Source organism: Leptonychotes weddellii, chromosome 1 (assembly GCF_054177405.1).
Source record: "Leptonychotes weddellii isolate Sample4059 chromosome 1, ASM5417740v2, whole genome shotgun sequence".
NCBI classification, from domain to species: domain Eukaryota; kingdom Metazoa; phylum Chordata; class Mammalia; order Carnivora; family Phocidae; genus Leptonychotes; species Leptonychotes weddellii.
The window spans coordinates 90,233,783-90,289,335 of NC_138369.1; the positions used below are offsets into that span (position 1 = coordinate 90,233,783).

General features: G+C 40.9%; 1 protein-coding gene and 2 pseudogenes across 2 annotated transcripts; 2 read left to right on the plus strand and 1 right to left on the minus strand.

The window, feature by feature from the left end:
* Nucleotides 1–1,017: 1,017 nt before the first annotated feature.
* Nucleotides 1,018–16,604, minus strand: TM4SF18 (transmembrane 4 L six family member 18). Of its 2 annotated transcripts, XM_081827509.1 has the most exons (5): nt 16,383–16,604; nt 16,100–16,293; nt 13,202–13,291; nt 5,827–5,969; nt 1,018–1,228 (listed from the first exon to the last, which is right to left on the minus strand). In XM_081827509.1, the coding sequence occupies exons 2-5, from the start codon at nt 16,274–16,276 to the stop codon at nt 1,033–1,035; spliced, it is 606 nt and encodes a 201-aa protein (XP_081683635.1). In that variant the 5' UTR covers nt 16,277–16,293; nt 16,383–16,604; the 3' UTR covers nt 1,018–1,032. The 2 variants fall into 2 exon arrangements, with proteins under 2 accessions (XP_081683635.1, XP_081683637.1); XM_081827511.1 differs by lacking the exon at nt 13,202–13,291 and having other exon boundaries at nt 16,383–16,603.
* A 10,140-nt stretch (nt 16,605–26,744) lies between these two features.
* Nucleotides 26,745–27,889, plus strand: LOC102745389 (SREBP regulating gene protein pseudogene; annotated as a pseudogene).
* A 26,594-nt stretch (nt 27,890–54,483) lies between these two features.
* LOC102745701 (small ubiquitin-related modifier 2 pseudogene) lies at nt 54,484–55,444 on the plus strand (annotated as a pseudogene).
* Nucleotides 55,445–55,553: the final 109 nt, after the last annotated feature.

Below are 55,553 nucleotides of genomic sequence, written 5' to 3' on the forward strand. Positions count from 1 at the left end.
AGAAGATGTGGTATATATATACAATGGAATATTATGCAGCCAGCAAAAGGAATGAGATCATGCCATTTGCAACGACATTGGTGGAACTGCAGGGTGTTATGCTGAGCGAAATAAGTCAATCAGAGAAAGACATGTATCATATGACCTCACTGATATGAGGAATTCTTAATCTCAGGAAACAAACTGAGGGTTGCTGGAGTGGGGGGTGGGGTGGGAGGGATGGGGTGGCTGGGTGATAGACACTGGGGAAGGTATGTGCTATGGTGAAAGCTGTGAATTGTGTAAGACTGTTGAATCACAGATCTGTACCTCTGAAACAAATAATACATTATATGTTAAGAAAAAAAAAAGAAGATAGCAGGAGGGGAAGAATGAAGGGGGGAATCTGAGGGGTAGATGAACCATGAGAGACTATGGACTCTGAGAAACAAACTGAGGGTTCTAGAGGGGAGAGGGTGGGGGGATGGGTTAGCCTGGTGATGGGTATTAAAGAGGGCACGTATTGAATGGAGCACTGGGTGTTATACGCAAACAATGAATCATGGAACACTACATCAAAAACTAATGATGTAATGTATGGTGATTAACATAACAATAAAAAATTTTAAAAACCATCTTTCCCTACTTTAAAACCAATTACTAATGATTCAGTATAAAGAATGATTATTAGGTTCATGTAGCAGCATTCAGAAGAGAAATTATTTCAATGGGATAATGTTGTGAGCCTTCAATTATCTTATGAACAGGGAAATTCTCAATAAATAGTAAGACCTCTTTGTGCTCTGAGTTATTTCTACACAAAACTGTGGCTCATTCAAAACACTTGTGCTGTTTTCACCATTCAGGACTGAGTGCAGATTTTATAACTATTCCATTGATTTAATCCACATAGGCAAGCCAACAGACACATTGGAATATCGGGAAAAAAATTGAGCTATTTGTTGAGGGCAGTAGGGATGGAAAGAAAACCTTTCAACCAGAGTCATTGAATCTTGGGTAATGGGGGGTAAAATGGAGGAGGTAGACGTGCCACTAGTGATCTATTACCTGGATGATGACTGAATAGGTTCCACACAGTATCTTGGATAACTGAGTGACTACTCTGATGAGGCAAACAATCACTTGAAGCCCACTGAGAGCTATGAGAATAGAAAATAAAATGATGTTCCACTCCACTACGTGTGCAGGTTCCAGGCACTCGGTCCATATGCTGGAGTCTGTAAGGAAACTGAGAAAGAGGAGGGATATAGTCAACAAGACTCGTGGTCAAGCCAAAATACTTGGTCCAAGTAAGAAGGCTCCAGATGTTTGTATGTTTGGGAAATTAATATATATTACTGAAATACATAATATTATTAAATGTGAATGAAAGCATTTAAAAAATCATTCAAATACGTATATTGAGTATATAGCATGCATAAAGCATTGGGCTATGCTTATTTTAAACAGGGAGCCTGCCTCAGAGACAATTTTAATTCAGTTAGAAGGCAAGACACATTCTGAAGGGTTCACTAGTAATAAAAGGCAGCACGTGTCAATACCAAGAAAGGTAAAGATTGCTCATTCCCTGAAAGTCCAGAAGTTAGCCTGGGCTGTCCGGGACAAGGCTGAGCTTGTGTTAGATATAAAAGATCACAGATGTGGCCAAATAACAAAGGGAAATGCTGCTAGAAATTCCTAGACTCGGGGCACCTGGGTGGCTCAGTGGGTTAGGTGTCTGCCTTCAGCTCAGGTCATGATCCCAGAATCCTGGAATCAAGTCCCGTGTTGGGCTTTCCGCTCAGCGGGGAGCCTTCTTCTCAACCTCTCCCTTGGCTGCTCCCCGTTTGTGCTCTCTCTCAAATAAATAAATAAATAAAATTTAAAAAAAAATAAATCCCTTATAAGCCCTATTTTGCTTAAAAAAAAAGAAAAAGAAACTCCTAGTCTCTGTCCCCAGAGTCCTTTCAAACAGTGGTTCCAGGATTATCTGGAGGGCTTGTGAAAATGCAGCTTGCAGAGACCCCACCCCACCCCCACCCCCACCACCGAGTTTCTGATCCAGAAGGTTTGGATGAGGCTTGAGGTTTTGCATTTCTAAGTTCCCAGTGTTGCTGCGGCTGCGGCTGGTTTGGAGTCCGCAGTGCGAGCACGTCTGCTTTAGAACACTGCTGCGCTCTGCTGTTGCTAAAATTTAAGTGATGAGGTGGGAATGCAAAAACTCGGAAGGTTCCATCAGTCTAGTTTAGCACTGGATTGTGAGAACTCAACCATGCCCCAAGATGATCTTGAAAGCACGCTGAATCTACCCGACTGACATTTGCTCACTTCCGGATCCAGCATGCCCCGCAGTGCTTCTCCGAAGGGTGACACTCTGTTCAACGGAATCAAAATGGAAAACTGGTCTCCTCAGAGAATTCTCCAAACAAAGATAATCAAACCTATTTGTAGGGCAGAGTTGTTCATAAATACCTTGTCAATAGCAATATGCTTTTTCCTGAGACGGCGGCTAAGGCAAAGAGCCTACTGGGCAAGTGGCCTGGAGCACTGGTGTCTGTGGTGGGACCGGTGAATTCTGCAGTTCAGGGAACACCACCACCATGACTCCCCTCTTCTCTTTGTTTTTCCTTCTCCCCTACCCTCCCCCCACTCTGCCCCGTTTCTCTCCTATTCCCTTTCTTTAGTTCTCTCTTTCCTCCCTTTCTTTAGTTCCTACTCTCTATGCTCTGGGACCCTCAGAAGCACTCCGAGAATTTCCTGATCTTTCTAAAGGCACTTAGGTCTCAAGCGGCAAAAGTACTCAGTAGGGAGTTCTTGGTTCTGTATGATCTTGGACAAGAGACTTTACATCTCTGACCTCTAGAGTCTTACTTGGACAATGGGATTAACATATGGAACTCTGGGGTTATTAGGAAAATTCGGTGAAAGGTGTGTAAAAATGCTGTGGAACCTGTAAAGCCTGATACAGATAAAATCTCCTGTTACTATTTCCCTAGACCCATTCCATACACCCTCATACTCTGAACTCAGTCTCAGCCATCAGGGAAGCTAATCCCTTCAAGATCCTCACTCTAGACTTCCCAGTACACGCTCTGCACAGATCACCCAACACCTGAAAGCAAGATGACCTTCATGGTGTTGATTTTTCTTCTGGACTGTGGTGCTTATTTATTCTTCCTGTAAACCACAGAGTAGTAAATGCACTAGTAGGGTCTGGAAGGAATGGAGATGCTATTTCTGATACTCCTTCCCTCCACAGCCTCCATATAAAGCTCTATCACAGCATTTACTTCCTTATATTGTAAGTCTGTCTTATCTGTATCTATATCTATTCCCTCACTAAGCTGTGTACTCTGAGAGCCCTACCTTGATTTCTACACCCCTGAATAGCCAGGCCTAAGACCTAAGGCAGTGCCTGGCACATTGCAAAGATCCACAAATGCTTGTTGAATGGAACTGATTCAGGATCCCCAGCAGTCACCATGCCCGTGATTGAGCCTACTGACTACCCAGCAAATGGAGCCATAAAACATTATGCCCGGTAATGATGTTAATCATAAAATCTGCCTCATTCTAAAAATTTATTAAATCTTAATCTGTGTTTTGTTTCCATTTAATTGTCAATTCTGTGAGGTGGAAATGATTTACAGAGGCTCAGGGATATCTGTTTAAGGTCATCATACAGTTTTGTTTTTAAAGATTTCATTTATTTATTTCACAGAAAGACACAGAGCGAGAGAGGGAACACAAGCAGGGGGAGTGGGAGAAGGAGAAGCAAGCTTCTCGCGGAGCAGGGAGTCTGATGTGGGGCTCGTTCCCAGGACCCTGGGACCATGACCTGAGCTGAAGGCTCAGACGCTTAACGACTGAGCTACCCAGGTGCACCTAAGGTCATACAGTTTGTAAGTAGCAGATGGAAGACATGAACCCAGATGTGTAAGCATTGAAGGCTTGTGCTATGAGGGCAATGTTCACTCCAAAGCCTCCATCTTAGCAGAACATTCTGTCAGGTCCGTGTGAGCTCCTAGAGGGAAGTAAAACTGTGTAACTTATCTTTGATTCTCTAGCACCTAATTCAAGACCTGGGCACAGTAGATGCTCAAGAAATATTTGTTGAAAAATGTACAAATGAATAACTGATTTGTGGAACTTTAACATTAACATTTGTTCCACCCAGAATTTGCCAAGGTTTGGAAACTTCTCTAGGAGACCAGAGACTTGACTTAACTTCCCTTCATGGCTTCTAATGTTTTACCCCCAAATATTTGTCTGTAGCTGGAGTCAGGTGAATACAAATATCAAGGGCAACTTTCAATCTGTACCTCTGAAACAAATAATACAATATGTGTTAAAAGAAGAAGAAGAAGAAGATAGCAGGAGGGGAAGAATGAAGGGGGGGAAATCGGAGTGGGAGACGAGCCATGAGAGACAATAGACTCTGAAAAACAAACTGAGGGTTCTAGAGGGGCGGTGGTGGGAGGATGGGTTAGCCTGGTGATGGGTATTAAAGAGGGCACGTTCTGCATGGAGCACTGGGTGTTATACGCAAACAATGAATCATGGAACACTACATCAAAAACTAATGATGTAATGTATGGTGATTAACATAACAATATAAATTTTAAAAAGAAAGAGTAATGGAGAGGCATGTGGGCAATCTCAGATTCTTGCATTGAAAGGGAAATCTTCTTTGGTTTGGGGGTCTGGGGATGATGGCAGAAAAAAATCATTTTTTGCACCTAGTGGGATTTTTTTCATTAGGGTCCCCTTTCCTGAGCCCCTAAATTCCCACAGGAGTGGTCCGAAATGCCTGAGGTTATTTTCTAGGTTCTCCCGACCTGAGAGAGCTCTGCTCACAGCATGTGGCACTTGGTGGAACCTTCAAGACAAAGGTGGCTATGGGCACAAAAGCAGTTTTGCAATCCAGGCCTAGCTGAGCATGTAAGACTTCAAATAGATGTGGGTCTTGAACAACAGAGCCAGTCATAGGGAACTGAGAAGAGACTGTAACTTCCCTAGGGAGTGGTACAGACACTCCCTCCATTTATACCATTAGAATTCTGAGCATAGGACAAGACCAGGAGAGGTTCGATGGACGTCTCCTGCATCTCTAGATGGCCCTGCTACCTCTAGAGCTATCTCTGCAGGTGGTGGCAGGTACAATGCCAGTGTGAGGTGTTCTGCGATCCAGCACTGGGTTCCCCAACAGCTAACTGAACCACCAGCCCTCTAAGTAAGGCTGCCTTCCTAGACTCCTCTTCAGTCCACACTAGATCATCTCCTGGCTCCCCCACAAACCCTTGCACCTGGTCGTGTCCCCGGATCTCACTCTGAACTTGGCCGCTCACGCTGCCTGCTTCTATCTCTGTGTGTCCCTGATAGTATAGAGCGGGTAACACCATCCAAGGGCACTGGGATTCTCTCCCAGACAAGCCCTTTCCCAGCTCTAACAGACCGCACAATCCGAACGGGCCACACAACAAGACTGAGTTGTTAGAACCATTGAAGTCCTAGGCTCCAGCAGTTGCCAGGCCACAGTAACCACAAAGCTTTGCTCTGAAGTTTGGGAGAAACACACCTTTCATTTGGATATCTCCACATCAACCTCAAAATAGTGAATGCAAATGACATTAAAAGACTGGCCAAAAAAAGAGAGAGAGAGAGAGAAGAAAAACATCTAAACAGAGATCTGTGTAGGAAGAAATTGGTCTATTATTTAACTAATAGGAAAATTCTGCACTAACATACCCACATGGAATCCCAAAGTGATCACGGAAAATGAGCATGAGCATGAAGCCAGGCGTTTCTGGCTTTCTGAGCCACTTGATTTGGGGGATTATTCCTTACCGTCCTGCCGTGCCTTCAAAGGCGTACTCCCAGCCATCCAGAGTGCGGCAGTAGGGACCCTGAACGAGGCCCAGAGCAGATATGACCAGGCAGTATCCAGAGAAAGCAATTCCAAGGGCAGAAAAGATCATCGACAGCAGTGTCTAAATTAAACATAGAAGAAGGAGGTCAGGAAAAAAAAAAAAAGAGAAAGGAGGAGGAGGAGGAGAAGGTGGAGGAGGTCAGTGCCATAGAATGAGACAAGGGGATATTGTGGATAAATGTTCAGATAGGTACCTTCCCCTACTCACCCAAATCTACTGCATGCAGTCTGTGTAAATGCCCACAGAAAAACAGAAACATTTAATCCAAACCCACCTGATCTTTAAAATAAGTTTTTAAAATGACTTTTTGTTTGGGATTCCACAGAGGATCCTAGTTAATTTACTACATTTCTTCCTTTCTTCTGGAATTTCAATATCAAAATAATGATCATACATTAATGCAGTGAAAAGGTGTGACCGATCAATCTATAGTTACTAAAGACATTATTTTCTAGGTTGGGTGGGTTCTCTAAGAATCAGAAGCTAGGACCTTGGCTTTTCTCCTGTGAAGATGATATGTGAATACCTTCACTCACAGGAATATGAGGGGAAATATCAGGTGTTAGCCTACATGACATATTTATGTTCAAGTGAGGATAAGATTAATGGGGAAGAGGGTGTTTTCCTTGGAGTAGAGAGAACGAGCAGTGTTCACAGGCAGATCGGTACAAGCAGAGTTGTAAAGGTAAATAGATTAGTGTGATCTAAGACAGGGTTTCTACCGAGCGTTAGAGAGTTTATGAAGGCCAGATTGACATGTTTGCTAATGTTGGGGAAATGGAGCTGTTGGACACAACCCAGCCCTCAGAGTTGCTTACAAAGTGAGTGCAACTTGGTATATGCAGGCAGAAGGTGACTTTGAATGCTGGATCAAGGAGGGTGGACTTCATCCTTCAGGGCAAGTAGCTTTTCCCCCCATACCTTTCACTAAATTTTTTTTTCAAATCTACCAAAAAGTTGAACATATAGTATAGTATACTAGAGTCAATGCATCTTTGTATACTCTTTGTCTAGACTCATCTTCTGTGAATATTTTATCATTTTTGCTTGCTCTCTCTCTGTATGTATATGTATATATCCATGCACATGTATGTATTTATTTACACATTTCTGTTCCCAAACCACTTAAAAGTAGGTTGTAGATACTGTGATATCTCACTCCTAAACCCATCAGCACATATCTCCCCAAAATAAAGATATTCTATTATTCTGCAACTGTGTTTTACTTTTTTGTACAGAATCCAATGAGAGTTTATGCACAGGGTTACATCTCTTTAGTTTCCTTTGATCTACATTACTCTTACTGCCTTTTTGTTTTTTAGAATATTAAATTGTTTTTGAACAATCCCAGCCAGTTGTCTTATAGAATGTCCCCCACAATCTGGGCTATTCTGATTTTTAACTCACAACTAGACTTGGGTTAAACATTTTGGCAAGAACACCTGATGGGCATGAATACCTTAGGGACCTCTCACTGCTATTGGTGATGCCTTTGACCTCTTCGTTAAGGTGGTGTCCTTCAGGTCTATAAACATACATTTTCCACTTTGCAATTAGTAAATAATTGGTGAGGTAATACTTTGAGACTGTGTAATATCCTATCCCCCAAAGACATTTCCACTGATGGATTTACCATCCACTGATGATCCTCATATCCATTGATCACTAATGATCACAATGACTGGTTGCAGGGTGCTGTTCATCTCATGCTATCATTTCTTCTGCATTTATAACTTATTACTTTTCTGCACAGAAAAACTTCCATTTCCCATCTCTCTCTTTCTCTATTATTGTGTACACATGGATTTTCTAATTCAGTGTGTTATCATTCATAACTGTTATTATTCTTTTAGATGCTCATTTGGTCCAAATATGGCCAGTGAGAACATCCTGTCAAGTCAATTCCTGTGCCCTTTGAGATATCCCTGTCATTCCTTGAACACCTCCTTGCTTCCTGGCACAAAATGTACCAAGCTCATTTTGAATTTATAAATAACCAGAATAGCTCTTTTTCCAACAAGCCATGTACGTGGTTTTTGAGTAAGGAAGTGACATGAACCAATATATAATTTTGAAAGATGGCTCTGTGGCGATGGCATGCCAACCAGAAGTGAGAGAGCCCAAAACAAGGATTCCATGTCAAGACAGTTTCAACTTGCGGTGACAAAGACATGCCCTGGAGGAAAAGGAAAAGACGTTGGGGAGGAAATAAGTAGCTAGAGATGGACCCAAAAAAAAAAAATTCTGGAATGAAAAGGACAGAAATAGGGATGCCAAAAAGGGTAGTTTGGTTTGGGAGACAACTTAATCTGGTTTTAGAAATGTTCCTTTCAAGTTGAGAGTAGAACAGCCAAGTTAGTTGATGATAAATTCAAAACTTGAGACCAGAAAAACTGAGAACAACAAACCTGTGATTTGGGGAACAAAAGTGATCTCACATTATATACATCTCAAATAATTTAACATTATTTTACTGATTATCACATTAATACATGCTCATTATGGGAAATCAGGAAAAAATGTATTTAAAAACCCAAAGAAGAAAAGAACAATTCTGCTTTTTTCCTATTTGATATTATTTCATTGGCATCTTCACATTGATTAAAAGATCATTCAAATTATATTTCTCATATTGATTTTAATAGAATGTTGGCCCATCATGGGATGAGACAAGCTACTTTTTTTTTTTAACAGGTTACTGACCGTTACACTTTACAAAGAAAATTTACCTATTCACCAATGCCATCTTCCAAAAAGGAAGAAGGATGTTTTGAAAAGAGAGAGCTCCTTGTTTACCAAATACGCTCTTAAGCAGTTCACTGGAAAGATCAACGAAGAATTTCTTCATTTGGTGAAACTGGCAACCATAGCATAGGACATATATTTGTATATATATATATACAAATCACAGTCTAATGAGTAGATACCATTGCACAATTGAGCCTCGAAATAAAGCAGGAATAAGAATCTCTCTGAGTCAGTTTCATTTTCTATAAACTGTAAATGATGTAGATGATTATAGTACCTATATAACAGGGATGTTTCAAAATTAAAGAACACAATGGATATAAAAATTATTTCAAAAGTGTAAATATAATCACAATTTTTATCTATTATTCCAAGCACCTCTATTTGGCAGATAGTTGTTTTCCAGGGTTAACAACACACAGGATTTTGGCAGAAAACGAGACTCCACAGAAGAATGAACAGCAAACAAGAAGTTAATGGAGTTCAGGTCACCCCCAAAATATGGCACCTTAGCAGACTGAATATTTTAGACTGAAGGAGTTTGAGAAAATGGCAGAAACAGGATGGTCACTCCGACCCATCCCAGCCCCTTCACCCTTCTTCTCTGAAACAGGTCATAAAACTCCCACGTGCAAGTTACCCTCTCTGTACAAGGAGGAAAAGGAAGACATTTTTATCAGCAGAGACAGGGAATTTGGGGCCAAGAAACCTATGTAAACAAACCTCATTAAACTCAACCTTATCTTCCTGGTTACTTCTTCACCATTTACTACCCCCAGCCCAAACCCCCACACTTGCCAATTCTTTAATTGCTGTTTCTTGCTACTCTGGTCACTCCTTTAGGTCTTCATTCTCTTGTGAAGGCTCCCATGTATACATAAAATTCAATAAAATGTGTACCCCTTTCTCTTGCTAATCTGTTTTTGTCAGTTTAATTTTCAGATTGAGTGCCAGGGACCCTAAGAGGGTTGAATAAAACTTTTTTTCCGCTACAGTATCCATCCAACAGGGGGCACCATTGGCTGGGGACCCCTTGCTTGGTCCCGGAGCTATGGTTAGAGATCCTGGATCTGTGACAAAAGCCACAGAAGAATTCTTGCCATGTCAGTTTCTTGGATCTCTGCCTGTGGGGGACTGGTCCAGGGTAGGTGGTAAGAGTCTTTTCCTTTTCAGATTCAGATTGGCAGGGGAAAACATTTATAAAAATTAGTTCTTTGGATTGTGACTCTGGTTAAAATTTGGTTTCGAGTTATCCATTGGTTATTGATCCTTTCCCTCCCATGGACAGCTAATCAATTTCCTGTTTGTCTCTTATTTGTGTCCTGAGAAATTGGCTTGGCTTTCTGCCTGTCAGGGCATGCAAGTGTCAGTTCTTGGAGGCAGCCAATTGTCAAGTTGTGGGCCCCCAAAAATCTGCCATACAGAAATTTGGGCTGCACCCCACTGTGGCTAGCATCCTACCAATTGTCGCCAGCTTTCAGGAGGAGTTGCCTAAGTCTTTCTTTTGCTACCTTTGAGAGTGATTTTGCTATCTTGGGAGGGCTGCATCTTTTGTACCCTCCTTGGGGACATCTCTTGCATCCATGGTTAAGTTTTGGTTTTGGTTTCAAGTCATTTGGTTTAAATATTTGAAACGATTTTTTTAAGGGGCTGTATGGTCAGAAGTTGGCCAAATTGAAGGTTGATATTCAGACCCTGATAGAAATTTTTTTTTTGATTAGTCTCTGTATTTAGGAATACTTGATTTATATGAGCATTCATTTATCTCTATGCCAATTAGAATAAAACTCTTTTGAGAGATTTTATAAATTATTTTGGTAATACCATCTGGAGGTAGAAAAATATCACACATCTGTAACAGACATATACAGACATAAATAAACATATAGAAAGACACAGAGATCTTACGGCCTTTGTTTTTAAATTTTAGCCACGTATCAGGTACGTTGATACAAAACTCACCAGTTTATAAAAGAGTCCAAATTGTGTTTCTGGCTGATGGAACAAGTTATGGCTACCCATTTGGATGGCTAAAGTTTTTTACTAATAGTTGTGGAGAAGAGTGTTAAGATTTTTATCTGCCCTTGACAAGTAATCTTATGAAGGCTGTGGACTAGATTTTGGCAAGGGAGTTTTTAGAGTAGTTGGTTTTTTAATTTTTTTAATTTTTATTTTTTATTTATTTTTTTGACAGGGAGAGACATAGCGAGAGCAGGAACACAAGCAGGGGAGTGGGAGAGGGAGAAGCAGGCTTCCCGCAGAGCAGGGAGCCCGATGTGGGACTCGATCCCAGGACCCTGGGATCATGACCTGAGCCGAAGGCAGACGCTTAACGACTGAGCCACCCAGGCGCCCCAGCAGTTGGTTTTTTTTAAAATGTATGCTTTAGAAATTATGGAAATAGCATATTCATGAATTTGCCAATCAACAGGATGTTGATATCTGTAACACTCCACAATTGCTTACTTCCTGGTTTTCACTAGAAATTTAAGTTTCTAAGAGTTAAGAATTCTAATATATGGAATTAAAACTGCTAAAAAAAAAAAGAAAGTAAAACTACTGGAAATAAGAAGAGAACAACTGTGTGTACAAGAAAAAAAGTAGGTGTTTTGGTAAAAAAAAAAGTATGAGTTACAGAGATGTGTTTTTGTTGAGGGAAAAAGAAACTTTTGGGGAAAACTTTTTCTCCTCTGTCAAGTGAATCAATTTCCATTGCAGAGCTTCAGCAGTTCCAAACCTGGGCAGACTCACAGTTAGCCTTCAAGATGTGCTTTATTTAATTTAAATGAGAATTAATTGCCACCATGCTGTAATTGAGAAGTTGTACATAAAGCTCCATATTTCTACTTTCTACTGAAAACTGAGAAACACTGCCCAGTTTTATCATGATAACAATCGGCTGGACTTGAGGAGCAGCTCCCTCTCTCCCTTAAACAGAGACTTGCTCTAATGCCTACCAGGCTCAGTTCTTTCATTTCCATCAGGTAGTTGCTCCTGGGGGCATATAAACTGGGAACCCTATTCTAAAGCCCTACCTTGAAAGAACCAAGCAGGGAATTCAGAGAATCCCCTCTCCCTTCCTCCTGCTTTTCCCTTTGAGATACCAGTCATCTCATTCAATTTGATTATCAGACCCTGTCCAGACTCCACACTGTCTACAGCATCCATTTGTGCTGGAGATGGTAATAGTCAAGGCAAATTGAACACATTTATTTTTATTATGAACCTAATGGCACATACGTTTGTTTTCTAGAGATTCCCTGAGTATCATAGGTTAATGTTTACCTGAATCTATTGCTTCAACTAGGCAATTTTGAAAGCTTTTCCATAAGTGTAATACCAGCAGCTACTGGGGAATGTCTGAGGTGGTTGGTTGGTTAAGAAAATACATACACCCACAAAGCACATGTACATGCACATGCACGTGCACAGAGTGTCTTTCAATTCTTCAAATCTTCTCCTCCAGAAGCTCAGTTCTAAATTTAGCAGCTAATTTAGTCTTCCAACACATCTGTCAAAGAAAGCTGGACATGTCATCTTGGCTGCGCATTAAAATCTGGTTGCCCCTCGGACCAGCCAGCTCAGGATGTCTGCGGGTGGGATTCCAACTCCAAGCTCTCAGATGATTACAACGGGCAGCCACAGTGGGCAGCCACTGCTGCAAGATATGCCTACCAGGCCTCCAGGAAAGTCCTTTTGGTTAATACATAACACGTTCTCTCTGAGCCACAGGTAATTCATATAAGTATGAATAACAATGATCTAACTCACTGGGTAAGTGTGAAAAAAACTATCAAGTGCTATGCAAATATGATTAAAAGATGATGACCCTGAGGAGAAGGATAATGATGGAAATGTAGGAGCCTAGCACCTGCCTGCTGAGCACAGGCTTAGAAAATTTGGTTGTATTATTCTCTCTTGATTCTATTTAAATTATTTTTAAAATCCCAGTTTAAAAAAATGTACATCACGTATACCCAACACATGGATAAATCTAATCATTATGCTGAATGACAGAAGCCAGATACAGAAGAAAAATTCTGCATGATTCTATTCACATAGACTACAAGCTAATCTACAGTGACATAAAGCAGATCAAAGATTAATCTTTCAGGGGTAATAGAAATGTTCTGTGTCTTGATTGTGATGGTTGCTTGGGTGTATTTGGCTGTCAAAACTCATGGAATTGTACAATTTTAATGGATGCCGTCTATTGAATGTAAATCAGTCCTCAATAAAGTTGAAAAGGGAAAAAAAATAAACTCACAGAAACCCAGTTAGGAAAAGGTAATATTATTTTCTAATTTCATGTATCTTTAAATCCTGAACTTCTGGAAGAACATCAGCAAGACAAAGGTGGAGGAAAGACAGTAAACAAAATGGAAGTTTGTTTGTTTGTTTGTTTGTTTTTGAGTAAGCTCTTGGGCTCTGAGTTGAAAAGATCATGGAGAAGGGACAATAGTGTCAATATTTTCATGTTTCATGAGTGAGAGGAAAGAGAGCCAGAGCCCATTCAGCCATCCTCAAAGTACTATTGCTCTTACCCTGTATTTTTTGCTGCAGTTTTCACTCTGGCAACATTTATAGTTGCTATCATTCTCCAATACAAGAAGAACTGCTGCTACTATAAGCATCTGTAGTAGGGAAGAGAGGAAATATCAGAAATGAAATACTAGTCATAATCAGAGCACAGTGATTCAGAGCAGAGACTCTGGGGTCAAGTGGACCTGGGTTCGAATCCCAGTGCTGCCATTTTCTAGCTGTGTGAGCTTGAGAGTCCTTCCCTATAAAATGGTGTTGGGAAAGCATCTCATTGGGTTGTTAGGAGGTCATGTATGCAAAATTTTGAACACAGTGCTTGGTTTATAGTAAGTGATTGATAAATGTTAGCTATTATTGGCATGGCATCAAAAGCTAATCATTAAGCAGTAAATGGTATGGACATGGGAATACCACCCCACACAGCAAACCTGCATTTCTCACTGACTCAGTTGCAGAGGTCAGAGGAAAATCATCCACCAGACTTTTCTGTTTGCCAGCCTCTCTCCATTTACTGCCCTCTGGGAATGCAGGTGAGAGGCATGGTTAATCTGAAACTACATGTCTTAATTCAAAGTAAAGTCAGTTTGATTTGCCCAAGCACTCAGATCATCTCAGGTTCAAATTTTCAAGCGTCCTTTGTCTCTATCAAGCCGACAGACTGGGAGAATTCAATGTATTCTACTTTCTTTTCTTGGTATCCTAAGCAAAGGGCTCAAGTTCTGAAAAGAACGTGGATTTCTTTACTGTTATAGTTCCCAGTCTGGGCAGGTATGGACCGTGAATTGCTTCTGACAAATTCTCCACCTATCCTTTACTCCCAATGCTCAGGACTGAATCTTGAAGCTGAGTTCCATTGTTATTTTACTATGTGTAGTCAACATTTCCAGTTTCCAAGTTCGTCAGCTTTTGTCTGTCTACTTATTTATTTATCTACATCCCTCTTCTTTCTCTTAAAAAGATTTGACGCAGTAACAATCATGTTTTTCAAGAATTCCTTGACAATGGAAAATAGAGAACTGGTTCTTTTCTAACTTTTAAATTTTACACAGAATATAAGCCAAAGAGTCTTATATTCTCCTCCTTTCAACACCATTAGTTATCGCAGATTTTAATAGATTCTGGTTTAATCTTATCAATGCCTTGCAACCCTTCTATTGACTACGGTGACATATTAAGGGAAACAATGACGAGATAAAGCACAGTACAACAGGTACAGTAACTGGCTTCATTACAATATTAGTAGAAACAATTAGACCTAGACCCTGGAGTCCTGTGTCCTAAGAGAAACACAGGCATCGCTCGTGTTGAAAGAGAAACTGCTTTTTTTTTCATTGTAAAATTATAACTGGAATACAGGGCTCAAGCATAATGGAGGAACATTACCCCAAATCCCGCACCCTCACATGTTTTTATGTATTTACTCCTAGTATATTACCACATGTGTATATTTTGCATAGTTGTAATCGTAACTTATTCACAATTTTTGTATCTTTTCTTTTTTTCTTAACACAAAATAATATGCATTTTCCAAGTTACTACATCTTCATAATTATCATTTTCATCACCATAGAAAGTGAATGTACCACAATTTATGTGGCCAATTCTATGCTAGGGGGCTCCTACTAATTACTTACTATTATGAATAATGCTGCCATATATATCTATGTATGCATCTCTTTCCTTATTATGAATTAGTTGCTCAGAATTTATTCTCAGGTTTAGGATTACTGAGTCAAAAGACATAAGCATTTTCATGGATCTTAATATAGCCTATCAAAATCTTCTCCAAAAGGTTTGCATTCACTTATAGTGCAATAACCAAACATTCATTATGTACCTACCTATCACATAGCAACTTCGATAGCATTGGATATCAATACTTTAAAGTTGACTAACTTCATATGCAAAATAGTAACTAAATGAAAACTGTTTTCATCATAGTTATTCAAATATTATAATAATTAAGCACCCATGAAGATGTAGCGATAAATTATAACGCGTTTTCTTTTGTGTCATTGGTGGTATAGTAAGCTTGTACTGCACAACGTGCTGTTTTTAGAAATGATATGATCAGGAAAAGGGTTTCTTCCTCCGACTTGCCAACATGATTTACCACCAGCTTGTTTTTAAAGAGCACAAAGTCATCAGGAAAACATTCATGGATTCTGACTGGAAATAATTTGATTTCATTTTCAAAAACACCCCCCATTATGAGGTGTATAATATCAGACTATTTAATGATGATCTGGCCCATTCTTCAACAAGGATTTATAATCGCAGTATTCGCTGGCTACCTATACATGTCAGCCTCCGTCCTGGGCACTCCCTTCATGAGATTTTATTGAATCCCCACAATTACCCTAAAAAGCAAATGCTATCACTCCCATTTTTCAGATGAAGACACCGAGGCTCAAAGACATCGAGTAACTGGCTCAAGGTCTCATGGCACGAATGGCAGAGCTTGTATTTGAACACAAATTTGAATCTCCAAATCTCTGTTTTTTCCACGCGGTCTTGATACCTCTCCAGTCTAGAGAAATCATGAGTGCAGATAGAAAGTATTCTAGAAAAGAGCACTGCCACTGGACATTAAACAGCTTAAACCAACACACAGGGTTCATGAGGACATAATATTTCGACCAGCCAGCGACCCACAGACTTTCATTAGGACTAATTTCCTGCACTGCTGAAGTGACATAAATGGGCAGCTTACCGAAGACAAAGCTACCCTCCCAAGCCTTCACAGACTACCTGTCCCTCTACCCCCACCCATCTTCCAAATCCCAAACCCAGGATTAGTGGCATGATTTTTCCATTATTCATTATTTCTGCTAGGAACAAGACAATGCTTAGTAAAAACACCCCCTTCTGCAACCCCAAGTCTCCAAAGTCACACTTACCATGATACCTGAGAAACAGATTCCTTCAAAATACCACACGTAGTTGGTGAGTTTATTGCTGGATGCATAGGAAGTTTGCCCATTTGGGAAATACAATAATATATTCACAATTATGCTCCAAAGTGCAAGCAGAATCAGCAGACCACTTAAGCAGCCTCCACATTTCCGAGACCCCATTTTACCCTGCTCAGAACCTGCAGGAGATTTCAAGAGTGTAGAATTACATAAAGCCTAATTTTCTTCCTACCTGTCCCCCTTTTTTTTTCTTTTTGAGATTACCTACCACTTTCTGGGTCAGAGCCCTTCACTTCATATTCATGAGAAGCCCAGGGCTCGGACAGAACTGCAGCCCGCAATCTCTGGTGAGAAATAGTGGTTTACTGTTTGGAGAACAATAGACAATGATCCAGGACTGAAGAGCGGAGCTGGTCTTCATCCTGTGCCAAAGGAATGCGGTGTTTTTACTGCATTTTAAAATAAGTCATTTTCCTCTGGATTACAGAAAGAAAGCCTTAACCCTGAGCATATTTTTAAGAAGGAAGTTGGGGTGGGGCGTGGGGTTGGAATCAAATCTGGCAAATTTCATCCAATGGTGAACAGGGAGGTTAAAGGGAAAACTACCAAGGAAGTTTATGCTAGAGCAGTATATCCTGACTTTATGTATCTACCCTTCATTCAGTATACTCTATTTTGTGCTCACTATTCACCAAGCTTTGTTCCAACTGCAGGGGACACAAAAAGACAAAGACAGGGACACGCTGATGGGGGAGAAAAACAAGACATCCCTGTGGGTGAGTTTACTGTTGCAACATGGGTACAGTTTTCCTTCCAGGAGTTCATCTCTGTGATTTCTACCTCTCTGGAAAATAATAACAGGTATAAATTCGTATCTCTCTTGCTGCTTAGGAAAATGGGTAAAAGAATCTGGGTAATTTGATTAAGACTTTATGTGTAAGAAGTTTGAAACAAGGATTTAAGAATTATTGCTTCTAAATGACTGCCCTGAATAGAAAGAGCCACAGGTCCTTCTAATTAGGATGACATGAGCAAAGGATTAAGGGATGGCATCCTCACACTGCTATGTTTTTTTGTTTTAAAGATTCTGTTTATTTATTTATTTGAGAGAGCCAGCATGAGCAGGGGGAGAGGGGCAGAGGGAGAAGCAGACTCCCTGCTGAGCAGGGAGCCTGACTCAGGGCTAAATCCCAGGACACTGAGATCATGACCAGAGCCAAAGGCAGGTGCTTAACCAACTGAGCCACTCAGGCACCCTCACCCTTTTTTTAATGATTTTATTTATTTATTTATTTGAGAGAGAGAGGAATTGTTGACACTACTATGTTAAAGATGATGCGGACAATGGTGGTAAGGAATTCAAGGTTTGCCTGACCTCATTGCCACCTCTTTCTACTGGTAATAGCAGAACCCTGTTCAACTTAACCTTCTTTTTAAAAATTATTTAATTATTTATTTCTTTATTTGACAAGGACAGAGAGAGAGAAAGAGCACAAGCAGGGGGAGCAGCAGAGGGATAAGCAGGGAGCCCAACGTGGGGCTCAATCTCAGGACCCTGGGATCATGACCTGAGCCAAAGGCAGACGCTTAACCAACTGAGCCACTCAGGCGCCCCTCAACTTAACTTTCTTTTTTTTTTTTTCAACCTAACTTTCTTAAGTCTCAACTTCCTCATCTGTGAAATGGAAATTAAAAAAAATTATACCTTCCCTAGAAGAATAATGTGAGGGTTAAACAAGATTTTGTGTACAAACCACAGTGTCAAGTGATATAGAAGGAGTAGACAATAAATCAGAGCCATCATTAACAATAAAAACAGTACAGAGAGCAGAAGTAACATCTGCTCTCTTGGTACCCAAAGAGCTCTGTTTCATGAGCTCTTAAATATTGATCCCAGAAGTATTTACATTAATTTGTTAGTGTCCTCCAGAAATATTCTATAATATATATACTTTTAAGTCAAGAGAATAAAAACTTATTTTATATAAATAATGCTATATTATATTCATACTTTTTTTTTCCAAAAAATTGAGATCCTGGGCACCTGGGTGGCTCAGTCGTTAAGGGTCTGCCTTCGGCTCGGGTCATGATCCCGGGGTCCTGGGATGGAGCCCTGCATCGGGCTCCCTGCTCGGCGGGGAGCCTGCTTCTCCCTTCCCCACTCCCCCTGCTTATGTTCCCTCTCTCGCTGTGTCTCCCTCTGTCAAATAAATAAATAAAATCTTTAAAAAAAAAAATTGAGATCCTTGGATCCACTTTTGGATTCAAACAAAAAAAACCTAGAAACTAAATCTTATTCTAGGATGGGTTCCAAAGAGATTTCTTGGCACCCCTGGTGAGTGTGATTTTTTTTTTCCCCTAGTGTTTTTGAGCAAAGTGCACCACAAAGTCTGGTCATTGGATTTTTTTTCCAGGGACATAGAAGCAAACTAAAATCATATTTACTAGAACCCTTAGGATGATAGGGAGACTAAAATCATATTTACTAGAACCCTTAGGATGATAGGGAGACTAAAATCATATTTACTAGAACCCTTAGGATGATAGGGAGACTAAAATCATATTTACTAGAACCCTTAGGATGATAGGGAGAGCAACAGTTTGGGCTGAATATTTATTGAGCACCTCTTATGTGCCAAGCACTGTTCTAAGAGCTGGGGAGAGATGGATCCATGAAGGAGATAGTTCAAAATCCTTGCCCTTGTAAAGCTTACATTCTATTGTGGGGAGATTAATAATAAAAAAATACATCTATAGCTTGTCAGGTAGTGATAGTATGGCTAAAATAAATCAAGAAAAGGGCAAGTAGGAGTGCCAGAGAATAGGGATGGGAATATCATTTCAAACAGGGTGGTCAGGAAAGATCTTAACAAGATGACATCTGAGTAAAGATGTGAAGGCAGTGGAGAGTGTGAGCATGTAGGGAACTTGGGGGGAAAGGATTCCAGGCAGAGAGAATGGCAAGTGTACAAAAGCCCTGAGGTCGAAGTGAATCCTGGCGAGAAGACCACTGTGGCTAGAGCCAAGTGAAGGGGGGGAAAAGTAGTAACATCTGAGATTAGTTTTGAGTAGGAAAATGACTTGCTATGTTCAAAGGCTCACCATGGCTGCTGTGTTGTGAATTGGTTGAAAGAAAGGAGGTGAGTTCTAAAGACATTTCAACAATCCAGGTAAGAGATAATAGTGGCTCAGACCATGACGGTAGTAGCCGAGATGGTGAAAAAAAGGCTGGATTCTGTGCATGTGTGTGTTTAAGATTTTATTTTACATAATTTCTACACCCAACGTGAGGCTCGAACTCACAACCTGGAGATCAAGAGTCACGTGCTTTACTGACTGAGCTGGCCAGGTGCCCCTGGATGTATTTTTAAGACAGAATCAACAGTATTTGGTGACAGATTGGATTGAGTATAAGAGAAAAAGAGGCATCAAAGATGACTACATGGTGCAAGTCCCAAGCAACTGGAAGAATGAAGTTGTCATTAACTGAAATGACCAAAACAGCAGGTTGAACAGGTTTGGGAGGGGAAAAGATGAAGTGGTAAGTTTCAGGCATTCCAAGTTTTGAGATACCTATTAAAATCCAAGTGGAGATGCCAATTAGGTAGTTGGATATACAAATATGAAGTGCAGGAGAAAAGTCTTGGGTGGAGTGTATAAGAGTTGTCAGCATTTGATATTATTTAAAGCCATGAAACGCTATGAGAATAAGTGTAGACAGAAAAGAGGCCCAAGGACTAAATCCTGGGCAGTCCAATGAGTTGAGTTTGGAGACATGACAGGGAGCCAGCAAAGGAGCCTGAGAAGTGGCCAGTGAGTTAGAGAAAAACCAGAAGCTTATCCTAAAATTTGAGTTTCTAGCTGAGGAGGAAGTAACCAACTGAGTCAAATGCTGCCTATTCTTCAAGTAATATGGGAGGACTGAGAGTTGGCTATTGGATTTAGCAACATGGAGGTCACCAATGACCTTGATAAGAGAAACTGGTGGTGCGATAGACATAGGAGGCCCACTGGAGTGGGTTCAAAAGAGAACGGAAAGAGAGGAGAGGAGTTTTTTTTGGAGAGTTTTACTATAAAGGAGAGCAGAAAAATGAAGCAGTAGCTGGAGGAAAATGGAAGTCAAGGGAAAAAATTTAATGGGAAAAATTATAGTATGTCTGTACATTGATGGGAATGTTCTCGTTGGGAGTGGGTGAGGGGAGGTGGGGATTGACAATGCAAGAGAGAGAGGGGAGAATTGCTGGAAGGTGTCCTTGAGTAAATGAAAAGGGTTGGGAGCATGTACACAGATGGAGGAGTTGGTCTTAGATATAGCCTGGGCCCCTCAGTCCTTGGCACAGAAAGGAAGACAGAACAGACGAGATTGGATTTGTTTTCTTGGTGAAACAGGAAGCAGGTTGATCAGCCGAGAAGGAGAATGGGGGGAGAGTATTAAAGGTTTGGAGAGAGAGGAAAAGGTATAAACAGTTGCCTAAGATGGTGGATGGTCTTGAGGATTGCCAGCAGGCAGTGGGGGCCCAATGAGGTCATGAATGGATAGTGAGCCTGGGCAGCATGATTGAGTGTTTTTCCTAGTGAACTGCAGCTGCAGAGGTATGGGCAGAGGAGTAAGGAAGCTGGAATTGTCAGAACTGGGACTTTGCCAGGCAAGTACCGTGAAGAGAGAGAGAGGCAAGGGAATCAAGAATCTATGTAAGAGAGTGATTACAATGATGGACCATGGAACGCAGTGTGAGAAAGTCACGGACATGAGAGAATGTGAGGAGAGAGAAAAGGGGGTTGGATTTGGAGACTGTGTGTCCCAGTGTGGTTGAAGAGTTCCTTGTTTGGGGTGGCAGAAAGAGAAAGAGCTGGAAAGGCAGAATTTAATGATTGAGAAGTGGGATGCTGGAATTTGAGATTAAAATGTTTCAGGCATTGATGAAGACAAAGTCTAAAGGTGTATTATGGGCTGAATTGTGTCCCTCAAAATTCATTATGTTGAAGCACTAATCCTTATAACCTCAGAATGTGACTATATTTAAAGTGGTAATTAAGTAAAAACGGGGCTGGTAGGGTGGGCCTTAATCCAATGTGACTGGTGTCCTTATAAGAAGAGGAAATTTGAACACACAAAGAGATACCAAGTGCACCTGGTGTACAGAGAAAAGACTGAGTGAGGACACAACAAGAAGGCAGCTATCTGTAAGCCAAGGAGAGAGGTCTCAAGAGAAACCAAACCTGCTGACATCTTGATCTTGGATCTCAAGCTTCCATTACTCTGAGAAAATAAATTTCTGTTGTTTAATCCCCCTAGTCTGTACTATTTTGCTATAGTAGTCCCTGCAGACTAACACGCTGTGGCCATGAAAGCGAGAGGCGAGGTAGGATGGGAAACAAGAGGATTGGAAAAAGGAATTGAGAGGATTTAGTTGAGATTTTATTCTTATTCTTATTGCTGATACTTTGTACTTTGAAGAAGAGTGACTAAATACTTTTTGTTAAAGTTTACAGAGAGTGGAATCATTGAGGATTTTCCATCTTCTACCAGCACAATGGCTTCCAGTAAATTCCAATGTCGGTGAGATGAGCAGTCACTCCCAATTCGGGTGTCCCTCAAAGTAATCATGATGAATTGACATCTAATACTTATTAGATGTCTTTTTTCATGCTAGAAACTGTGCTAGAAGCTTTCACATACATTAAAACAAACAAACAAACAAATGAATTCAATGACACTAAGGTGAAAGCATTATTAATCTCATTTTGCATGTGAAAAAAAAAGGACCTAAGAAAAAAAAATTTTCAACTTGCCCAAGAACTAGAAGTTAAGTCCAAGACTTTTATATTCTTTGGACTCATCAATTGCCTTTGCCGGATACACTTCTACGTATCAATCCCTTCTTCTTCATTGCAAATGGGTTTCAAATGTGGATATTCTGATTCCTTGGTAGTGGCTGCCTACAATGTTATTTTGAAGACACGCTGGTAACAAGATAGGTTAGCTAGATATATGACTGCTGTCTACTGTGGAGATAGGGTCAGGGAAGGGCAACATGCATGGCTAATACTCCCCAGTCTTAGTCGACTTTTATGTCACAGGTATTTACGAAGACTTGGGGAGGTACAGGACCAATTGCCATTTGGAAGACCGTTCAGTAAGTGTGAGGGTGACAGAAGTAAATAAAGAGGATATGACAGGCTGGAAAATCTGATAAAATTGTGGAAAGGGGAGTTGAGTAATATCCTTATTTTGGTGATCCCATTAATGAATACATCTAATGAAGTGTCCCCAGACAAGCAAAAAAAAAGAAAAAAAATTTACTTAATTTCATTTCTAAGAAGACTCTTTTTTAACCTGCCTCCTGAAAAAAATAGGTGTACTCATAAAGAAGATTCCTGAAGCCATTTGTCTCCAGTAAACTCCCAATTTTCTTGCCAATGAATTCTTACTAAATCAGGATTTTCTTGCTAGTCCTCCAGGAACCAGGGAGAGTCACTGGGCTGCCGTGCTTATTGGCTGCTTCTGGCCTTGGCTTCCTGTTCTCAACAGCAGAGCTGAGGAAATCCGCAGGATGCTTGCTACCAGGGGACAAGATGACTCAGGAGGAAACACTCCACCTAAAATAGTCTTGGTGTGCAGCCTCTGAGTCACTTTGGAATCAAAGTTAATGTGTGATCCTGGAATTAATCCCACAGGTGATGGGAAATGGAGAAGAAGGAAGTATCTGAAAGAAGTTTATCCAAAAGAAAAGTTTGCCACAAAGATGAAAATTTAACTGCAGAAAAGGCTACTACTCAGGGAGAAATTTCATCCTGGAAATTCAAAGTGGTTGAATTACGATTTTCTCCAGTGACCATGGGCATAAAGTGGTCGTCAAGGCCCAATCTAGGGACCCACCGGAAGTGGATATTTCCTTAAAAACACATTAGGAAAGCAGCAGTAGAACAGCTGTGTAAACAGAAATGGACCACTGGGTTGCAGTAGCCTTGATTTTTGTCTTTATAATTCTTTCTCAAGAATTATCTGGCCAAGGGGCGCCTGGGTGGCTCAGTTGGTTAAGCGACTGCCTTCGGCTCAGGTCATGATCCTGGAGTCCCAGGATCGAGTCCCGCATCGGGCTCCTTGCTCAGCGAGGAGTCTGCTTCTCCCTCTGACCCTCCCCCTCTCATGCTCTCTCTCTCTGTCATTCTCTCTCTCAAATAAATAAAAAATTAAAAAAAAAAAAAAAAAGAATTATCTGGCCAAAATGTTTATGGTGCTGCTAGACTCTACGTTTATCTCTAATTCACAAACATCTAGTGTTTCACCTACTGAGAGAGGGGATGGAACATACAATTCATATTCAAAGCTCTCCAAGCAACATTCTGTATTTGGAATGGCCTCTCAAACCTTTGTCTTACCTGCCCTTTTCCCTGTTCATCCTGGCTCCAGCCCTCAGAGTCTATTTATTTATTGTAGTTCTTCCCAATGAGGGACCAAGGAACTGGTATTCCATCACTTATTCTTTAAATGTATTGAACGATTACCATCTAGCAGGAAGGCAAAGAATGCCAATTTTTTTGCCCTCAAGATGCTCAGAATCTAATTGAGGAAATAGAAAATTTCAACAACAGGTTTGTAATACAAAATGTCAAATCTCCCAATAGATTTAAGCATAGGCTTCTTGAAATCACAGCAAGGCACAGGGAACTTGAATGGAGCTGGAGGTTCATGGGAGATTTCTTGCTAAGGCAGGGACACAACTGAGTCATCACGGTGAAGAAGCAGGTAGCTGGGCAAACTGTGACTCAATCAAAGTTAAACATTCACTGGTAGATAAATGCAATGTATGAAGCTTGATTGGATCTTGGCTTGGAAAACAACGAGGTGAAATATATTTTGAGGACAATAGCAAACTATGAATATAAAGAGTATTAGACAATATTAGGTGTTTTAAATTTACTTAAGGTAAAGTAATGGTGTAGTTATGAAGGAGGTTGTTCTAATTTTTAGGAGATACATACACTTGAAATGTATTTAGCAAATGGTTTAGTAAACATCTGAAATCTGAAATGGTTTGGCAAAAGGAGGAGGAGGAGGAAAAGGAGAAAGAGGAGCAGAAGAAGAAAAGAAGGAGAGGAAGGAGGACCAGGAAGAGAAGGGGAAGGAGAAGAAGAATGAATCTATGGTAGATAGATAAAGGAGTCAAACATAACAAAATGTTAACAATTGTTGAATTGAATCTGGGTGTTCATTACACTAGTTTTTCAACTTTGTTGAGTTTTTGAAAATTTTCATAAAAAATAGTGGGAGAAAAAAATACCCTGGTAGATATTCAGTTGCATAAATGCCAACACTACCCAAAATTCAGAGCGTGTATTCATGCTGGGAATAGAAAATAAATGCTCTTCCCAAACAACCACATTAGGCTACACAGAAGTACCGAATTAGGAAAAAGGGGCCTAGTCTGCAACTTAGAGCCAGTGTCCAGCTGCCTGAGTGGGAATGAATGTAGTTGGGAGGGTGGGTGAGGAAGGAGCTCAGAGCTTGAAGAGTCTTGTTTGTGTCAGGCTGAGGAGTTTGGACCTTATCCTGAGGAAGTCAGAACCACTTAAGAGTGGAGGGCATTTTAGAGGCACATTTGAGGGATGGATCAGAGTTTGGAAGGCATGGAGCTAAGAGATCATTGCAGAGACAAGTGCAGTCATCCCATCAGAAATAAAGAAGGCCAGGGCACCTGGTTGGTGCAGTTGGTTAGCGTCTGACTCTTAGTTTCAGCTCAGGTCCTGATCTCAGGGTCATGAGATTGAGCCCCATGTCGGGTTCTGTGCTTGAGATTCTTTCTCCCTCTCCCTCTGCCCCTCCCACTCATGCTCTCTCCCTCTCAAATAAATAAATAAAGCTTTAAAAGTAAAAAGAAAGAAAGAAGGCCAAATGTTGGGGAGGATGCAAAACAAGCTGCTTTGGAAAAGAGTTCGGCAGTCTCTTACAAAGTTAAATATATACATACCCTACAAACCAGCAATTTCACTCCTAGGTATTTACTCAAGAAAACAAAAAACTTAGTCCACACAAAGACTTTGACAAGAATGTTTAGAGCAGCATTATTCATAATCACCAAAATTGGAAGTATTGACTAGTAAATGGATAAAGTGTACATTCATAAATAGAATAGTGTGTAATAAAAAGGAATGACCTACTGATACTACAACATGGATGAATTTCAAAAGCCTTATGCTAAGTGAAAGGAGCCAAACTAAATACTGTATGATTCCGTGGCTATGACATTCTGAAAAAAAACCAAAGCTAATGGTACAGAAATCGGACCAGTGGTTACCAGGTGCTGGGGTATGGGGAGGATTTGCCTACAGGGCACATGGAACTTTCTGGGGTGATGGGGAAATATTTTATATAATATTTTTATCATGGTGGTGGTTACACAGCTGCACACATTTATCAAAGCTATGCACCTACAAAGGGTGAGTTTCACTGTATAGAAATTGGATATCTCAATATACCTCCCTTCAAACAAAAGAAAAAGAATAACAGGACATGAGGACTGAATGGATAGAGAATAGGAGAAGGAAAAGTAAAAGATGTTTTGGTAATCAAGAAAACAGATACACTAATACAAGAAGTGGAAATGTCAGAGGATAGCACCTGATACAGCCAGTTAACTGTTGCAAGAATAAAATGATCAATCAAGTTATATCTAGGAGTAATTCAGAATATATTAAAATATTTTCATCTATTTTTATGTTACTACTTTAGCAGCCAACTTGGCACAAGTGTGAGGAAAATGTTATTAACTTTAAAAAGTATATCATGGATTCTCAAGAAGAAATTTATATTCTGGAAACATAGAAAGTTTGTGTGTGTGTGTGTGTATGCATGGGCATTCCTGTCTCAAAATATCTGATGATAATCTTCTTTGCGTTGTTTTTCACTGATTTTACATGGTTTTTAAAATTTATTTATTTGAGTAAAATTAAATAATTTTAATTTAAATAATTAAAATGTATGCAAAATGCTTTCTTAATTCCAATTAATAAAAAACACTTTTTTTTTTAAATGAAGAATGCTTATAATATGGTGGAAGCAGTAAGTATGGAGATAGTTTGGAGAGAATTCAAGAAGATAGAATCTTTTCCAGGAAGTGATTTTTCAGATGAGATAGGCTTGCACATGGGCATATGGACCTCTCAAATAAGAATACTACTATAGTATTTGTGGGGAGAAAAGAGTGGAAATAATCTAATTTTCCATTAATAGGAAACTGGTTAAATAAATTATGGTACATCTATACAAGAGAATACTACGCAACAGTTAAAAACGAGAAAAATTTATGTGTGGTGGTATGCAACAATGGTTGAATTTAAAAAAACAACAACATTGTACAGAATATTACTAATTATACAACAAAAGAGATCACACACACACACACACACACACACACACACACACACACACACACACTGCATAGCCATAGAGTATCTCCGGAAGACTATGACCAGAAGCTGTTTTATCTGTCAGGGTCCATTCAGGAGACAGAAATTACACAATAATTTGAATAGTGAAGGCTTAATATAAAGACGAGTTAGTGGCTGCCGGACACTGGCTGGGCCACCACCCGCCACAACTGATGGGGCCACTGGCCACATAGAGGCCATGCCGCCTGGACCTGCGCCTGCCCCGCCGCACAGCCCGCCGCCATGCCCGACATTCGCGGGCGCCGTGAACATGGCCGCCAGGGTGTGGCGCCAGCTCCTCTGGAAGAGGTGGCTGCTCGCCCTGGTCTTCTGGCTCTTGCTTGTCTACTTCCTCCTCAGCACCTTCGAGCAGGAGGAGAGGGCAGTGAGAAATCAGAATCTCCTCGAGGTTCAAGACCATGGCCAGCCCATTCTGTGGAAAGTGCTGCAACACTTTCCGGCCTGGCCACCGGTGCCGGAGCTCCCTTCAAGGGAAGCACCTCGTCACCGACAGGCTGGGATACGTTGGTGAAAGGGAGGATTTGCTGGGGAATGGCCACGGGGACGTCAACGTCCCTGGCACAAAGCAGTACCGCTGTGACGGCTGCTTGCCTCACGACTGCTGCAGCGCTTGCAAGTACTGCGTGTCCTGCTGCCGGCAGCCCAGCAAGCGACTTCTCCTGGCGCGCTTCCTCACCTGGGCAGCCATGGTGTTCCAGAACCTCTTCATGGCCGTCAGAGATCACTTTGAATTGTGTTTGGCCAAGTGCAGGACCTCATCCCAGGTTCCCAAGTAGTTGATGCTGGCTGCTGACTTGATCTGTTCATCATGACAAGGGTAAAAGAAAAAGTTTAAATTACAGGAGTATCCAGCCCTCTCCCCGCCCACCGCCCACGCAAAGAAGGACTCGAGGTCATTTCGTAGTGAGTTGAATGGTGGCTGTGCAAAAAGGATACGTTCACATCCCGACCCCTTAGAACCTGTGAATGAGAGGCTATTCAGAAAAGTGTCTTTGCAGATGGAATTAAGTTCAGGATCTTGAAATGAGATCACCTTGGATTATCTGGGTGGGCCCTAAATCCAATGACAAAGTTCCCATGAAACACACAGAGGAGGTACACACAGAGGAAGGCCGTGTGGAGACAGAGGCAGCCACAAACCCAGGGATGCTGACAGCCACCAGGAGCTTGAAGAGGCAAAGAACAAAGCCCCCCTAGAGCTCTGGAAGGAGCACAGCCCTGCCAACACCTTGACCTTGGACTTCTGGCCTCCAGAGATGTGAGAAAATAAATTCCTGTTGTGCTAAGCCACCAAGTTTGTGGCAGTTTGTTTTGGTAACCCTGGAAAACTAATAGACATTTCGTCTTGCATTAATGGAAAAGGGGCCAAGTTTTAAAAAAAAAAGGATATTGGAGAAGTCAGTAGGATTTAAATAACAAGTTGGATTTATTGAGTACTATACCACATGCCAGGTACCTGCTTCAGTTAAAACATGACAGAAATTTGACCCAGCAAGATGAGCCCTGGAGCTTATGTTTTTAACTCGTTACCCTGTACTTCTAGGAAAGAATGGAAGCTGGAAAGGAACATGGGAAGGGAATGAGAAAAGTTCGGAAAATTGGGGGTAATTTGAGAGAGATTTGGGGGCCAATTGCCATGAAGGTGAGATACGAGTTTGTAAGTTTTGTTTTACATTATGAATTGAATTTTTGGGGGGTGATCCTTGAGAAATTTGGCAAAGATTTAAAGTGCTCTCCAGTTAAATTTTTTTTTTTTTTTTTTGACTTGAGACTCTGAAGAGACTTGGACATTTGGTACTTTTGTTTTATATGAGTTACATTTTCACACAGTTGCCATTCATTCATTGAGCTCCATTTGGCTTATGTGCCAGCATCGGTGCTCAGAGGTGGGCAGACCTGCAGATGAGTGAGAACAAGATCCTGCCTTGGGAGGCTCAGGTCGTCCTGGTTCTGTAGACAAAGACTGTTGAGTTTGGACATCATTCTGTGGACAGTGGGAATTTGTATGCAAGGGGGACAAAGTTGAGAGAGAGCAAGAACTGGTTCTGTGTTCCCCAGGCTGCTGAGCCTTCTGGATCTGTGAACCCCCATCCCTAAACTTTAGCGGGCTGTTGGCTAAGAGGATAAACTGAACCTTGCTAGTCTACTGAGGATTAAAGGGCTAACTCATTCAGGTAGCACAATCAGATTAAAAATGTTTCCTCTAGGGCTTTTTTTTTTTTATGGGGGGGTAGGTGGGTGTGTGTGAAGGAAATAGGAAACTAGGTGTAGCATGGTTGATTGACTTTCCTTTAATCTTATCTCCTTGATAGCCCCTACTGAAATCAGTCGTAGGGTCAGTCCTGGCTTTCAGAAAATATGTGCCTTGACAATATGGACAAAACCAGATTCTAGTCAGCTCTGAGACTCCAGGGAAGTCATATCTGATGTGGTAGGGCAACTCTTCAAAAGAAATCACTTGCTGGGGGGTGCTGATGGAACCCCAGGGAAGAACACACATTACTATGGTCAGAAATGATCCATGAAAACCCTTGGAGAGACATTCAATTGAGACTGTTGTGTTTTCTGTCAGTCCAGTGCAGCCAGGTAGCCTACAGTGTTGGGGAAGGTTGTTGATTGTTTGGTTGAGCACCGGATGAAGAAGTTGGCCAGCGTTTAGAGGCCATATTGTATGAAAATAGTAGATATTTAAGCACTAGACTCATGCTTGGGGCAGAGAGGCACTCAGGAGAGGGGGAGACTGAATGGACTCCAGTTCCACACTGGGAGAAGAATGGCAGGTGAAAGCCTGCTTGGCACTTAATGTTCATTTGTCCTCTCTTTTCTCCCATCATTTTGCTATTATTGTTATTTTTACTATTCTGCTGAGTGCCTATAATTGAATTTGCATGACACAATTGCATACATTATAAGACTACACAATAATGGAAGTTTTTCTTGAAACTACTTGCTTTTCAATATGAGAGTTACACCTTCCTGGCTGCTAAAACAGGACTTTAGGGAAACCAGAGCATTTTCGTCTCTGGTCCTTTCTGAGAATAAAATTTAGCCAGCTGAGCTGTCTGTGTGGCTCTGCCAAGGGATTGCATTTTCTAGCCAAGTTGGGTCTTGTCCACAGTGATCTGGAAGCCAATTTTCTGAATAAATCACAAAATCGTTCCTGGAAAAAAAAAAGGGTGGTTTTTTACAGAGAATTTACTGAGCGAGAATGAGAAAACTCTGAAGAATACTTTAGGGCTGAGAAAGAGTACCCAAGAAAGGAATGAACTTGAAAGGTAGAGCCTCAAGCCTGGACCCAGATCTCCTTGGAGAGGGAGAAGTCCCACCATGGTGTAGCATTTTACTGGGTTCCCTCAAGTCAGAGCTGGTCCACAGTTGACAGGCGAGGAATGACAAGCTGGAAATACCTCCAGTGAGGAACCAGTAGTCTGAGACTGGTGGGAAAGAAATCACTTGCTGGGGGGTGCTGATGGAATTCTCTGGGAAACTGCCATGGAGAGTGCTGTTGAACTTGATGGGAAGCTGGCTGGGCAACCGGTTGGTCACAGTGGAAACCTGCCAGGAATTGCTTACAGGAGTGTTGCTGAGTTGGCCCTGGGGAAGCCAGCTGGGCCCCCACCATCATTACGTTTCCCACATACCTGCCTAGCACCACAGGCACAAGAACAGAAAGCCCACCAGAACTGGGAAGAGAAGCCCATCTTTCCTCCAGAGTCCCACCAGTGTCCTCTACTGGCAAAGCTGAACATTGTGGCAGGGGGCAAGGAAAGCTGCTTCATTTATCAGAACAGAGAAACGAAGAGGAGATTGGGGGCTGGAAGGCAATAAATTCCTAAGTGCCACAGCCAGTAACAGTCATATCTGGGGAGAAAAACTGGTTGATGAGGCTCTGATGTGAGAGAGAAACTCACTTTTCACTGTAAATCTTTGTACTGCTTGATTTGGGGGAGGGACATTGAGAAATTTCTTTAATGCATTGTCTTAAGTTTCATACTATAAAATAATAATGCTGTTGGTGATAGTGATAGGCCAGCCATTGTTCTAAATGTTTTGACTATGTTAACTCACACAATCTTTCCCCAGTTACTTATTATTAGACCCAATTTTTATACCTGAAGAAACTGAGGCACAAAGAGATTAAGTAACTTGCCCAAGATTAGCTGGCAAGTGATTGAGTTAGTAACTAGTTATCTGGCTGCAGAATCTGTGTTCTTAATCACTACATTATATTAACTTCTCACATTTATCAGTGTTTACTGTGGCATGAAACATAGTGAATGAGCAAGGTGATAATCATTAATACTGCTCATCAGATATTTCCCAATCTTTTATTCCCCGTAGGGGTGAGTTGGATCATTTGATTAAACAGTTACGCATGTCATTTCTAGTCAGGCATGTCATTATTTGAAAGAGAAGTTCCACAGCTCTCTTTCTTCTCTTGCACCTGACTGCGTTGACTGTGATGGGTAGATAGCATGAGCAAGAAATAAACCTTTGATTTTCTAAGACCTTGATATTTTTGCTGCTGATTCTCACTGAAGCAAAAATCTAGCTTATTTTTATCGATATAAATGATGTGTTTCTGATTAGAATTAATACCAAAACATGTGTTTTATAAAATGCCAAGTAAGATATATCACTTACTCTAAAATTTTTTATTGGAATTTTGAACTTAAGAAAAATTGAAAAAATGAGAATTATACAAAGATCACTATTCTTCAGCTAGACTCATCAATTGCTCATATTTTTGCTCCCTTTGCTTTATGTTTCTCACATGCTTTTTTTCCTGAATCATTTTTTTTTAAGATTTTATTTATTTGACAGAGAGAGAGCCAGAGAGGGAACACAAGCAGGGGGAGTGGGAGATGGAGAAGCAGGCTTCCCGCAGAGCAGAGAGCCTGACACGGGGCTCGATCCCAGGACCCTGGGATCATGACCTGAGCCGAAGGCAGACACTCAACGACTGAGCTACGCAGGTGCCCCTTTCCTGAATCATTTAAAAGAAAGTTGCAGACATCATGAAACTTCACTGGAAAAACTTCAATAAGCATCTCCTTTTTTTTTTTTTTTAAGAATTTTATTTATTCATTTTAGAGAGAGTGCAAGCTGGGCAAGGGGCAGAGGGAAAGGGAGAGAATCCCAAGCAGACTCCACACACTGAGTGCAGAGCCTGACTCAGCGCTTGATCTCATGACCCTGAGATCATGACCTGAGCTGAAATCGAGTCAACCGACTGAGCCACCCAGGCGTCCCTCAATGGGCATTTTCTAAGATCAAGAACATTTCTACATGACCACTGTGAAAATCTTGGTTCCTAATAGCATTCACATATTTACTTCTCGCTGCATCCTACACTACTGTATACGTAAAATAGCTTTAGAACCACAATTTTAATATTAATACCAATCATAAATCTATGAAGTACACTTTAAATGTTTTGCAGTCTCCCTTTTCCTTTAGTATTAAGGACACCAAGGATGTGAAATCATGGTACAATGTATAGTAGAGAACAGAGTAATTCAAATAACTTTGAAACCCGTCCTCTGTACATCCTTAGTGAGATATATTCTAAGGACATAAAGGGACTGCCAAGAAATCTTGATAATAACTGGATAGAGATTCATGTGCTTCTTTTTATATTTGATTTTAGTTTTGATTTTTAAAATCTTTTTATTACATTTTATTAAATTGTTTTATGGATGGACTTTTACTTGGTTCAAAAGTCAGAACAATATAAAAAAGTGTATTCAAAGAAGTGCCACTCACTTCCCTTTCCTTTACTCTGTTCCCACCATCTCCAGAAGCAGATATTTTCATTAGTCTTTGTTTTATCCTTCCTGTGTTCCCTTTTTTTTTTCAAAAATAAGCATGCATATATATATGTATATATATATGTAATATGTATATTCTTATGTTCTCTTATTTTTTCCACTTCATTTTTTTCCACTTAATAATATAATCCTGGAAATCACTCCATATCAGTTTATAGAAATATTTCATATTTCTTGTTGTGACCTATAGTACTCCATCATATAACTGTACCACAGTTTAATTTATTAGTGGCTGTTTGGGTTGTTTCCACTATCTTACTATTACAAGTAATATTGTAATGAAGAATATTGTACATGCATTCTTTCATATTTGTGGTGGTTTACCTTCTTTTTTTGTTTGTTTTTAAAGATTTTATTTATTTGACAGAGAGAGACACAGCGAGAGAGGGAACACAAGCAGGGGAGTGGAAGAGGGTGAAGTGGGCTACCCGCGGAGCAGGGAGCCTGATGTGGGGCTCGATCCCAGGACCCCGGGATCATGACCTGAGCTGAAGGCAGACGCTTAACGACTGAGCCACCCAGGCGCCCCTGTAGTGGCTTACTTTCAAGGTAGTTTCCTAGAAGTGGTTTTCCTGGGTAAATACATAATTACTATTGTTAAGTATTGCCCAATTTCCTTCACCAGGGCTTGTATCACTTCGTATTCCTACTGGCATTGTATGACAGTGCTTATTTCCCCACAGCCTCGCCAACAGAGTATGTTGCCAAGCTTTTGAATTATTGCCAGTCTGATAGATGAGAAATGATATCTCTGTATAGTTTTAATTCTCATAGTTTTTATTCTATTATGAATAAATTTCAACATCTTTTTACATATTTAAGAGTCAACTCTAGGGGTGCCTGGGTGGCACAGTCAGTTGAGCATCTGACTCTTGGTTTTGGCTCAGGTCCTGATCTTAGGGTTATGGAATGGAGCCCCATATTGGGCTCTGTGCCCAGCATGGAGTCTGCTTGAATTTCTCTCTCCTTCTCCCTTTGCTCCTTCCCTCAAGGCTGGCACACTCCCTCTCTCTCTCTCAAATAAATAAATCTTTTTTTAAAAAAAAAGAGGAGGATGAATTAAGATGACAGAGGAATAGGGGGACCCTAAGTTTGTCTCATCCCTAGAATACAACTAGAAGTTATCAAATCATTCTGAACACCTGAGAAATCAATCGGAGAGCTGAGAAAAGAAATGCTGCAAGTCTACAAGTAGAAAAGCGACTACAATTTGGAAGGTAGGAGGTGTGGATATAAGATGTCTGAACTAGAATTTAAAATGATTATAAAGATACTGGCTGGGCTTGAAAAAAGCCTAGAAAACTCTAAAAAATCCCTTACTGTAGAGATAAAAAGACTAAACTCTAGTCAGGCTGAAATTTAAAATGCTATTACTGAGATGCAGTCCCAAGTGGAGGCCAGATAGATGAGGATGAACAAAGCAGAGGAGTGAATCAATGATATAGAAGATAAAATGATGGAAAATAAGGAAGCCGAAAAGAAGAGAGAAAGAAAACTATTAGATCATGAAGGGAGACTTAGAGAATTCAGCAATTCCATAAAGGGAAATAATATCCATATTATAGGGGTCCCAGAAGATGAGGAGTGGGAGAAAGAGACAGAAGGTTTATTTGAACAAATTATAGCTGAGAGAACTTCCCTAATCTGGGGAAGGCAACAGGCATTCAAGTCCAGGAGGCACAGAGACCACCCCCCCCAAATCAACAAAATATGTCAACTCCTCAGCATATTAGAGTGAAGCTTGCAAATTTCAAAGTTAAAGAGGAAATCCTGAAAGCAGCTCAGGGCAAGAGATCCTTAAACTATCAGAGTAGACACATAAGGCTGGCAGCAGACCTGTCCACAGGGACCTGGCAGGCCAGAAAGGACTGGCATGATATATATAATATATGGGAAAAATACGTAGCCAAGAATGCTTTATCCAGCAAGGCTGTCACTCAGAATAGAAGGAGAGACAAAGAATTTCCAGGACAAACAAAAATTAAAGGAATTTATGAACACTCAACCAGCTGTGCAAGAAATATTAAAGGGGATCCTTTGAGTGGAGAGAGAGCCCAAAATTAACAAAGACCAGAAATGAACAGAGACAATCTACAGGAACAGCAACTTTACAGGTAATACAATGGCATTAAATTCATATCTTTCAATAATTACTCTGAATATAAGTGGACTAAATTCTCCAGTCAAAAGACAGAGGGTATCAGAATGGATTAAACAAACAAAAAACCCCAAGGCCCATCGATATGTTGCTTACAAGAGATTCATTTTACACTCAAAGAAACCTCCAGTCACCATTTATCATGCTAATGGACACCAAAGAAAGTTGGAGTGGCCATCCTTATATCAGACAAACTAGAATTTTTTTTTTATTATTTTTATTTTTTAAAGATTTTTATTTATTTATTTGAGACAGAGAGAAGGAGAGAGAGAGAGCACATGAGAGGGGGGAGGGTCAGAGGGAGAAGCAGGCACCCTGCCGAGCAGGGAGCCCGATGCGGGACTCGATCCAGGGACTCCAGGATCATGACCTGAGCCGAAGGCAGTCGCTTAACCAACTGAGCCACCCAGGCGCCCAGACAAACTAGAATTTAAACCAAAGACTATAATAAGAGATGAAGAAGGACACTATATCATCGTAAAAGGGTCTACCCAACAAGAAGATCTAACAATTGTAAATATTTATGCCCTTAATTTGGGAGCAGCCAAATATATGAACCAATTAAAAACAAAATTAAAGAAACTCATTGATAATAATACAATAATAGTAGGGGACTTTAACACCCCACTCACAGCAATGGACAGATCATCTAAACAGATCACCAAGGAAACAAGGGCTTTGAATGGTACACTGGACCAGAGGGACTTAACAAATATATTCAGAGCATTTCATCAGCAGAATGCATATTCTTTTTGAGTGCACATAGAATATTCTCCAGAATAGATCACATACTGGCTCACAAATCAGGTCTCAACTGGTACAAAAAGATTGAGATCATACCATGCATATTTTCAGACCACAATCCTATGAAGCTTGATGTCAACCACAAGAAAAAATTGGAAAGGCCACAGATACATGGAGGTTAAAGAACATCCTACTAAAGAATGAATGGGCCAACCAGGAAATTAAAGAAGAATTTAAAAAATTCATGGAAACAAATGAAATTGGAAACACAACAGCTCAAAACCTTTGGAATGCAGCGAAGGTGATCCTAAGAGGGAAGTATATAGCATTACAGGTCTTCCTCAAGAAACAAGAAAAGTCTCAAATACACAATCTAACCTTACACCTAAAGGAGCTGGAAAAAGAATAGCAATTAAAGCCTAAATGCAGCAGGAGAAGAAAAATAATAAAGATTAGAACAGAAATCAATGATATAGAAATAAAAAAAATAGTGGAACAAATCAATGAAACTAGGAACTGATTCTTTGAAAGAATTAATAAGATCAATAAACCCCTAGTCAGACTTATCAAAAAGAAAAGAGAAAGGACCCAAATAAATAAAATCATAATTAACAGAGGAGAGATCACAATCAACACCAAAGAAATACAAACAATTATAAGAGGTATTATGAGCAATTATATGCCAACAAATTAGGCAGTGTGGAAGAAATGGATAAATTCCTAGAAACAAACAAGCTAAAAAAACTGAAACAGGAAGAAAATTTAAAAACCTGAATAGACCCATAACCAGCAAAGATATTAAACCAGTAATCAAAAATCTCCCAACAAACAAGAGTCCAAGGTTGGATGGCTTCCCAGGGGAATTCTACCAAACACTTAAAGAAGAATTAATACCTAATCTTCTGAAACTGTTCCAAAAACTAGAAATGGAAGGAAAACTTCCAAACCCATCCTATGAGGCCAGCATTACCTTGATCCCAAAACCAGACAAAGACCTGACCAAAAGGGAGAATTTCAGATCAATAATCCTGATGAACATGGATGAAAAAAAAAAAAAATCTCACCAAGATAGCTAATTGGATCTAACAGTACATTAAAAGGATTATGCACCACGACTAAGTGGGATTTATTCTTGGGCTGCAAGGGTGGTTCAACACCCGAAAATAGATCAATGGGATACACCATATTAATAAAAGAAAGGATAAGAACTATATGATCCTCTCAACAGATGCAGAAAAAGCATTTGACAAAATACAGCATCCTTTCTTGATTAAAACCCTCCACCATGTAGTGATAGAAGGAACATACCTCAATATCATAAAAGCTATATATGAAACACCCACAGCAAATATCCTCAAAGGGGAAAAACTGAGAGCTTTTCCCCTAAGGTCAGGAACACGACAAGGATGTCCACTCTCATCACTGTTGTTCAGCACAGACTGGAAGTCCTAGCCTTAGCAATCAGACAACAAAAAGAAATAAAATGCATCCAAAGCAATAAAGAAGAAGTCAAACTTTCACTCCTCATAGATGACATGATACTCTATGTAGAAAGCCCAAAAGACTCCACCAAAAAATTGCTAGAATTGATACAGGAATTCAGCAGAGTCGCAGGATATAAAATCAATGCATAGAAATCAGTTGCATTTCTATACAATAACAATGAAGCAGAAGAAAGAGAAATCAAGGAGTTGATCCCACTTACAATTGCACCAAAAAAAAAAAAAAAACAACCATTAGATACCTAGGAATAAACCTAACCAAAGAGGCAAAGGAGCTGGACTCAGAAAACTATAGAACACTCATGAAAGACAATGAGGAAGACACAAAGAAATGAAAAAATGTTCTATGCTCATGGAGTGGAAGAACAAATATTGTTTAAATATCTATGCTACCCAAAGCAATCTACACATTCAATGCAATCATTATCAAAATACCATTGACATTTTTCACAGAACTGGAACAAATGATCCTAAAATTTGTATGGAACCAGAAAAGACCCCAAATAGCCAAGGGAATGTTAAAAAAGAAAACCAAAGTTGGGGGTATCACAATGCTTGACTTCAAGCTATATTACAAAGCTGTGATCATCAAGACAGCAGGTACTAGCACAAAAACAGATATATAGATCAATAGAACAGAATAGAAAGCCCAGAAATGGACCCTCAACTCTACAGTCAACTAATCTTCAACAAAGCGGGAAAGAATATCCAATGGAAAAAAACCCGTCTCTCCAACAAATGGTGTTAGGAAAACTGGACAGCCACATGCAAAAGAATGAAACTGGACAACTTTCTTACACCATACACAAAAATAAACTCAAAATGGATGAAAGACCTAAATGTGAGACAGGAATCCATCAAAATCCTAGAAGAGAACACAGGCAGCAACCTCTTTGACCTCAGCCACAGCAACTTCTTGCTAGACACATCTCCAAAGGCAAGGGAAGCAAGGGCAAAAATGAACTATTGGGACTTCATCAGGATAAAAAGCTTTTGCACAACAAAGGAAACAGTCAACAAAACTAAAAGGCAACCGACAGAATGGGAGAAGATATTTGCAAACGACTTACCAGACAAAGGGCTAGTATCCAAAATCTATAAAGGACTTAGCAAACTCAACACTCAGAACATAAAAAATCCAGTCAAGAAATGGGCAGAAGACACAAACAGACATTTCTCCAAAGAAGACATCTAAATGGCCAACAGACATGAAAAAATGCTCAACATCACTAGGCATCAGGGAAACACAAATCCAACCCACAATGAGATACCACCTCACAAGAGTCAGAATGGCTAAAATTAACCAGTCAGGAAACAATGGATGTTGGTGAGGATGTGGAGAAAAGGGAACCCTCTTACACTGTTGGGAATGCAAGCTGGTGCGGTCACTCTGGAGAACAGTATGGAGGTTCCTCAAAAAGTTGAAAATAGAACTACCCTATGACCCAGTAATTGCACTACCATGTATTTATCCAAAGGATACAAACATAGTGATTTGAAGGGGCACCTGCACCCCAGTGTTTATAGCAGCAATGTCCACAATAGCCAAACTATGGAAAAAGCTGAGATGTCTATTAACAGATGAATGGATAAAAAAGATGTGGTATATACATGCAATGGAATATTACTTAGCCATCAAAAAAGAATGAAATCTTGCCATTTGCAATGACATGGATAGAACTAGAGGGTATTATGCTAAGTGAAACAAGTCAGTCAGAGAAAGATAAATACCATATGATTTCACTCATATGTGGAATTTATGAAACAAAATAGATGAACAAAGGGGAAGGGAAGGAAAAATAAAATAAGAGAGAAACAGAAGGAGAGGTAAACCATAAGAAAATTTTAACTAGGGCGCCTGGGTGGCTCAGTTGGTTAAGCAACTGCCTTCAGCTCAGGTCATGATCCCGGAGTCCTGGGATCGAGTCCCACATCAGGCTCCTGGCTCAGTGGGGAGCCTGCTTCTCCCTCTGACCCTCTCCCCTCTCATGCTGTTTCTCCCTCTCTCTCTCTCTCTCAAATAAATAAGTAAATAAAATCTTTTTAAAAAAAAGAAAATTTTAACTATAGGAACAAACTAAGGGGAAGTGGGTGGGGGAAGAGGTAACTGGATGATGGGCATTAAGGAGGGCACTTGATGTAATGAGCACGGGTGTTATATGCAATTGATAAATCACTAAATTCTACCCCTGAAACTAATAATACAGTATATGTTAACTAAATTGAATTTAAATTAAAAAATTTTTAAGTCAACTGTATATCTCTTTCTCGAATTGTCTGCTTATGATTTTGTCCATTTTTCTCTCAGGGCCTGAATTTTATTCTTTTTGACTTTTAGGCACTCTTTATGTATTAAAGAGATGAATCCCAATATAAGTTGCAAATATTTTCCAGCAATTTGTCATTGTCTTTTGACATTGCTTGTGATGTCTTATACCTTGCCAAAAAATTTATTTATTTATTTATTTTTAAAGATTTTATTTTATTTATTTATTTGACAGAGAGACAGCAAGAGAGGGAACACAAGCAGGGGGAGTGGGAGAGGGAGAAGCAGGCTTCCCACCGAGCTGGGAGCCCGATGCGGGGCTCTATCCCAGGACCCTTAGATCATGACCTGAGCCAAAGGCAGACGCTTAATGACTGAGCCACCCAGGCGCCCCAAAATTTATTTTTATGTAGTCAGATTTATCAGGATTTTCTATTGTTGCTTTGGGATCTTGTTTTATAGCTTTAAGAAGTTCTTTCCAAACTCAGTTATGTTTTCTTAGTACTTTTATGCCCTTTTTTTTGCATATAGATTACTGATCCATTTGAAATTTATTCTGATCTATGATATGAGACAAAGATCTAATTTGTCTTTTTTTGAAATGGCTATCTAGTTGTCCCTACACCATTTTTTTAAGTTAATATTTTTCCTAGTGACCATCTTATTATTTACTAAATTCCCATATATACTTGGGTCTATTTTGGAATGTCTAGTCTGTTCCATTGGTCTGAGTATTTGTCTATTCAGGCTGTATCTTTTAAAATCATATGCAAGTATTACTCCCCTATTATTCTTGAAAAATAATTTTTAAAAAGAGTGCAGTGTCAATGGGACTTGGTGACTAACTGAATGTGAAAGTTGAAATAGAGGAAAGTGCCCTGGCTACTCCCAAACTTCTTTCCTATTTGCCTTGGGTAGTAGAGAGTAAGGTTGTTTGCCAATAGGTGTGGGGGAGAAGATGTAAGGAGAGAGTATCACAAGGAAGGAAGCCTTGGATCATACCAAGGGTATGCACAGGAAGAGGAAACCAGGAAAAGGACTGAGAATGCACAGTTGAAGAGATGTATATTAGTTTCCTAAGGCTGCCATAACAAATTACCACAAACTGGGTGGCTTAAAACAACAGAAATTTAATGTTTCACAGTTCGGGAAACTCGAGGTCTGAATTCAAGGTGCCAGCACGTTTGGTTCCTTGGAGGTTCTGAGGGCCACCCTGCTTCATGCTTATATCCCAGCTTTGGTGGTTGTGGCAATCCTTGGCATTCCTTGACTTGCGCTACAACACTCCAGGCTTGGTTCTGTCATACCACGGCTTTCATCTCTCTGTGTGTCTTCACATGGGCTTCTTATAAGAATACCCATCCTTGGGTTTAGAGTCTACTCTAATCCAACTATTCGACTTATTACACCAGCGAAGACCTTATTTCCAAATAAGGTCATATTCGGAGGCTCTGAATAGATATGAATTTGGGGAACACTATTCAAATATTCACTATTTAAGATGGGAGAAAATCAAGAGGTGGAGGCAACATGGAAATCGAGGAAATACAATTTCAAGGTTCAATAGGTCCAGTGATTTGGGAAGATCAAGTGAACCATGCCCAGAGAGTCATCTGCTGCTTGCTATCCTGTTGTCCTCCACTATCCAACTACCCAAGTTGCCTTTCAATTGCCCAAACCTGTAGTGTGTCCTGCCCCCAGGTCCCGTCCTTGCTGTTCCCACTGCCTGAACTCTATCCCCACCTGCTTTGGTTAGTGGGCACCACCTCATCCTTCAGGTCTCACTTTGGAGCCCTATGGGGCAAGCTTCACATCCATCTTAGACAAATGTATATCTTGTGCCTCTCACTGTGCTTGGCACATAGTGGATTCTTAATAAATGTATGTTGAATGAATAAAGGTACTTTTACGTAAATGACATTGTTCAGAGCATATTACTCAACAAATTGCTTTTTTGTTATTACCATAATTTGCTATTTTTTCTTCTTAACAATAAATCAAACAACTTACCTCCTGGTACAGATTTATCTAGCAATATTCAAAGCTCTGCTCTAATCATCCTCAGAAAATTGACTCTGAAATTGGGCATTTTGTTGTTAATTTCTCATTGCTAAGATGTAGATTAAAGTTAATTTACACTCCTATAGTTTGTCTATACCAATGTACCTTAGAGTAAATTATAGATGCTATAACACTGGGTTAAAAAGTGTATTTTTTTTCACACTTATATGGTGTTTACTATGTTCCAGCTACTGTGTTAAGCATTTTACTAATATTAACTCATTTAATCCCCATAACAACATAATGATGGAGTTACTACTGTTTCCTCCATCTAATGGAAGAGGAAACTGAGGCCCAGAGAGATTAAATTACTTGCCTGAAGTCACACGGTTGGTAAAAATCGAAGCTGGGATTTAAACTGGGCAGTGTGACTCTAGATGGACTCTGTGCTGTAGGTTGCCTCTCAAACATACTTTTAATCTTTCCTTACGTGGGCAGTTGCCTTGTTCATATAACCTTTTTCTGCAGCATGAGCTGAAGAGATAAGCCTGCAGATTTCTCCAGTGGTCCCTACCTACAAGTTCCACATCTGCATCCAGCTGCCTACAACACAGCACACACAGCTCTGTAGGAACATACAAGAAAGTACACGTGCAAGGCAGTCCGAGTCAGATTTAGGAAGATGTTAACGTAACCAGATTGGGCCCAAATTGGAGTCACTTCTGCTAAGCCTCATGTCAGTAAACCAAATCTTTTAATTAAGTTTCTATGCTCAGCTTTCCCAGGAAAGGAAGGTCCAGGTCCACCAATCAGTGCTTGCCTGCTCAGCACAGGCTACCAAGGTCCAAGACTTCCTTTGCTAGAAGGAAGGTAACCTTGCAATAACCAATCCACTTCTGCCCAGTATGACTTCTTGTTCCTGCTCACTTTGGTCTATAAACCCTCTCAAATTGTACAACTATTTGGGGCTCCTTTTTATTTGCTAACTTGAATGCTGCCAGATTCATGAATCTCTGCATAAAGTTAATAAGATCTTTAAAATCTACTCAGTTTAATTTTGTTTTTTGACAAAAATAAATGTTCCCTAAAGTCTCCATAACATGAAAGGAAATAATTCTGCTAAAACAAACAAACAAATAACTAAAAACCAAAAACCAAACCAAAACAAGAAAACCCATCATTTATATTTCTAATTTACATTACTAATTAGAACCCTTAATTTGAATTCTGGTTAACTTTTTATCCTCAATAAAATTGCATGGACCCAGGTGCTTTATATTTGTATATGTTAACTTTAAAAATGAAACTGTCAGTTATTTTACCAGCAAAAATGGGTTTATTTGGGAATAGCAGAAAATTTCGATTCAGGACATGCAAGCTACGGCAAACCCTAGGCAAGTTCAGAGAACAAAGGAGAGGAACGCTCTTTTGTAGAGGAAAGTGGGGGGAGTTGGGAGAGGCTATTATAAACAAAAAGTCCATTGGAGGGCGCCTGGGTGGCTCAGTTGGTTAAGCGACTGCCTTCGGCTCAGGTCATGATCCTGGAGTCCCGGGATCGAGTCCCACATCGGGCTCCCTGCTCAGCGGGGGGGGTCTGCTTCCCCCTCTGCCCTCTTCCCTCTCGTGCTCTCTGTCTCTCATTCTCTCTCTCTCAAATAAATAAATAAAATCTTAAAAAAAAAAAAGTCCATTGGAGTAAGTTGGGAGTTCAAAGTATAGTGGCTTCCCATTGGCTGAGTTGTGACAGTCTCTCATTGGCCTTGCTGTTGCTGGGTAAGGAGAAAATCTTTCTTCCTACTGGCGTTGTAAGGTATAGGGCTCTTCCTGTTGAGAATCCAAGGGCTGCGGCCAGTGGTTTGGTGTGAGAGCTCCACCTTCTGGCCTCTGACTCCACTTTGAATTAGCTTTCCTTTTTCAGTTCCACACATAAGGAAAACTCATTACAGTAATTATTTTTCCACAAAAAAGGAATCATTTTACCCTGAGGCCCATACCCTAAATGGTGTTTTTCAAAAGGTTTATTATGATAAATTATTGAATAGGACAGAAAATAGAGTTCACTGCTGTATTGCTTTTGTGAAACCTAGCACACAGAATTGCTACAGAAAATGGTCTCAATCATTCCAACTTGGTACAAGGTGCTTGAAAACTTAGCTCTGGACAGCAGAAATGATACAGAATAACAGCTTTTAGCTTCAAAAAATGCATGTCTAATCTCTACTGGTTATTTTATTTCATTCATATAGTATTTTATGGTTTACAAAGTGCCTTACCCACATACCTCATTGACCTAAGAACAGGTCTGTGGGTCATGCAAGCCCAACATTCCCATCTCCTCAAACACACACAGATAACAAAACCGAGATGGGGCAGCCAGTTTCTTGGCTGGGCTATGGTGGAGCTGCCCCTAGAATCCACCTTTCTAACTCCAGCTGTTCCAGACATCCCATGGCAGCTGGCAGAGCAACATGTCCTGGTACTGTAATGACTAACAAATGCCTCCTGGGGCTAGACGTACAGGGGCCTCCATCAGTTTTCAGCACCAGGTGGTGGAGGTGACTCCCTCTCCCTCTGGTTCTTTCCAGGACAACTTCTAGCTCAGAATGCAGGTATACAAGGGGAAAGTCATCAGTAACTGCCTTGGTTGCCTGTGACCCAAGGACAGAACTGCTCACTCTCCATACTCAGACCAGTGGGTCTCAACCTTGATTGCACATTAATTCATGATTAAAAATCCTGAAGCCCAAAGCACACTCCAGACCAGCTGCATCAGACTCTGGGGTTGAAGTCTAGGTATCGGCTTTAAGATTCCCCAGGTGATTCTGATATACAGCAAAGGTCAAGATCCGGAGAATTAAAGAAATATGGTAAGTCTCATCTGGTCTAAACCCTCAACTCTTTATTAAATGGGTCAATTCTTGATTTGAACATAACAAAAATACACTGACGATCTGATTGGTCTACAAATTTTTGACTTACTATCATTATTAAAATAAATCTCAACTTAGAGAGCAATCCTGCTCAGCATTACACTTTGCCGATATTACTTAATTTAAACCTCTCCTGAGGTCGGTATTCTCTCCAATTCACAGGCAAGGAAGCTGGGGCACTTGGAGCTTAGTAACAATACCCAAGATTACACAGCGGCTAAGGGGTGGAACTGGGATTCAAACACAAGTAGTCTTGACTGCAACACTCAGCACACGACTTCTGAGCAGCCCTGCCTGCATGTAATTATTGATTTTATGGGCTGGTTCTATGCTTGGTCGTTGGCATTCATCTGTGCCTTATGCCCCTCAAAATCAGTGTTGGCAACTGAGACTGGCTCAGATCTTCCTCCTTTCTGATCTTATAGCATCTTGTGATTCTCTCCAGCCAGGAAGGCTCCTTGAGGAAGATGCCATGTTCTGTTCTATATCATTCTATCTTCCATGACCAGAACAATGCTGCATAGTGGGGCTCACACACTGCCTATTGTTTGAATGAATGACACTCTAAGCCACATGGACTATATCCATTTGACTAGTTTACACAGTCTTATTCCCCAAACACTTATAAATAAATGCTTTGAGAGACCAATACTATGGTATTCTGCTGGAAATAAAATGGAAGTTCCTCAAAACCAACTAGTTCATAGTGAGTAGCATGAATAAGTTTTCCAGGAGATTTTTAAAACATAAAACAGTTCCATATAAAACTGTAGACATTTGAGCTGAAAGGTACCTTGGAGAAACATGTAATGGCCCCAGTGTAATCTCATTTGAAATTCGAAAATTAGGTCCTCCCACTCTTCCCTCTTCCTTCTTTTCAAAAAAAAAAACAGGTTGGCACACCATGCAGTGAAAGAGGAAACAAAACAGTGCTTGTGTTCAGCGGTCTGGAGTGCGATGCTCAGGGGCTCCAGCAAAACCTGCAAAAGGCAAAACGATGTAGTTATAGATTTTCAGAAAATCTATAAAGTCTATAACATTTATTTTAGAATGTATTTAATTAGTATGAACTGCTCCCAAAACGCAAAGTACCAATACCAAATAAAATCGCCGTGGCCCCCACCCAGCCTAGTAACAAAAAGGTCAGTCTTCCTCTTGACCTGCCCCCTCTCACATCGTTCTCTTGGGCGTAGGCTGGCCCGGGATCCTTCAATCCCAGCGCTGTCTTTACTTCCCTCGGCCACATGGTGTCACTGTTGAAGACCAGTTGGTTCACCTTAAAGTGCTTCCTCTGCTGTAAGGAGCTCTCAGCATGACCGGGTCTGAAGGGGCTGCAAGAGCTCTTCAGGGGCGGTGCCTTCCTCCAGCACCGGGCTCTGTCAACGGCCCCCATGTGGCTTCCCTTTCAAGCTAGCTCTTTTAGTCTCTACAGTCAGAGCTGGCCCCTGAAGCTCTGAGTTGGAATGGGTTCCACTGTTTACAGAATGCTCTCCATCCTTTCTCTCCAATGATCCCCAAGAGGTGGGGTGCCAGCATTATTTCCGCCACCCATCCCCCACCCCGCTCGACTCCCCAGACATAAAGGGCCTCTCTGTATCATCTTCCCCTAGACGATCTAGGCTACTCACCCTTTACTTACTTGTCTTCTATGGTTTAAATTGGTATATATCCTCTTTTTTTTTTTTTTAAGATTTTGTTTATTTATTTGACAGAGAAAGAGGGAATACAAGCAGGGGGAGTGGGAGAGGGAGAAGCAGGCTTCCCGCTGAGCAGGGAGCCCCATGCGGGGCTCATCCCAGGATCCTGGGATCATGACCAGAGCTGAAGGCAGACGCTTAACAACCTAGCCATCCAGGCGCCCCGGTATATATCTTCTTAAGGGAAACTGCCCCTGGGGGTCCACAAAGCTATTTTCTACCCTGGCCCGTAAAGAAAAGTAACTAGCACTTCTCTCACTAAAGAAGTAAAGAGAGAGTGCCTGGGTGGCTCAGTGGGTTAAAACGCTGACCCTCGGCTCAGGTCATGATCTAAGGGTGGTGGGATTGCGCCCTGCCCCGGTGGGGCTCCTCACTCAACCTGAAGTCCGCTTGAAATTCTCTGCCCCTTCCCGTGGATGCTTTGTCTTTATCTCTCTCAAATAATAAAATAAATAAGTAAAATCTTAAAAAAAAGAAAGAAGTGAAGAGATACAAGAGAAGATTAACTCATAGGGCTAAGTTAAAATAATACCAAATATATTTTCATTATATCATTTTTTTATTTTCAAGGAAGTTACAAATCTGTAATATAATACCTTTGTAACTTTGTGGATATATATATATATATATATATATATCCTTCCAATTCTCCCCACTTCCAGCCCTGTGCATGTTTTTACCATAATCTGTTTACATATGGCCTGGTCTAATGTCATGACCATTTAGAAGTGAGTGAATTTAATCAAGTCAGGGGCAGACCTGGGATTGAGAACCTGGACTCCCAATCCAGCCCTCTTTCTGCAACACTACCCTGCCCCTCCATATCTGGAGAGAGTACCAGGCTGGGAGGGCCAAGGTGTTACCTATCAGCTAGATGGGAGATAGGATTGAGTCAAAGTGGACAGTCAACGGAGACTCCTTAATATCTGCTCCCACCACTGAACACACATCTTTCTCCAAGAACTGCTGAATTCAAACTGCAGCTGGTCTTTGGAGCCACCTCACTCTGCTCTCTACTTTCCATTCCCTCTCTCCATGTTGGGTGCAAAGTACCCCAACATAGGATTCCCATCAAATCTACTTATAGTAAAGCCAGCATCCATCTTATCAGATCATATCATCCCCAGGCATAGTTGGACCAGCCAGAAAACACGTAGGTCTAGGCTCAGGAGATAGGAATGCATGCTTATCATCCAAAGGAACATATAGGACTGCAACTCCAGAGCTTACAAGTAGTTAATCAGCACTACCCTAAAGATAAAATCACTAGATGTACCTAATGAAATTTCTAACGTATAAAATAAAGATATTTTTCAGATTCCAAGTCTCTTCTCATGGAATAGACCTCCAGGGGACCAGACATTAGTAACATCTGCTAGCATGACCTCATGGGCCTCCCATCAATGGAGTCTACCTTCTCAGGAGACCTCTGGTAGCATTTCCTCCTGGGTCTCTGATTAACAGCATCCACTTTCTCAGGGGACCCCTCCCCCAAATTTTGCCCTTAAAAATCCTCACTTGCCAGCCATTGGGGAGTTCAGGACTTTCGAGCATTGACTCTCCATTCTTCTGGGTGGTGCCCTACCAATAAACAGCCTCTTTCTTCACTGCAAAAACTCTGTGTCAGTTTTTTTATTGCCTTGCTACAGATGGGGTGGATGAAATTTCATTTGGTTTGTTATAATAGCAACCATGTATTATTGTTTTGGCCACCTGGAATCTCTTTTTTCCTCCTTTGGGGAACTGTCCTCTAGCATTCCATGTGGTCTTGGCATATTTGGCCCATCCCAGCCATCCCTAACTACCCACTGGTGTAAACACATGGCTTGTGCCCAGTCAAAATATTTCAACTTGGGGACCACAGAATATTGGTCTTGTGACCCAAGCAAGGCAATTAGGGCTCATCCTTGGATTTTACTTATGGACATTGGGCTAGACAAGCTCTCATTCTTCTGGATTTACTAATCTAAGATGATAAATCATTTAAGTAAGGAATTATTTCACTCAATGTATTCTGCTCACACACTGCCATATTGAGGAAGCTCATCTGCAATAAGAGAAATGAGGCCAACAAGCCAGGGGATGCAGAGGAATAGGAGAGAGAGTGACAGTAAGAAAACAAAGGGTGTAGACAACACAGTTTGAGGCCTGGAGTCCCTTGAACTCATTGGCATCAGAGTCGAGTTTCTGTAACATCTAACTGAGAAAGTTTTTTTGCATATTGACCCTCTTGGATCTTTTTTTTCTGTGTGGTGTGATAAGAAATATATTTGGTTTTTGTCCCTAATTCCAGACATAGGTCTCCTAAAACCCTTGGAATTTCCTGAGTGATAGGAGTGTCTTTTGTTATTTATAATTAGCCTCTTTCCACCACACCTGAGTTTATGGGAATGAGGTGACTTAGGATGGGGCCTCTACATAGCATCAAGATGGGGTGGGTCACCAAAAAGATCAAGTAATCAGAGGATGGAAACTCACTGACCTTCAGGAAGTAGAAGGGGAGCTGGAGATTAAACTTTATAAAAACTCTTGAACAACAGACTTGATGAGCCTCCAGGTTGGTGAACATCAAGGTGCTGCGAGGGTGGTGTGCCCAGAGAGAGGGCATGGAAGTTTTGTGTCCCCCTGTGTGTATCTTGCCCTGTATATCTCTTCCAGCTGGCTTTCCTGAGTTATACCCTAATAATAAACTGACAAACATAAGTGTCTCCCTAAGTCCTATGAGCCATTTTAGCAAATTATTGAGCCTATAGAGGAGGGACGTTATGAGAACCCCTGAAGTATGAGTGGCCTAGGACTTGAGACTAGTGTCTGAAGTGGGGGCAGTCTTATGGGGCTGAACTCTTAAATCTGTGGAATCTGATACTAACGCCAGGTAATTAGTATCAAAATTAAATTGAATTGTTGGACACCTCATTGGTGTCCAGAGTATTGGAAAATTGGTTGCTGGTGTTGACAAACACCCTATATTTTGTCACAATATACTGATGTTGGGTTTCATTTGTTTGAGACTCTACTTTAATGAAAAGAATAGCACCGCCACTGTGTGCTGGGGGCAGGGATATGGATGTGTCAAATTCCCAACCATCATATTTGCATTGTCTGCCTTCCTAAAACCCATACTGGACACATAGTGGGCATCCCCACACTCCTTCAAATGGGGTAACACTCCTATCCCAGGAGCCCTCCCCGTGCCCCTTCTTACACAACCCACAGCTCCCTCCCTTTTCTCCAAAAGTAACCACTATCCTGAGTTAACAGTGGTCATTTCCTTACTTTTCTTCATAGTTTTATCATCCGAGGACATCCCCAAACACTATAATTTAGTTTTGCTTTGTATGTGTGTGTGGAGGGGGGATGGGGGACTATGACTTTTGGGATATGTCATACACCAAAGGAAAGGATTTTACAATGAGCAGTGGTCCTCAAACTTCTCATGGCAGTGGTTCTCAAACTTCAGTAAGCATCAAAATCACCTGGAAGGTTTATTAAAACACAGATGGCTCATTGGGCTCCACTCCCATGTAAGCTGATTCAGTGAACCTGAAGTGAGGACTGAGAATTTCAAATCAGTTCCCAAGTGACGATGCTAGACCAGGACCACACTTTCAGAACCAGACTTAGGGTATGTGGGGCTATACCCAGGGCTGTTCTCAATTCATCTTGAATAACTAAGCTTCTTACTTACCATAATACTTTGGAAATCAGGATTTGATGGCTCCACAATTTTACACTCATCTGTTTATTCTTTTCATTATGCTGGCAGATGATGATTTGCTTAACCAGTTTCCTTGTACCCAAACAAAAGAGCCTAGGTCTAAGATCCTGTGAGCTCTTGTATTTAGACCATCATCTGGTGCCAAACCACTGCTCCGTAAAGGTCAGAACCCATAAAGGTGGCTGAGTTCTCTTGGGTAACTGGTCTCTAGAGCTTGGAAAAGAGAGATTAGTAAAATCCTAAGATTCTCCATTTTGCACACAAGCCAGAAGGAAAGCTCTCCATCCCTAGCCATACCAAGTAGTCAAACACAGAATCTTCCCTTCAACATCCTTTCACCCTCATTGCATCTGCCTCTCCAGGTAGACTGCTGTATGAACTGAAAGGATGAGTTTGATGCTGGTATAAACCTAAAGGAAGATTCAATCTCTTCCAACAGAATTTATATTCGGTAAAAAGAAGAGTGCTACACAGGGAAGAAAACTAATGTTTATTTCTGACTTTCTTTCCATCGCTCAATGTGTTGGGTGCCAGAGGAATCAGTCTTCAAGATGGCACCTGGTGATCCTTGCCCTCCTATCTTATCCCTATCTTGTGACCAATAAAATATGGCAGAAAAGACAGTATGTAACTTCCAAGATTAGGTATAAAAGCTGGCAGCTTCCATCTTTCCATCTTGGGCCTTCTCTCTCACTCTCTCTCTCTGTCTCTCTCACACACACACATACACACACACACACACACATCACTGACTCTAGGATCAGTGTCATAAGCAGTTCAACAGAGAGGGCTACAGTGCAGGGACTAAAGCCTCCAACTGACAGCCGCATGAGTGATCTTGGAAATGGATCCTCCATACCCAGTCAAGCCTCAGATGACAGTGGACTCAGTTCACTTTGCAGCCTCATGAGCAACCCTGACTTAGAACCGGAGTTAAACTGCTCCTGGATTCCTGGCTGCAGAAACTGTGAGAGGGCAAAAAAAGTTTATTGCTTTAAGCTGCTAAATTTGGGAGTAATCTGTGATGCAGCGTTAAATAATAAATACAGGTGCCTTTCCCTAATTTTTAGCCCTCATACAGCCCCGAGAGATAGTTATGGCTGTATTTCACTGGATCTAAGATGTCATCAATTGCAAGGTGTTCTGTGAACCATTAAGAAAGGAAAGAAATGTTGTTATTTAAACTGTGGTATGCCTTCAGTTGTAAGATGCACTCCAATCTCAGGTGCAGAGTGACAAAAGTGGGCATCTCAGAATTGATGAAATGTGTTACCTGTATTTTGTAGCAAGGGTTTCTTCTCACACATAGGGGAAATGAAAGCTTTCTCTTTGATCCCCATTATTCAGCTCTGTGTGGAGTAACCACTTAGTGTGTTTTTTTTTTTTAAAGATTTTATTTATTTATTTGAGAGAGAGAATGAGAGACAGAGAGCATGAGAGGGAGGAGGGTCAGAGGGAGAAGCAGACCCCCCGCTGAGCAGGGAGCCCGATGCGGGACTTGATCCCAGGACGCCAGGATCATGACCTGAGCCGAAGGCAGTCGCTTAACCAACTGAGCCACCCAGGCGCCCCAACCACTTAGTATGTTTTTAATAGAGAGGTCAATGGTCTACATGGACATAACCTGACTTCTAGGGCCATGCTGAACTCAGTATGGATCTTGTTTTTCAGTATAGTTCAATAAGAGAAATTTTTAAGAGATGTAAGTTCTCCTAATTCTCATTTTAGCCAAAGGAAGGCTCCTCTCTGGATTCTTTTTTTTTTTTTAAGATTATTTATTTATTTATTTGAGAGAGAGAGAATGAGAGACAGAGAGCACAAGAGGGAAGAGGGTCAGATGGAGAAGCAGACCCCCCGCCGAGCAGGGAGCCCGATGCAGGACTCGATCCAGGGACTCCAGGATCACGACCTGAGCCGAAGGCAGTCGCTCAACCGACTGAGCCACCCAGGCGCCCTCCTCTCTGGATTCTTAATCAGCACTGTCCCTACATTGTCTCTTACTAAAGCGCAGATATACTGCCTCGGTGGCCCTTTAAAATCAGCCCCAGCTGGCCCCAGCTCTAGAACAGCTGACATCAAGTGTCTGTTCTCACATACATTATCTGAGCCAGACATTATCATTCCCACCGGACATAGGAGGGAAGAGAAGCTGAGAGACATGAAGAAACTTGCTTACAATAATAAAGCTAGAAAGTGACAAATGCTGGATGGAGTTCTACCAAGCTGTGCTCACTGCCATTCCTCCCACATCAGCAAGCCTTCTCTAAAGCACGGCGTCGTGGCCTGGTCTCTTGGCCTTAAATGATATTCATAGCCAAGCGAAAAAGACAGCCAGTGCCTGTGAGAGTTTCCAGTAGCCTCTAAAAATGCCTTTTCCATGAATAGCCTGCTGTCTTTCATCTTGGGAACACCGAGTGTTTCATCAACAATATCTCATTAGTCCTCATAGCACCGGACTTTTCAAATAAATGAGTTAATGTTTGCAAAAAGTCCTTGAGATCTAAAGACTAGAAACGCTGTATGAAGATACGGCGTTGTCCTAAAGCCTGAACAGCTGCTACAGAGTCTGTTCAGAGTCTGTCGGAGATCTCTCCCATGAAAATGGTGGACTTTTCAAGTCATGGAGATGGAGGCAGGAATAGGGGGAGGCAGATGCAACATAGCCGATCCTGGTTTGGAGATGGAGTAAATCTATAAAGCAGAGATGCCAAAGGGGATTCCATTGGCAACTCTGGTCAATTACTGATGCCCTCCTGATGGGCTGAGAAGGATCCTGAGGCCATGTCTGGACTCCTTGGGAAAGAGGTTGGGAATGGTTAGTGATGTCTGCCATGGAAGCAGGACTAGTGAATTTGGAGCATATGTTCCAGAAATTTGCCCTTCTTGCTACAGCTCAGTGAGCAACTTTAATCATTTATTAGTTCTAGGAGGGCCTTTTTGGTTGTTGTTGATTCTTCCGGATTTCCTGCAGAGACAATCATATCATCTGTGAACAAAAACAACTTATTTCTTCTTTCCCAATCTGTATACCTTTTATATCATTTTCTGGTTTTACTACATTAGCTAAGACTTCCAGTATGATGTTGAAAAGAAGTGGTGACAAGGGACATCCTTGCTTTGTTCTTGATTTTAGCAAGAAAGACTCTGGTTATTCACTTAGTAAGATATTAGTTATGGATTTTTGTAGATGTTCTTTATCAAGTTGAGGAAATTCCCTCTATTCCAAGTTTGATGAGTTTTTTTTTTTAATCGTGAATGGGTGTTTTGTCTATCTATTGATATGAGTATGTGATTTTTTTTCTTTTTTAGTCTGTTTATGTGGTAGATTACATTAATTGATTTTTAAATGTTGAACCAGCCTTGCATTCATGAGATAAATCCCACTTAGCTGTGATATATAATTCTTTTTTTTTGATTTGCTAATGTATTGTTGAGAAAGCTTACATCTATTTCATGAGAGATATTAGGGTATAGTTACCAAGTGATTTTAACATGCAGTCAGACTTGAGCTCCTTGAAAGAAGAAATTATATACAAAATTCTTCACATGTTGGGTGGCTACTGAATACCAGAGCCCAGGACTTGGGTGAGGAAGAGAACGATGAAGCAAGAATTAATGAGAGTGATAATAGAATGGAACTACTATTCTAATCTCTTTATTCATGGACAAAATAATAGTCATCTGACACAAAACTTTATAGCTTGTAACGATTTCATATAGGCTCTAATTTGACCATCCTAGTCCTGTTAGGCAGCTTAGAGATGACATTAGTATCTCTACTTTACAAATTAAGAAATAGAGGTTCAGAGAGAAAAACTGATTTGTCCAAGATCAACAGCCACAACCCAAATCCAAGGTTCCTGAATGAAACCCAGCACGCTTTCTGTATGGTTCTGCAGCTCTTCAAATTTCAGTGGATTTTTAGTTACTCAAATATGCTTATTATTTGATAAAAGTCCAAGAAAGGGCCCGTTGTCATTTAATTCCCTGTGGCATTAAAGGGGGGAGTGACTTCCAAAACAAAAAGAAGGAATCTTCAAAAAGGCAAATAGAACCACCCACTTCTGGTCTGTGGAAACCATTCAGTTTAGTTTGTTTTACCCTCAGAAGCAGAGGTGATGGGAGAGTACGAGGTGTGGAGCCAAGGAAAGTATGGTGCTCAGGGAAGGTCAAGGGAGCCTCTGCAGCCCTGCTCATACTTTCTCTCTACACTTGGGCGCTGGTCCTCCCACCTGGCACATCTACAAACTATCAAACCCTGATGTTCTCATCTGCATATGGGAGGCCTGAAGATGCAAACATGAATACTTCTCTCATTATACAAGATGAGATTCACCATTGCCTCTAGTATGACGCTTCCCTGGGCCCAAGAAACGCCTACTTGCTCATAGGTTACCTGACTCACAGGGCACCCTGACCCTCCAGCCAGGGGTGCTGAAGCCTGAATCGTCCAACTTGCCTTTGCAGAAACTTGTTACTACTATGTCATTTCGTTTCTCTCTCTTTCCGACCTCAAGCTTTGCCTGCCTCACGTCAACGGCTTGTCCTTGCTCCCTCTACCTCTACACTCATGCACAAGAGGATGCATGCACAAATGCAGAGGGAAGTTGCTTCTCAATCTTTCTACACACACCAGGGTCCACACTCACATACAAGCACACCCCATGATAAACACACTGGGACTCAGAAATGGAGTTGGTGGCAGATCTGGCTTGACCCTAAATTATGGAGGGATGAAATGCCTTATAATTAAGTTATTTTTATCTCTGAAATTCTGCTGTCTCTTCCACTCAGAGAGGTCTCCCACTTGGAGACCAAGACAGCTAAGTAGAAACTTTCTTCTCCAAAATTGTGACATTGGAAATCAGGACTCCCCACAAAACCTAGGGAGCTGGGGCCCTTGAAGGGCACATAATATTCTCCTAGAGAATTGGAGCAAGATCCTTCTGGATCTTGCAGTGGTAACCCTGCACACTTATTCAAGAGCAGCATAGATAAAGCACATCAGAGTTTCTGTCCATTGAACAGACAGCAGCTAATTATACTGAGAAATGTTTTCTTTCAGCCTAAGTTCCTGGTCAATGGAAATCTCCTCTGGGGGTGTGTGCTCGTTCGGTGCGGACCTGGTACCTCTTTTGTGAAGCGGCAGTTGAGGAGACTCCGGCGCTCACCGTGGCCGAGGAAAAGCCCAAGGAAGGAGTCAAGACTGAGAACAACGATCATATTAATTTGAAGGTGGCAGGGCAGGATGGTTCTGTGGTGCAGTTTAAGATTAATAGGCATACACCACTTAGTAAACTAATGTGAATGACAGGGTTTGTCAATGAGGCAGATCAGATTCCGATTTGATGGGCAGCCAATCAATGAAACAGACATACCTGCACAGTTGGAAATGGAGGATGAAGATAGAATTGATGTGTTCCAGCAGCAGACAGGAGGTGTCTACTAAAAATGGAACCTGCTACTTTACTCCAGAACTCTATTCCTCCAGACCAAGAAGACATTCTCAGTTAGAAAGCCACAATTTGGTTCCGCCACATCCTGACTACTACAGTATAGTTTTCTCTATTCTTTCATTTTCCCCTTCCCCCATTCCTTTATTGTACGTAAAGTAACTGTGTATGTGCGCAAGCATATTGCATTTTTTTTTTACCTAAATGGCCAATGGTATGTTTTGATCGACATCAAATGGAGATGGGATGGGGGAAAATACTGCTTCTGTGAAAATACCCCCTCTCTCCATTAGTGGCATGCTCAGTCAGCTCTTATCTTTATATTCCAGTACGTAATTTTGCTCTCACTGTTTAACAAAAAAAGAACAACATAAAAATCCTTGCATACCTTGTTCGATTGGAGAATTTTAATGTTTTTCATTTATCATTGTAAAACCAAGGACAATTTTATAACTTTTTTGTATGTAGCTGTTACATGTAGGGCAATCTGTCTTTAAGTAGGGATAAATTACTCTAAAAGAAATGAATCCTAGATAGTTTTCCCTTCAAGTCAAGGGTCTTGTTGTTTAAATAAAAAAAAAAAAATCTCCTCTGGGGACGCCTGGGTGGCTCAGTCGGTTAAGCATCTGCCTTCGGCTCAGGTCATGATCTTGGGGTCCTGGGATCGAGTCCCGCATCGGGCTCCTT

Excerpts from the sequence above, each read along its gene's own strand:
- TM4SF18 (XM_081827509.1), bottom strand. The coding sequence starts at position 16,276 with ATGGGGTCTCGGAAATGTGGAGGCTGCTTAAGTGGTCTGCTGATTCTG. Across the intron at positions 13,292-16,099 it reads TCTGTTTCTCAGGTATCATG|ATGCTTATAGTAGCAGCAGT; the intron begins GTAAGTGTGACT and ends TCCCTACTACAG. Across the intron at positions 5,970-13,201 it reads ACTGCAGCAAAAAATACAGG|ACACTGCTGTCGATGATCTT; the intron begins GTAAGAGCAATA and ends TGTTTAATTTAG.